General features: G+C 55.3%; 1 protein-coding gene and 1 long non-coding RNA gene across 6 annotated transcripts; one reads left to right on the forward strand and one right to left on the reverse strand.

Moving 5' to 3' along the window:
* Positions 1–3,279: 3,279 nt before the first annotated feature.
* Positions 3,280–59,496, forward strand: Shisal1 (shisa like 1). Of its 5 annotated transcripts, none has more exons than XM_087213719.1 (4): positions 3,280–3,588; positions 23,877–23,980; positions 25,902–26,115; positions 33,968–41,570. In XM_087213719.1, the coding sequence occupies exons 2-4, from the start codon at positions 23,914–23,916 to the stop codon at positions 34,293–34,295; spliced, it is 609 nt and encodes a 202-aa protein (XP_087069845.1). In that variant the 5' UTR covers positions 3,280–3,588; positions 23,877–23,913; the 3' UTR covers positions 34,296–41,570. The 5 variants fall into 5 exon arrangements, with proteins under 5 accessions (XP_087069845.1, XP_087069846.1, XP_004845480.2 ...); XM_087213720.1 differs by having other exon boundaries at positions 3,530–3,588; positions 23,838–23,980; XM_004845423.4 differs by lacking the exon at positions 3,280–3,588 and adding an exon at positions 21,404–21,933.
* LOC147827443 (uncharacterized) lies at positions 41,717–43,364 on the reverse strand. The gene is made up of 3 exons (XR_015452221.1): positions 43,234–43,364; positions 42,344–42,484; positions 41,717–42,218 (listed from the first exon to the last, which is right to left on the reverse strand). It is a non-coding gene; the product is annotated as an uncharacterized LOC147827443 (long non-coding RNA).
* Positions 59,497–69,750: the final 10,254 nt, after the last annotated feature.

Below are 69,750 nucleotides of genomic sequence, written 5' to 3' on the forward strand. Positions count from 1 at the left end.
TAATTAAATGGCAGCAATTTTGACATGGCAGGTGATGGGCTCGGGAAGCCTGGCTTTAAATTTAGCTTCCTCCCCAGCCAGCCCTTTGAAAAGGCTGTGCTCGCTCTCATGGAGAGAGAGAGATGAGTCATCCCAGGCTGCCCGGTGAGCCAGGGTTTGCGGGGGAGCAGGCCTCCCAAAGGCAGCGACATAGTAAATAAGGACGGAGGATTAAAGCGGGGGACACAGAGCATGGCGGCTCAGAAACGGGCTGGGGGTGATGCCAGCGCAGTCTGAGACTTCCCAGCCCATCTCCAAGCCGGAAGCCCGGCCCAGATTTGTGGGCCTGTAGGTGGCCGAGATGGGGTGTTCCGGTTCAGCTCGCCCTCCCAGCACCCCGGGGCCTGCTCCTGCAGCCTTGGCCAGCACACAACCGGCCCCCCGGCTGTGTGCGTCCTCACCCCTGCCATCTACGAACGTGGCCTTATACGACAGGCAGGGGAAAGGACTGTGCAGATGGGATTAAGGGGAGGGTTGGCAATGGGGGGGCGATGGCCCGGCTGCCCCCCACGTCGGCCGTGTGTGGCTTTTACGGGGGGGGGGGCACATGGACAGCGAGGGTCAAAGATGCCGGCCTTGAACCCTGCAGTGATGTGGCTGCAACCCAAGGATGCACAGCCACCAGGACCTGGATGGGACAGCAGGGGCCTCCCTTCGGCAGAAGAGGAAACTGAGGCCCTGGGAGGTGCACGGGTTTGCACTGGGCAGTGGGGGAGGGCGTGGGGGTCCCTGGAGGCCGGGAGGGAGGTGCCCAGGGCTGGGGAGGAGGCCTCGGTGGCTGCAGGGGAGGCAGCTGTGTGTGCGAGGCTGGATACGGCGTTGCCCCAGCCAGGTGCGAGCTCTTCCGTCCCCAGGTGCTGGCAGCCACGGGCACAGAGCCCTGCGCAGTGATGGGGAAGCAGGGACCCCGCTGAGCCCTGTACTCCTCGGGGTCACAGACACAGCACACACAGACTCTCTCTCCTGAGACTCACAGCCACCACTGCCCGCACAGACACACACAGGGCCTGCGCGTGGGACGGCCACCCACACAGGCCCGAGGGGGAGGAGAGGCCACCGCTTCCACCCACTCCACGTGTCACAGGGCACACACACCGCACATGCACACCACACCCCGCTGTACACCACACACACACCACACACATGCTACACACAAGCACTACATGCACACCCATGGGTACAAAATCTGTACAACGCACACGGACATGCCATCCACACCCCCACACTGCCCGAATTGCACAACTACAACACAACACACACAATACACACTGCACACACAACACATACTTCACAGAACACACACAACAGAGACTGTGAATGCCACATGCCCAACGATACACCCCACACCCGTGACAGTACATACACACACACTCACACACACTCGTGCTCCCGTACAGCTGCAGTGGTGCCCTCTCCTGCCCATCCCTGTCCACTGAGGCCCCAACCTGAGCGTCCCTGCACCACAGCCCAGCCCCAGGGAGCTCAGAGGGTCGCTCCTCTCCACATGGCCCAAGGGGGAAGTCTGGGTGCCCTGGCCGTGCCCAGCCCCCAGCCCATTCCTGATCCCCTATGCTTCCTTGTCCACATGGGCGGATCTCCATCCCCCAGGGGTCTGGGGACAGGACACTGACACTCAGGGAGCTCTGTGCCATGCCAGAGGTCACGTGGCCAGGCAGGCTCAGAGCTACCTTGTCCAAGCCCACGACACTAACCACTGGACCACATGTCCCAGCCTCTGTTCTTGTCTCCCAGGGACTGTGTGGGCATCACTTCCACCCCAACCTCACCTGGCCAGGTGTCCTCAGGCACCCTGTGGCTACTGTGTCCCATGGGCAGGACCTGCTCAGGGTGACCGCTCAGACAGGGTTCATGGAAGAGGATGAGTCCCTGGATGCCTGCTGACAGATGGGGAAACCGAGGCACCTAACAGTACAGCCTTGCAAGGGTGTATGGCAGCCTGGCACAGCCCTCCTCCAGCCGGGCGCCTTGCGCACGTGGTCAAGCCTCTCTGGGCTCCACACTGTACCCTTGACAGGCGCTCTGGGAGTGGCTTCCGCAGTGCCGTGTAGGTCCTGGCTTGGCAGCCCTGGGTCTCCAAGTTGTGCCATGAACTTGCTGAAACTCCACTCACTCCGGGGGCTCCTCGACACATAGGTGCAGGTGCCTGTCACTGAGGTACCAGGAGAAGTCCAGGTTCCAGGCCAGACCTGGACTTCAGGCAACTCTGGGCTGAGCCTGATCCTAACCCTGCCCCCAGTGTGTCTCAGAGTGGTGCCCTAACCTCTCGAGTCCTGGTCGCCTATCTGTAAGATAGGAAGGGCACCACCCAGAGCTGCAGTGAGGAGCAAACACGGCTGCCTGTGAGGTTCGACCCAAATCTATAAAAATAAAACCAGACCCAACGACGCAGGAGACTGGTGCGGTTCATACAGGGTGGAATGGAGCTTGGGACTGCATCCCTGGACACTAAAGCACTCCCCTCCCAAATGGCACAGAGGTCTGCAGGGTCCCCAGCAGGCGGCTGTGTCCTCCCCAAGCCGGAAAGCCCCTCCCCTGCCAGAGCAAGGTGGGGAACAGGGTGGGCTGGAGTTCAGCACAGCCTCCTCCTGAAGGCAAGGGGTGACCTGGGGGTCTACAGGAAAGGGGGTGCCGGGATTGAGGGCCAGCAAGATGCGGCACTCCCCCGGGGAAGCTGGACAGAGGCTCTGGGAAGGGAAGGGTCCTCCGGTCCAGTCCGAGCCTGACCTTGACCACCTCGACGGAGCCAGGGGCAGGGGTGGGGCCTCCAGGGCTGGGGTCAGCTGCCAGGGTCCCAGGGAGGGGGCAGGTGAGTGTTGGGGACCTGGAGACTCAGAGTCAGAGGCTGGGGAGGAAGGGGAGCAGGAGAGGAGACAGGAACAAAGGCGAGAGCAAGGAAGGAAGGAAGAAAAGAAAGGAGGAGAAAGAAGAAAGGAAGAAAGGGGAGGGTGAAGATAGAGGGAAGGAAGGGAGAAGGAGGAAAAAAGTAGAGGAGAAGAAAAAGAAACGAACCAGCGAAAGAGGGAAGAAAGGAGAAAATGTGAACAAAAAAACAAAAGGAAAGGAGAGAGAAGGATCGCAAACCGACCGCAAAAGAAAACACTGGGAGAAAAACAAAGGAGGAGGGAGAAAGCGAGGGAAGAAAAGAGGTTGAGAAAGAAAAACGGAGAGGAGAGAGGGAGAGAGCGGAGAGAGGGAGAGAGCGCGAGAGGAGGGAGGGGGAAGGGGGAGGTGCGGCGGGCGCGGGCGGCGCAAGTGAAGTGGGTGCGCGGCGGGCGTGGGGCGGCGGCGGAGCACGGGGCGCACGCGGGGCGCGGGGCGCGGGACCCCCAGCCCCAGCCCGGCCCGGCCCAGCCCCGGCGCCTTCCGCGCCGCCCCGCGCCCCGAGCCCCGCGGCCCCCGAGGGCGCCGGGACAACTGTTGCGGCGGCGGTGGGGCTCGCGGGCGCGGGGCGTGGGCAGCCCCGGGCCGGCAGGCGGCGGCGGCGGGCGGCTCCGGCGCCGAGCGAGGAAGCGGCGCGGGCGGCACTAGGTGAGCGGCGCGGCTCGGCCCGGGGAAGGGGGAGGGGCGGCCGGGGTCCCCCGGGGGGCAGGGGCGGAGCCGGGGGGGGCGCATGGCAGGGGTCCGCGCGGAGGGGCGGGATCTGCGGCGCCAGGGGGGGCGCGAGGCGCGGGGCGCTGGAGCCGGCGGGGAAGGTGGGCGCGCGGGAGAGGCGCGTAAGGTGCATCCGGGTCCGGGACGCTTCGGAGAAGGGCCCGGGACCCCCGGGCGCGGAGTCTGGGGGTGAGAGCCTGCGGGGTAGCCTCTGCCCTGGCCTCGGGGTCTGCGCCGAGGTCGGGATCGTTGAGGCTTTAGAAGAAGGGGCCCAGGTCCGAGGAGCAGTCCGGGGCGCGGCGGCCGGACCGGGACCGGAATCCGTGTCCAAGGTTGGGACCAGCGTCCGCCGACCTAGTCCGGGAGCGCAGCGAGCCGGGAGCTGGGTGCGCGCCGGGCAGAGGCAGGGGCCACGCTGCGGACCCGGCGAGCTCCGGGGGTCGTGGCTGGGGGTAGCGAGGCTCAGACAAGGTCCCCCCAAGTGCGGCTCCCTGGGTCCCAGCCCGCCGCGTGGCCCCCGAGGAGCCGCCGCCACCTCCCGGGCCGAAGCAATATTGATCACGCTCCCAGGGCTTGGGTGGTCCGGTGGCGGCGGCGGCGGCCTGGGAAGCTCCCTGAGCGCCAACGGTTGTCATAGCAACGAGACCCTAAGCGTCTTCGGGTTATATTTATTCTAATTATTATTACCATTATCGGTATTAGTATTTGTTAGCCAGCCAGAGGAAAAACGAAAGGAGGAAGAAAAGCCAGCGCGTCCTGGCGCCTCCAACTGTTACCTCTTTGGAAAGAGCGAAGCCGGCTGGTGGGTGGGCCAGACTGGCTGTGCGGTCCCCGGGCCACCTTGGCTGCCTCAGTTCCCCCCGGGAACAGCCCCTCCGGAGGGGTTATATAATCCACCGGAGAGTCTCGACTGTGCCTTTGTATATGCCCTGCCTCTCTGGGCCTCCGATCCTCTTGGCTTAGTGGCTGTTCCTGCCAGACCAGGATGGGAAGAGCAGAAAGTGCCTTGCACCAGGAAGCCCAGGCGCCACCAGCCCTGGCTTCACCGGGTGCGTGACCTTGAGCCGGCTCTGGACTCCTCTGAGCCTCTGTTTCCTTATCTGCCTGCTCCAGAGGAGCTTTCCCACCACCACCGGGTTGCTGTGAGGTCGCAGATAAGTCCGCAAGGAGCGCTGCCGGTCGTGTGGCCCCAGCCTCAGTTTCCTGGCCTGTAAAACAAGGGCCTGGCCCCCAGGTGTCATCTAAGCCAGCTTCAGTCACTGATGGGCTGGGACTGTCACCCTGGACAGTGACTGAAACCCTGGTGGGCTGGGAAGCTCAGCTCCACACTGACGGCCACTTCCTCCCCCGCTGCCCTTTGTTCCTGCTCCGGATTCTAAATGTCCGAATGTGCCCCAAGGGAGCCTTTGGAGCAGCTCACCCCTGGCCAGCTGTGGGAGTGGATTGGAAATGTCATTGAGAATTGCAGTAACCTTTAGTCCCTGGTGTCCATGCAGGTCCCTCCCTCTTTCCTGGTCCTGCGACTGCTGACTGCTCAGGGCCAGACACTTCCCTGCCATGATGCCTGTTTGCTGTGCCTGTCCTGGCTGGAAGTTCTGCAGCCCCGCTGCCCCTGCCCTGTGGGTCAAGCTGAAAGTGTCAGCAGGGTTTTTAATGTCATGGTCACGCTGGGTTCTCTGGTCTGTCTTGGACATTCAGGAGGTGTGGGACCTACTGGTCAACTAGGCGTGATGGAAGCAGTTTGGCCTGGAGCTGTGTGCGTGCGCGTGCGTGTGTGTGTGTGTGTGTGTGTGTGTGTGTGTGTGTGTGTGTATCTCCCTGTCTGTCCCACCCCAGTCTCTTGGGCCGCCTCTTGGGAGTCAGATCCTTGTGGGTGAAGCAAGTGGCTGGGACCTGCCCTGACAGAGGTCCCCTTTGACCTCCATCACCCATCCATCCCTCATTCCCTCGCTCCCCTTCCTGAGTGGCTCCCTGCATCAGCAGACCACCCTGGGAGGTCCTGGAGGAAGCTGACCAGGAAGGAAGTGATCAGGGACGAGCCAGCAGTTCAGACTGGTGGACCTGTGGGGACACATGCCACGGGGCCACACATGGGAGCAGCTGCCCCATGGGGTGCAGGAGGTCAGGGTCAGGAGTCTGCAGAGGGAGGAGGAGGAGTTCTGGGCACAGATCCTCTGTGGCTGTGGCTGCAGATGGGCAGGAGGAGACTGTCCCTTCCTGGACCTGTGGGCCTGGGCAAGGGGGTGGCATGGTAGGAGCAAGGGACCCCCCAGCCTGGGTGAGGCCCTCAGAGGGAGAGAAGGGAGTGGTGGCTTTGGACTTGGTGGCCCTGTGTTGCCCCTGGTCGAGGGGGCAGTAGGACAAGTAGATGTCTGGTCCCCACCTCTCTGGGACAATCACCAGCTCCTCCCCCTTCCCCCGCACTTCAAGGAGGACACAGGCTGCCCAGGCGCCAGGCCCTTGGTATCTGGGCGAGGTGGCAGGGGACACTGGTATGGCTGCCTCAGCTGTCTGTGTCCACAGTGGCTTTGCTGACACAGACTCACGGAGGTAAGCCGGAAGTACTGCTCAGTCCTATTCAGATGCAAAGCCAGGCTCAGAGATAGGTGAATAACAAACCTCTCAGCCAGGGATCACGCTTAGATGATCCATAGATGTCACCAGTCTGTAGACACAGGATCAGGAGCCACTGGAGGCCTTACTGCTAATCATTGTCCTGTTTGCTTAAATATCACCTCCTTTCCTGGAGAGGCCTTGCTTCTATTAACTCAGCCTCTGTTGCTTTGGCTTCTCCCCAGCTGATTGACAGTGATCTTAGAATGAACGCAGCCCTCTCCCCAGCTCCCCAGGGTGGCTTCCCCAGCTGCTCTTTTTAGAAGCAACTGAAGTCACAGCCAACCCCCAAGAACAGTGGGGCCCAAATGCTGTTCTGGAAGGTGGGGTCCTGAACACCCTAGGCAGTGCCAGTGAGCAGGGTTACCTGCTCGTCCTGGGCCCTGCCTTCCTGGGGGCATCGCAGGTGCCCTGCTCTGTCGGTGTCTGTGGCAGAGGCGGCCCCTTCTCTTCCCTCTTCCTCTTTTCCTCCCTCCCCCAGCACACAGCTTCCCTGACCCCTTCCTGTGACCCCTTCTGTGCGTGTGGCCTCAGGATGCAGGGAGAGGCCCCTGGGCTGCTCCAATTTGTCCCCAGTGGCTCCCTGGATGCGACCAAGGCTTAGGACCTGCTTGGGGCTGGCTGTGGAGCGCAGGGCAGCACTGCTCTCCCCACTTTGTTCTCTGTCCCCAGCTGTGGCCAGCTTGGGGATTCAGGGCCCACCCTGGGTGTTCTGATGTCCCTCTCACTGCCAACTCTACCCCAGGCCAGGACTTTCCAGTGGGGCCCCAACGTGCCAGGAAGCCACTGGGGGCCTCTCTGTCCCTAGCTTAGGAGGGTTGGGGTGCAGACCAAGCCACAACCAACCCTGAGTTGATGCGCTGCACGGTGATGGAGGGAGACCCCCGAACCACTGCTGGGAGGAGCCCAGAGCTCATCCACCTCTCCATAGCCAGAGGGGGACACTGAGGCCCAGTGTGGGCTGGGGATGTGTCAAGGTCACACAGTGATTTGGGTGTCCTTGAGGTATCAGAGTGTCCAGCCACACCCTGTGGGCATTGTCCAGAGGCCTCTGAGGGCTGGGCTGGGGGGAGTCCAAACTCCTTGGCTAATGAAACCCCCAAACCCCAAGGTAACCTTTTCAGGAGCTGCTGTGGGGCCCCCTGCCCTGGGCATCGGGTGGAAAAGCAGAAGACACCTCCAGCCCTGCTTTCCTCGGTGTCTCCCGTGGTCTGCTCTGCACCGTGGGCCCCTTGGGGGGTACACACTGCCAAAGCCCCCATCTGTCTGCCCCGACCTGCCTCAGCAGATGTGCACAGATGCGCCTTCAAGAAATCAAGAAATAATGCATGAGTTTTCCAAATTACACCCATTTAACACTGAATTAAGTTCTGCAAGCTTTTAACAGGGCCCTGGGAGGAAAGAAAAAAATTTTCTTTCTGTTCACACTTGCCTGGAAAATGAGACAAACCCTGCTCTTTGAAACCCCAGCTACATAATCTGATTATCCCTCCCTGGCAAAACCCAGAGAGGTACCCGCCGGAGGGGGGGTGCTGGGTCCTTGAGGCTGAGCAATTTGCATGGGAAATTGGGCTGGGAAAGTTTGTCTCCTGCGCCAGATTCCCAGGCTCCTTTTCGCTCGATGGGCTCAAAATAAAGTGCCGTTTTCTTAGATATTGGCACAAATTAAAAATAAAGCAAATTCCTTCAATCATCCGGGGCAGGAATTTCCTCGGAGGCTCCCCAAGCGTGTTAGGGAAGGGATGGTGATTTGCTTTCACTTCGGGCTTCTCTCCCTTGTCGATTGAATCATGTGCGTGCAGCCAGATCTATAGGCCAAGAGAAGACTCACTTAGCTCTCATTCATTCCGCCTCCCTGGAGCACTCTGTGTGCAGGACGGGGCGCAGGCCCCAGGGCTGGGACAGAGGATTTGGAGCAAGGCCCTGCCCTGCTGAGCTTTGCTTTGGGAGTAGGAGCTGGTGAAAAGAAGAACAAGCGACTGAGGGCACAGGGAGGGCTTCCTGGAGTGGTCACTTCAGCTTGGGTCCGGAAGGGTGTGTAGGAGTGTGCCAGCCAGGACAGTGCGGGCCAGGTGGGCAAGGGGGACAGCCCAAGGAGGGTTTAAAGTGAGTCTCATTCACGAGTGTGACCTCCCGGTGACATCTTCAGATTTTAGAAGGAAGCCTCCTTTGTTGCAGCCCAGCCTGACATGTGGCTTTTTGCAAAGACCTTTCACATGAATTACCATCCATCACCCTGGGGCAGCTGGAGACCCAGTTCTCTAGGGAGGGCTAAGCCCAGGGTGGGGCTGGAGTCAGCCACACAGGGTTCTGCAGCCCTGGTGGGGTACCCTGAAAATTCAGTCAAAGAGCATGGAAAAGTCCCCCCCTCCCTCCTGGAGCACAATCTGGCTGAGCAGGGTGGGCTATGGGGCACGGAGCCTTGCTGGCTCTCAGCCTTCATCTCTGGGAAGGGGCTGGTATTGGAGCCCCTGGGCCACTGCATCAGCCCCAGGCCACCCTCTGCCTTGCCTCTGTCGCCTGTGCTGTTTACAGCGCTCAGGTGCTGGGAAGGTGGCATCCACAGGGTGCTGGGTGTCACTGCCCAAGTCTGAGCGGAGCATTGGAGCAGTGGAGCTGGGCCAACGTCAGGGCAGGGAGCCCTAGGGAGGCTGCAGGGTGGGTTCTCCGGTGGCCTCTCACTGGGACTTGGCCAAGTCCTGGGATCCCATAGCTGCGGTGTCCTCACCGAATGGGGTTATCTCAAGAACCAGAGAAGACGGATTTTCATGGAGGGCTCAAGGAGCATCTACTGGCATTCGATCCCGTGCGGCTCACTTTGTCACTGCCATGCGCTCATCGGCCCTGTGTGTTGCCTCGTGAATACTCTTCCATGAAGCAGCCAAGCAGGACCCAAATCTTGTCCCCCCTGGGGCCTGGAGCAGGGATCTCTCCCCCGGTTGTTGAAGGAACGTGAGGAGTTGACCGAGGAAGCAGGGAGCCTGGGACAGGTGGTGCTTCCCCAGTGCCATGGCAACTGGGAGGTAGCAGCCAACTCAGGGCTGGGGCTCCGCTCCAGTGCCACATCTTACCAGCAGCCAGCGCTGGGCTGTCCACTTCACTCCCAGTTCCTGCGTCTTCATTTCCAAAGTAAGTGGATAATGACGAAATAATATGAACTTGCACAGGTGGTCCAGAGGCTGGGAGGTGGGGATGCGACAGTCTGGACACCCAGCTCAGTGACAGTAATAACACTGCCGTGTCTCCTCCTGGTGCTGGAGGAATAGTCAAGGTGAATCCCATTCTCTGCTCTGACTGGCTCTGTGACCTTGGGCTGGTTATGTTGTGTCTCTGAGCCTCAGTTTCCTCACCTAAAAATAGGGACAGTGTCTACCTCACAGGGTTCTTACAAGACTTAAGTCAATGCAAGGGACATGCTTGGTGCAGGGGCAGAGACTGGCTCATAGTGGGTGCTCAGTCAGTACCCCTGTCCTTACTGTTGTCACCATGCCTGCATTTTGTAGCCGAAACACCATGGAAGCTCAGGGTCAGAGCAGGGTCAGCTATCCTCTCCAGCCCTGAAGGAGAAGGCTCCTGGGCCGTGTGCTCTGCAGCAAGCACCCAGCAAGGCCTGGCTGGCTTTGACAGGTCTGCTGTGAATGAAGGAGGTGGACAAATTGTTGGATGGATGGCTAACTGGCTGGCTGGCTGGCTGGATGGATGGTTGGCTGGATGGGTGGCTGGATGGGTGGCTGGATGGGTGGGTGGGAGGGTAGGTGGGTAGATGGATGGATGGATCAGTGGATGGATAGATAGATCATTGGATGGGTAGGTAGATGGATGAATCAATGAATGGTTAGATGGGTGGATGGATAGATGGGTGGATGGATGGATGGATGGATGGATGGATGGATAGATGGATCAGTGGATGCGTAGGTAGATGGATGAATCGATGGATGGATCGATGGATGGGTGGATGAATAGATGGATGGATGGCAGGAAATGTCACAGGCTTGGAGGAGGGCAGCTCAGGAGGAGGCCCGGGCACTGGGGCATAGGCTTCCCTGTGTGTGCACAAGGAATCATGTGCCAGAGCCAGATGTGATTTATCCTCTCCCCCCGAACATTTGTTGACAGACATTGATGGCTAGGGTCTGGGAGCCCCAGGCTGTTTGGTGTCCCTAACAGTTTGGTCCTGGGCTGGACAGAGCCCAGTGCAGCCTGTGGCTGCCACCCCTCAGCACAGGGAAGTTCCAGGCTGCACTGAGCCAGTTACTCTTGCTTCATGAAGGGACAGCACCACCTTCCTCATGCAGAGCCATGGTAAGCCACGGGTGATGTGGGAGAAGGGAGTTTGCAGTCTGTAGAGGTAAACTGAGTCAGCTGAGACATTTGGGCTTCATGCGGTGGGCAGTAAGGAGTTCGAGTGGTCTCAGAGTAGGGAGGTGGTGCCAGGCAGGCAGAGTCGGGAAACACCAGCCCAGTCGATATCTCAGTCCTTCCTGAGGGATCTGAGGCTCGGGGCTGGGGGAGGGTGGTAAGTAAGTGGCAGCTCCAGCCTGCGGCAGAATCGGGCCCCCTCACACACGCACAGCCATAGCAGAGCCCAGGGATGGGAGCACCCTGCCCAAGGCCCCTGAATCCCTGACCTGTCTGGGAGACTTTCCCCTCCTGGCCACACTGCAAATGCCACCTGGCTTCCTCCCTGCAGCCCGTGAGCAGGCCCGGGTGCCATTCCTGCAGCTCAGTGGAGCAGAGGGCACAGACGCTAAGCACAAAGCCGAGACCAAGACCTGCTGGCTCTTCCCTTTCCCCTGGGCGAGGCCAGATGTTCACAGCGGTCAGCAGGGCTCCCTGTGCTCTTGTGGCCACCCCTTGCCACTGCACAGCTTCCACTCCTTCTTCTCTGCCTCAGTCTCCTCCTCCATCCCAGCAGGCCCCATTCCTTTCTTATTGCCATGTGACTCTTTCTTCTGGGGTAATGTGACTTGGGGCTGTAGGAGCTGGTGGGGAACTGCACAGGGCCTTGTCTTTCTGGCTTCCTCTGCCACCTGTAGCTCCCTCTGCAGGGACAGGTGTCAGGCAGGCGTGGGCGAGCCACCTGTCCAGTGTGGCCCGAGCTCATTTGCTCTGAGACTGCAAAGGGCCTGCCTCACAGTCTCTGGGGAGATGTGTGCGGTCACCTGTTTGTCCCAGTGCCTGATTGCTATTCAGGTGTTGGGGTAGCAGAGGATGGGAAGTGATTCTGCCTGGGAGATGGTCAAGATCCAGAAGGCCTACCCAGAGGAAGTGGCTCCCAAGGAGGTGAGTTGCCACATGCTAGTGAGGAAGGAGATGGAGGGATGGTGGAGGCAGAGGGAACCATGGATGGGGAGCCTCAGGAGTGCATTTGGGAAACTTCCATACATCGATGTGGCTGCCCTGCAGCATCTATGAAAAGCTGAACAGAAACCAAGGCTGTAGAAGTCTGATTCCTGAGCATTTGGGCAAGGTACAGAGTTTGACTTTTGCCTGCAGGTCCAGGTTGCAAATGTGTAGCTTGAATGCCACCACCCATCACTGTGGTACCCAGGGCAGGCATTACTAATCAACCCACCAGCAGGACTCAGGGGACACACAGAGCAGGCTGTTAATCAATCCACCAGCAGTACTCAGGGTACACCAGGTCCTCTGGGCACCCCCACCTTTGTCAGCCCCTGAGATGACACCTGGCGGCCCTTGCTCCTCTGTCATGGTTGCTTATGTTCCAGGACAGAAGCGCCACTAAGGAGTGCGGCCCCCTCCTCAGGGCCAGCTCTTCCTTGTCACCTGCGGGCCCATAGGCCCGTGGGCATAAGAGCCCAGCACAGCCTCAGCTGTCCGGCTGGACCCTGGCCACAGAGGGAGGCCCCAGAGAGAGGAGGGCCTGGCAAGACTCTGGACAGGATGAGCAAAAGATTAGCAGATTTCTCTCTTGAAATCCAAACAATCGGACAATCTGTCCTGGATCAATTTAGAACCAGTACAGTGACAAACATCAGCAAATACAGTGTGAAAACTATTTTCTGTCTCGGCGCATTCGGGAAGAGGGCTGAGCTGGAGTTTATTTGCAGCTGTCCAAGGCCAGGCAAGGCCTCTCACCTCCTTGCGGCCCACCTGCTCCCTTCCTGCCTTCGGCTGCCCCCTCCACACCCACTTCCTGCTGGGACCCCCGGCCTCCTCCAGCCTCAGGAGTCAACACCTGCAGAAGCCAGTGTTCAGGCCTCCTGCCACTCAGCCCTGGGAGCACACTGGGCAGTGAGTGTGTCTGGCTCTCTTTGGTGTCACCAGGACCCAGGGGACCTGCACTTAATAGGTGTTCAGTAAGTTTCTTGCCTGAATGGTGGATGGAAGGGATGGAGGAAGCAAGAAAGGAAACAGGCCTTGAGGAACTGACCTGTTCCCATCACACAGTCTGTCACTGGGGCGTGGGACTGGACAGTGATCTGTCACCCTGAGACCAGGATTTCCCTTCCCCATCCCCAGGCCAAGAGCCCAGCTGGAGACCCGGGCCTCCCACACCCATGACCCCTGCTTTCCCAGCAGGCACTGTACCTCCCACTCCTAACAGCTCCCTCCTGCAACTTGAGCCAAATGCTGATTGTTTAACATTCAGGGCAGGGCCAGACCAGAGTAGGGGTGGGGTGGGTGGGGTGCAGGGTGGCGGAGGTGTCCTCAGGGTCTGCATGACCCCCAAAGGGCCAACTCCAGAGCTGCAGGGAGCTGGTGTCTGCAGGAATTGGCACCCCTGGGAATGGGGGTGGCTGGTTCCCAGTATCCCCTCATTTGGGAAGGGAGGGGAAGGAAGCTCCTGGGATGGGAGGTGACTCGGTTGCAGGAAGCATTAGCTTCCTCCTCCTGTCCTTCCATCCTCAGAGCCCAGAAAGAACCTTGGCTTGGAAAGCAGACCCGCTTGGGTCCAAGCCTCAGTATCACCACTGCCGTGTGAGCTGGTCCAGGCGATGTCCCCTCTCTGAAGCTGTGGGTAGGATCCCATCCTCTTGAAAATTGAAGGAACCCAGCCGGGCAAGATGGTGCACACCTATAATCATAGCACTCAGGAGGCTGAGGCAGGAGGATCACTATGAGTTAGAGGCCAGCCTGGGATACATAGACATCTCAAAAAAAAAAAAAGAAAATCCAAAATGAAACAAAAAACTAGGAAACCGAAGAAGATGAGTTTGTAAAGCAGCCAGCATAGTAGGGGCAGGAAATGGCCTTTCCCATGGGTTCTGCCATGCGGTGCGGTTATCATCACACACAGCTTAATTCATGTTTGAGTTCTACTTCTGTGGGCTCCAGACCCCTGCACATCCCCCCAGCCAACAGCATCAGGGGCCCTTGGAGGCCCAAGTCCCTGAGCATTGTGGAGGGAGCCCCACGCCGGGGCACAGAGCAGTGGCAGCCCACGGTCCAGCACGTGGGAGCTGTGTGGCCCTGGAGCACCAGTGTCAGCCTTGCCTTCCCTCCCCTCTGCTCCCCTGGGAGAACACGTGCCAGAAGGGGAAGGGCAGGTCACCCTTCGGGCTGGGCGCTGCAGGCCCCTGGCGAGGTCTGTGCTTCACACAGGGTCTCACCTAAGGCCAAAGTGGGCACCCCACTTAGGGACAGGGGCACAGAGAGGCTGAGTTGTCTGTCCAGGGTCACAGGGCTGGCTGTGTCCCTGTGCCAGCCCGTACCTTCTGTCCTCTGTGGCTGTGGCCCTGGCTGCTCTGCCAGGCCTGGGCCTGGCCCCGCCTCCCCTGGGAATTCCAGCCTTGCCTCCCCAGTTCTCCTTGGGTTTTCCGCCTACAAAGCTCTTCCGTAAATGCATTTTGATGTTACCTCTCCAGTTCCCAGAAATGTTCGAGCCAACATTCCCCCAAAGCGGCACGCTAATTAGACCTCCAGAAAACTGTTTACTCGGATGTCAACTTGTGCTAGAGAATTTAGCAATTTTCTCCCCATTAGAAGGGACGTACACTCTTTGAAAGGTGGCAGGAAGGCCACTGTCGCGGGTGGGGGCCTTGTGTGTGGCCATCAGAGGACACAGGTGAGGACCCTCTGTCCCTGAGGTCCCGGAGAGCTGGGCCGGGTGGGCAGCCATCGCTCAGATGCGTTTCTCAGCCATTCTTTTGTTTCCAAAGCATGAACTCAATCAGAGTGGAGCTGGAATTGGGGAAGAGCTGGGGAGAAGGGTTCAACTCTCAGGCAAGGAGGTTGTCTGCCCAGGAGGGAGCCCCCTCTTGCCAAGGGGAAGGTCACGAAGAGAGGTGGCACCCTGAGATGGGCCACAGGCCAGGTGCCTGAGGAGTCCAGGGAGGCTCCCGGCAAGGCTGAGGTCTGGCCTGGCCTGGGGTTGGGGGAACTGGGGGGCAGCAAGGGCTCAGGAGGGTGGATAGGAGCCACCTCTGCCACCTGCTTTACTCAAGGCCACCAGGAAGTTCTCTGGGCTGTGAATTGCCCAGAGTGATGACAGGCCCAGATCCCTGCGGCCGGGGGCAGCCGACCAGGTCCCCAGCCATCACAGGAGGTGGATGCTTGAAAACAGTGACCAGTCCCACCAGGCCTGCGGTGGTAGCGGCTGGATGGCCATGCTACCGGCCTCCTCCATGCCAATTATGCCACAGAGTGTGGGCAGGAGGTTCATTAGCCCCAAAGTGGGGCCAGGACCAGGGGGACCGTGAGCAGATGAGTGGATGAGATTCCAGGCCGGGGATTGTGGGCTTCAGAGTGCCTGTCAGTGTCGGGGAGCCGCAATGCACAAACCCTGTGGTCTCCTCTGAGGCCCTCTTTGCATAATTTTGAACTTGATTGGCCTGAAGGCAACTTCCCTTAATCACAGCTGACAAGTCTCTGGTTGGAACAGCAGCTGCGGCCAATTAGCTGCGCTGGTGACTTGGTTTGTTAGATCTCGAGCCACCCCTCCCTGCTCCCACCAGCTCCCTAGGCTGCCCTGTTGGGGCTCCTGCCCGGGTCCTGCCAAACTCACAGGTGCCCAGAGCAGATTGGCACTTGGCCTGTGATTCCCAGGCAGGGTGGCCTGGATCGTGTGACTCCAACCAGCTCCTGGGCGGCTTGCCTGGGGTTGGAAGGCTGTAGCCCAGGATATTGCAAACTGACCGCCTGTTTGTGCTAATAAAGTTTTATTGGAACACAGCATTGCTGGCTCATGTACATCTACAGCCACTTCCTGTCTGCAGTGGCATAGCTGCCGGTGGCCAGCAGAGCCGATGGTGTCTACTCCCTGGCCCTTGGCACAAAAAGATGCTGAGCTCTGTTCCACCCAACAGTACTTGAGTTTAAGCGGGCATCAGAGTTCCCTCAGGAGCTGAGAAAGATGAGCCACCCTACGCCCTTTGTCCAGCTGTGGACCAGCGGGCCTGGGGGCTGGGGACCTGCCATTCTCAGCTGCTCCATGGTGGGGTGCAGGACGGCAAGCCCCACATCCTGCTCAGCCACCCCGGGGATCCTCCATTGCCCCTGGCTGCTCTGGGGCACTGGTCGGCTTTCTGTCCCTGTGGCAGAATAGCTGAGGTAATCAATGTGGAAAGGGCGCAGGTCAGATTGAGGACGTCCAGACTCAAGCTAGTGTGGGGACCATGCCAGTAGACACACGAGGAACCAGGCTCGGAGAGGTGATTCCGTTTTCCAAAGGTCCCAAGCTGGTCGGCTCTGGGTCTTTGCTGTTGCATGTTGTGTCCCAGACCCAGAAATCTCCCAAGAGTGGGGACCGCCCCACACCCTAGTTACCACATTTGGTTTCTGAACCTGGATTGCACCCTGGGGCCTACTGTAAGAAACAGCGTCCTGGGGGCAGGTCACAGAATGACTTCATGCCCCCCCCATGAGGGTTTAATGTCCTTCCCCTCCCCTTGACATCTGTAGAGCAGGAGTCCAGCTGTCACCATCTGTCTAGGTGTCATCTCCTCCTCCTGCCCAGCCCTAGGCTGTGAATTCCTGAAGGGCCAGGACGGAGAACCTTCTCACCCAGGTCTCTGTGGGCAGGTAAGGGCTGCAGGGTTTCATGAAGGAGCCAGTAAGGCCATATTTGGCAGTTGTCATCTCATATCTTCCTCCAGACCTGGGGACTGTGGCTGGTGGCCGGCAACCTTCTGTATAGGGGGAAGCAGAGCCTGCCAGGGCCAGGCATGTCCCAGGCAAGCACGTGGGGCCAGATGAGCAGAAGTCTTGGGATTCTGAGCCTGAGTCCTATGAGATGGGATTCCCCAGGTCAGATCAGAACACCAAGCTAGGAGCAGTTAGTGACTTTGTTCCCCAACTCATGGACAGGGAAACCAACGCAGAGTTTATGACCAGAAATTCCCCAAAGGGACAGAATCTCCAAGGCTGATTAGAAGGAGCCTGGGAATCCACACATCCTTTCTGGGATTGGAAAGTCCCAGCGCCAGGCCCAGAAAAAACACTTCCTGAGAGAGTTTGGGGAATTCAGTGCAGGCCTGCCTTGTTGCTGGGAGTCATCTCTACTTTTATTACCCTATGTTTTTCAAGACTGATTCTGTATTTTCCTTGCTAAACTGCTGGCCAGGGCCTCCCCTGGCTCCCTGTCCTCTCCCATTGTGGTCTATGGTGAGCTCCCTTTCCTCGGTTGCTGGTGTCAGTAACACAGCAGGCAGCCTTGAGGCCATCCCTGGGTAAGGGGGCGGGCATTGGCACCCCAGGCTCCTGCGTGTCATGTGCCAAGTGCCGTGTGCTTTGCTACCACTCTGTGCCTTCCTAACAGGGAAGTTAAGTGTGTGTGCCTGAATTTATTCTTTGGGGACCTGAACGCCCTCACCTCGTGTTGCTGAAAAGTTCCTTGCTGTGCCTTGTGGCCATGTGGCTCTGACTGCCTGTGCCTGGTTGCCTATCTCACGGATAGCATGCTGTGACCATTCTAGGTTCTGGGGTTCTCAGAAGAGCTGGGCCTTTGCTCAGCAGAGAAGGGAGTGTCACTGCTTCTCCTTGAACCCAGAAGAGCCTGGGGTGAGGACCCACTGTGTGCACAAGGACATAGCTCACCTCTTTAGCCCCTCCTGCTGTGTGTATGGTGCCAGCTCCATCAAGAAACAGGCAGGGTCTCACTGCAGGGGACCACAGGGAGCCCCTGTGCCCACTGTACCTTTGCTCACAAGTGTATCAGGTACTTCCGACCCAGCTGCGGGGTCAGCTTTGAACAGTAACAAAAACAACAGAGCAGCCCAGTGCAGTGGTACATGCCTATAATCCCAGCACTTTGGGAGGCTGGGACAGGAGGATCGCAAGTTGGAGCCCAACCTGCAAGTTAGCAACTTAGCAAGACCCTGTTTCAGAATAAAAACAAAAATTTAAAAAGGGCTGGGGATGAAGCTTATTTCAAAGGCCCTGGATTCAATCCCAAGCACTGAAAAACAAAAAACAGCAAAGCAGCTCAGGCTTCAAGAGGCAAAGGGACTTGCCCACAGTCACAGGGATGAGAAGTGGCAGGGCTGGGACTGGAACTCAGGTGTTCATGCTGCAGGCTTGAGGCCCCCCTGAGCTCTGCTGAGTCTGGCATTGCAGGGAAGTTGGTCGGTCGCAGGCTAACCTGCCAAGTGACCTCACCTTCCTGCTGCCCCTTGCTCCCCTGCAGGGATATCTTCCCACTCTCACCCTTCAGGGTCCACTGCCAGCCACCCTAGTCTGGGTCCCAGCTCTGCTCACCTGGAAATTGGGGATCATCACAGCACCTCCTAACTATGAGGGTTCAGTGAACTCCTCCCTCTGCCACGACAGCAGGCTACCACTGCACCTGGCTTCTCATCATGCTCCCCTCCCTCTGGGCTGCTGCCATCTATCTGGACCCTGGCTGGATGGGGGCCCCCAGGCCCATGCGCTGTGTGCCATGAAGGATACAAAAGGAGGTTTCTCTCTGGCCCAGCTCAGGGGGACAGGATTCCCGAGCAGGCAGCAGGGAGGGGTGCAGCCTCCTTTGGGGCCCAGCTCCAAATGCTACCCAGGCATGCCAGCGGGGGGCACAGACAGGACCTGGAGTAGGGGTAATTGGGCTGTGGGGGTCAGGGAGCCTCAGGACACACTGACCCATTTGGGACCGCACGTCTGGGCCTGGCAGAGAGGGGAAGGAGTGACAGCCAAGGACAGCCCAGCCCCCACCCACAGGACAATGCCGCCCCTTGGCCCCTGTTTCCTCACTCAGAGTGAGTGTGGGAGCCGACTGTGTTCCCCACTAATTTAACCGAAGCCCACTGACCCCCATGTGACCCCAAGACTGAGGGCGAGGGAGGGGTCTGACCCACGACCCCAGCTGTTTGGTCCTCGGTTTGCTCATCTGGAAAATGGGCTTCTTGTCAGGCTGCTGGGAGGATGCAGGAGGACAACAGTCAGAGCCTGGCCTGTGCACAAGACCTGGGTCAGACACTGTCCTTGCTGCCCTGGGGGTGGCAGCCCAGTCCCGGGCCAGAGCTGGACACAGTGCTGCTTCCATCCCACCTGCCCTGCTCCAGCACACAGAGCTCTGGTGCCCATATGAGGCCAGCCAAGCTACACTCCTTCACAGGGTTTAGAGTTGATGGTGACCCAGAGCCAGGAGAGAGGCCCCAGGCCAGCGTCACTGCGTCACAGGCCCAGCAGATAAGAAGCAGGGTGTAGGGTCCCCAGATCCATGCTTTGCCCAGCACATGTTCCTTCAGGCAGAGCGGGGGCTGGTGGAGCTCAGGGGAGCCTCCTCCATCACAGACAGAAAGGGAGCTGAGGTTCAGGGCGGGTTGGGAGGGGCCTTGCAGGGTGCACAGGCACTGGCATCTGTGAGTGTGGGGGGGTGTCACATCCGTGTGTGCCAGCTCCCTTCCGCCCTGTCCCTCCCACTCCCCCACTCCACCCAACCTCAGGGCCTTTGCATGCACTGGGGTGGAGCCGTGTCTGCAGTCCCCAGCCCAGCATCTGCTCAGCAGGGGAATGAAAGAACAGGTGAATAAATGAGTAAGCGAAGGAGGGATTCAGTGAATGTGTAAACCAATGTCCTAAGCCTGTTGAAGTTGGGTGTGTTACCCCCCGGTACAGATGGGAAACTGAGGCTTAGCGCTTTGGCTTCTCTTCTCCCCCAGGGAAGAATGGGCTAGGGGCCAGGGCTCCTGGCACTGCCAGCAGCCGAGGACAGAAATGTGGGGACACCCAGGAATGGCATCCGTGCCTGCTTTTCCTCCTCTGGCTGACACTGGTGACTCACTCCCTGGGATCTTGGGCTGCTTTATCTCCTGGTGCAGCCGGACTTCGGGGGAGACAGAGGCAGGGGGTGGGGGTTCTCAGTGAACACCCCCTGCAGGGGGAGGGGGACAGCCAGTGCAGTCCAGGGAGGGGCTGGAAGCCGCAGCCAGCTGCGTGCCTGCCACAGTGAACCCCTCCTCCCTGGGCCTTGGTCTCGCTCCTGTGAAGCCCATATGGCAGTGATAAGGGAGCAGGTGGGAGATGGGAGAGCCGTGGGCAGAAAGGGCTCCTCCAAGGTGGTGGTCACTGTGCACCTCCCACTGTGACTCTCACCCCATATCCCACAGGGCAGTGGCAGAGCACCTTCTCCCCACCGCTGCTGGTGACAGAGACTCAGCCTCACTATGTGTAGTCCAGGCTGACCTTGAACTCACTGTGTAGCCCAGACTGGCCTCCAACTCCCAGCAGTCCTCTTGCCTCAGCCTCCAGAATGCTGGGATGGCAGGTGTGTGCCGCCACGCCCTCCCTGGGCCTAGTGGTAATAGTTACTACCCTATGGACACCCGACACTTACGGAGCATCTACTGCGTACAAAGCGTGCTGAGGACGTAGAGGCACCCAGTTCTGCCTCCCCGCCATGCTTGTTCTAGGTGAGGAAGCCACTTTCTGGCTGTCAAAGAAGAAAGACAGCAGTGCTGAGTGACTGCTCAGGCAAAGCAGGGCAGGGAGCACCGGAGAGACGGGTATTGGTGTGTGTTCGAGCACACTTCATCTGCCAGGGCCAGTCAGAGCCCTGCAGGTACCTAAACCCTGGGTCCTGGGTTGCCCTATGGGTAGCACCAGCTGCCAGCAGTTGGTGGAGCAGTTGCTCTGTGTGCCTGGTGCCCTGTGGTCTTTTCTGTCCATCCTTAGCACCCTACCACGTGGGGACACTGTTCCCATTTCACAAATGGAGAAGTGGAACCCAGGGAAGTAACCCGGCCTTGATCACCCAGCTGGGAGGGACTGTGGCTCCTACTCAAGGCCAGGGAGACTGGCCGCAGAGCCCTTGTTTGGAGCTGGGCACGCTTGGCCTCAAACTGCAGCTCTGCCATGCTCCAGCGCTGGCAGACTTCTTAGCCTCTCTGAGCTATGGCTTATATATATATATATATATTTTTTTTTTTTTTTCCAGTACTGGGAATTGAGCCCAGGGACCTTGCGCTGAGTGACATCCACAAGCCTTTTGTAACATTTGTGTTTTGAGACAGGGTCTTGCTAAGTTGCCCGTATTCTCAAACCCTGGCACTGATGGGCACAGCCCTGGGTGGGGCAGGGCAGCCTTCGAGAGCCTCTAGGCCCGACGGGTCAGAGTGGATGCAAAGGCCCAGGGGAGCCACAGACCCCGGAGGCCTAAAGGAGGAACAGAGAGGGCAAGATGGGCCCTGGGGCCTCAGGCTGAGGAGGACTTGGATGGCTTGGCAGGCAGGGCTCAGAAGAGTGGCCCCAGGGTGACTGAGGAGAAACTAGCATGGTGGGAAGGCTGAGGCAGAGACAGGCAGCAGCAAGGGACAGTGAGTGGGGTGACTCACCGACGCTGGAGCTAGGACTTAGCACCAGGCAGCGGCCTGGCCACCCCAACCTGGGCCAGTGGAGGTGGTGCCCTTGGGTGTGCCGAGGAGGAACCCCCAAGGCTGCTGCCATCTCTGGGCACCAGAACAGTGGCTGGATGTCCTGGGTGCCCTTCATGCCCCACTGTCCCCTACCCGGTCCCTCTGTCCTCCCCCTGCCCCACGGAGCCAGGTAGATCCAAAGCGGCTCTGTTGTTAGAGGTGGGGTTTAATTCGTCTTCCCTTGCTCTGTTTCTCTTCACTTGCCCTCCTCCCTCCCCTTCTCGGCCTCGCCAAAACTCAGCGTTTAAAAATAACCCTCAAATCTGGGAACAACAGTCCCTGGCTGACCGAGGGGCCGACTGTAGCCGTGCATGCCTGGCTCGTGACTGTGGACCCGGAAGGCAGCGGGGAAGTCCCCGCCAGGCGCAGATCGCATGGTGGCTTTGTTGGCTTTTCCGGATCATCAGCTACCTTCTCGGGCAGTTTCCCAATCTGCAAGGAAATGGAACCCAGAACAGTCACTGTCATTTGTCCCTGGCACCTGTGTCTCCTGGGGGCTCAGGAGCCAGGGTTTGCCTTTGACCTGGTGGCCCAGTGGCCGTGAGGCTATGCTCACATCACCTCCCTCAGCTCTCGGAGCCTGTTTCCTCCTAAGGTGATCTGGCTCACGGGGTGACAGTGTCTCCCTGCGGCACATTTCGACACCCCAGACATAGAAGCTGCAGGGCCCGAGGCTGGATCCCCAGAGGCTGGATTACCCCCAGGCCTGGACCCCTGAAACTGGGCCCCTGCTCCTCCCAGCTGGCCAGGCCCCCACCCGGAACCTTCCAGCTCTGATGGAGGAGTTGCAGGGGGCGGGGTGTCACCAGAGCACCCTGTCCGGGCCCAGCGTCTGGGCTCTGGGAGGACCAGCGGCTAGGTAAGAGAATGGGAACTTGGGCGGAGGAGGTTTTGGGAAGGACATGGCGCTAACCAGCTTCTTGGGTGCTGCAGGATTCAGGCTCCCAGGAATGGGGGCGGGCAACCTGGGGGCGAGTGATGCCCCCACATCAGCCCTTGTGCTGACCTTGTACTGAGGGAGAGCAGTGGGAGGGGCCTCCTTCATGCTGCCAGCTCCAGGACTGGGGCTCTGTCTGCAAAAGTGGGGCAGCCCCACCCTGCGGGGCAGTGGGGTCCAGAGTGTGCTGGCCTGACTCAGCCTCACCAGGCCTTGGCTTCCCAGGATGGGGCCAGAGGGGCCCAAAGCCCTCCCTACAGGGTGTTTTCCAGGCTGATCCTGAAGTTTCCCTGGAGTGAAATCCTCTGCTAAGCGCTCCAAAGCTGTAATCTCCATTCATCCTCCCAGGAGGGCTGGAAGCGAGGCTGGAGCGCAGAGCAATTGAGCAGCTTCCAGCCTGGGGAGCAGCAGCAGGGCGGGTGGGAGCAGAGGGCCCCTCTAGGCATCCTGGGACCCAGAAGCCCACATCGGAGACACTGGAGAGCCATCGCTCCCTTCTTTTCTTCTGGCAAAGTGGACCACACTTGCGGACCTCACAGGAATGGCACCTGTCGCCATAAGTTCCCAGATGTCCCTGCTACCGAGTGTCCAGTCTCAGGGTCGCCCGGGTGGCTGCCCCCACCCTGCCCGTGGCCCTGGCTTTGACCATGGCTGACACAGGGTGTGGAGCTGCTTCGGGACCCTAGCCTGGTCCCCTCTGCCCTGCCTGGCGAGGCTGAGCGCTCAGGAGGACATGGTGGCCCTGGGCTGGCTCCATGGGCCCGGAGCAGGGTCTAGGACAGTCCCAAGCCTGCAGAGGGGCCCTGTCTGGACTGTACACATTCTTCCCCATCTACTCTGACAGCCCTGCTGCCTGGGGTCACCTCTCTGCTGTGTGTGTCACCTCTCTGGCTAGGGCAGGGGCAGAGGGGCCCATGGAGTTGTCACCACTCGGTGGAGGGACAGGGAGTCCAGTGAAGGGTGGAGCAGAGCAGCCGGGCCAGGAGGGCCCGGGTTCCCCACCCAACTGCCCTCACCCTGCTTCCTGTCTCTGGACTGAGACTTCTTCTTGGGGACTGTCATTAGCCGATCACGCGTAATCTGTCTTTGTGACCAGCTTGTCTCGCTGGACGCGGTGCCCCCGTTCCATCTGGGTTTTGCGTGTGTCAGAGGCTCCTTCCTTTTGAAGACTGAGTAGTACTCCATTGTGTGCACATCGCGCTGTGTGTACCACCTGTCTGTCCATGGACACTTGGCTTGTGTCCCTCTTGGCTCCTGTGAATATTTCTGCTGTGAACATGGTTGTGCAAACACCTGCTCGTGTCCCTGCTTCCTGCTCTTTGGGGTGCAAATATCGGCTAGAGTCCTGAGTCCTGTTCTTGGGGGCATCCTCAGAAGGCCCACAGTATTCTAAACACTCACCTGTGTGTGCACGTGTGTGTGTTCCCATGTGAGTGCACATGTGTTGCCGGCATCCTCACCGGAAGACACAGGCGAGTATGCTTCTGTCAGCTCTGCCCTCTCTGTGTAGTTCACCGCCTGGTCCCTAACGTGTGGCTGCACCCGGCTCCGTGCAGGGGTTAATGGGGGTCACTGTTGCGAGCCAGCAGGGAGCTGACCCCAGCTGACCGGACGTGCTGGTCCCAGGCCTCCTTTTCCCTGCCCAGCCTCAGCACCGCTCATATCTGCCTTTGATTAGGTGCCCTTTAGCCATGAAAAGCACAGGAGGTGGCGGTGACCTGTGGGAGAAGCTCGCTCCTTCCAGAGATACCGGATGGATGGCGGCTTCCGTCCTCTGTCCTCCGTGCCCAGCCCACTCCCACCTCCTGCTGTCCTGCTCCCTCCAGGCAGCCTGGCCACCCACACACCCTGGGTCTCCTTGACAGGCAGCGCTGGGCAGATCGGGTCGATGCAGGCCAAACGATGACCAGTTGTGGGCAGCAGTCCCGGAACGCGCTCGCCCTGCTCTTCACGCTGCTCTTCTCAGCAGGTACGACTGGGCGGGCGGTGGGTACAGGGCCCTTCGGGGCACCCAGGGGGAGAGTCTCATGTTGTGGGGTTCAGGGGATTGCAGGAGAAGCCCCCACTCACATCTTCCCCTTCAGCCCCGTGGCAGAAGCTTGATGATGACAAATCACCCTATGTTACAGATGGGGAAACTGAGGCTTGGGGATGGAACTGACTTGCCTGAGACAACACAGCGCGTAGGGGGCCGAGATTCCAGCCCAGGCAGCCCGCCCACTCTGGGACTGCTCTCCGGCACTAGCCAGCCCCAGGCTGTCCTCAAAGTCTCAGGTGGATTCGCAGGTGGCTGGAACTCGCGCTACAAAGATGGGGATCAACCAAGCCCTTTGCGCTTCCAAATCAGAGAAACCCCGTTGTCCCCACTGGTCCCCCCAGGGGGGTGCCCACAGGGCCAGCCAGGGCCAGCACGCTCCCCCCCCCCCTGTCTCCCTCTCCCTTTCTCTCCCTCTCTCCCTCTCTCTCCCCCCTCTCTCTCCCTCCCTCTCTCTCTCCCTCTCTCTCTCTCCTCCCTGCCTCTCTCCATGTGCCTGTCTCAGTCTCTCTCCCCTCTCACTACCTGTTCACGGCCTCCAACTCCAGCTAAGCCCGGTGGTTTCCAGCCCTGCACCTCTGCTGCGTGCAGCTCCAAGGTGGCCTTGAAGGGTTGGGTTGAGGGGTGCCAGGCAGGTCTTCCAGCATGTAGAGCTGAAGCCAAGCCAAGGCCAGGACTTGGGCCACCGTTTGCCAGCTCCTCCTTCCTCTGGTGTCCCTGTTCATTGGCTCATGGGGTCCTCCCTGCTCCTGGGAGGGAGAAACCACTAGTCTCTCCTACAAGTGAGGAAATTGGAACTCACAGATGGACAGAAGCCTGTCCCAGGTCACCCAACAGGGGAAGGGGGTCAGAGATTGCTGGTAATGAGGGCCAGGAGCCACCTTGAGCTCTACTGGGCCCAGGCTGGAACAGGAGTAGGAAGGCTCAGCTTACACTCTGCTGTTTGCAAAATGCTTTCTGACAATGGAGGGCTGAGCTGGAAGCCCCACTTGTCTCCTCCATGGAAGGGATCATTGAGATTTGGGGCTGGTGCATCGGGTGGCACATACTTAATACCTCAGAGTCACAGGGTCAAAGACAGGTGGCCCTGGAGAGCTGCCTGACTCCAGTGCTGTCCCCATAGAGGAGGAAGGGGGGGGTCCCATCTTGTAGGAACACTTGCAGGATTTCAAGCCAGTCTGTGCACTCCGCTGCCCGGGGCACCACCCACGAAGCTGGGCAGTGCTGTGTGCTCTGGACAGCAGGTGGGCACCATGTGGGCTGCAGCCCTGGCCGACTCAGAGCCCCCCGCCCCCCGCCGCCTGCCCCTGCTCTGAATCCAGGGTCTCTGTGGTTAGAGAGAAGCAGCCAGCAGAGCCCCCTTAAGAGGTGCAGATGCAGTACAGCGACCCTTTTCTGAGGATGCTGATTAAGCCCCAGACAAGGTCTCCGGGATTTTCCATTGTACGTTGCTCAGTCTTGCTGCCACTCCTGTTTCTCCCCAGGGGCTCCACTCCTAAATCCCATCCTAGAGGGCGGGGCTCAGGCTAGCGCTGTGGGGGAGGGGACCAGGCCGAGCCCAGGGAACTCTGGTCAGGGCACCAGGGCTGCAGCTGCTTTGGACACAAGGAGGGGACTGGGTTTTGCACCCCGGCCAGCCTGTCATTGGCAGTGGCTCCAGTTCCCAGGAAGAGGCCACCAGAGCTGGCAGCAGAGCAGGGGACTTTGAAGCCAGGCCCTGCACCAGCTCAGCCAAGACACTTAGGCCTCTGAGCCTCAGTTTCTCCATCTGTCAAGGGGGATCTCAGACTTGCCTGCTGGATGGGGGGTGTTGGGATGGCACAGGGGCCCCTATCAAGCCGAGCCTCTCTTACAGGCCTGTCGGCGCATTTCCGGGTGTGTGAGCCCTACACGGATCACAAAGGCCGCTACCACTTTGGCTTCCACTGCCCCCGGCTCTCGGACAACAAAACCTTCATCCTGTGCTGTCACCACAATAGCTCGGTCTTCAAGTACTGCTGCAACGAGACAGGGTTCCAGGCGGTCATGCAGGCGAACCTCACGGCCGGCTCCGAGGGCTACGTGCACAAGTGAGTGTGGGGCCCCATCCCCTGGGGTCAGGGTCTCTGTCCCGCTCTGCCCTCTGAGCATTGGTCTTCTCATCTGAAAAATGGGCACATCACGGCCACGGCAGGCCTGTGCAGATGGTAAATGGGGCCAGGAATCGGAAGGCTTCCTGGCCTGGAATCTACTGGGCTCAGGGGTCTTCTTTCACTGGTACTCATTCAACAAGTACTGGCTGATGCTGCTGAGCCAGAGGTTACTCATCCTGGACACCTCATTTCCTTAGGGTGCTTAGAACCTTGGGACTGGGATCGTGATGGAGGGGACCACAGGATGGAGAGGGGGATTTGTGAGCCGAAGAGTGGTGGCAGGATGCTAACTAAGCCGTGGAGGACAGAGGCAGTGTGTGTTTATCTCAGGAGTGAAGCTGACCACCTTTTCACACATATGAGAGCTGTTTGCACATCTTATATGAGCTAGCTGCTTACATCGTTTACCATTTTTCTATGGCACTTTTCATCTTTTATTTATTTATTTATAGAAACTCTTTACATAGGAAATAAACGAGTTACAATTATTTTCTCAACATGCCTTTGACTTTAGGATTCTTTTCCCTTGTGCTTAGTTTTAATTATTATGTAACCACATCACATCGAAACTCCTGGTTTTGCTGCTTCTGGGATTTGGATCATAGCAAGAAAAGCTTTTCTTGTTTGAGATGGCTAAAAAAGATCCCCCGTGTCTTCTTCTATTTCTTTTCTGTTTTAATTTTTCATCACTGAACCTCTGGTTTATTATTTATACCAAATTTATTTTGATTTTGTTTTGTCTTTAAATATCTGAGCTTTTGTTTAAAGCAAATTAGCACTGATGTAAGTTTTGAGCATGGAATCCATTCTTTTTTTTTTTTTTGTCTCATTATTCAGTGCATTGTCCACCTCTCTGTTGACTTTGAACACAAACCCAGCCTGTATTGTAAGGTTTCGACTTTGAGGGTCAGGGTTGATGGCGATACTATACTTGCCGGTATCCTGCTGTGTTAATTACTGTGACTTGCTGTGTCAGCTACGTACTGTGTTCTAGAGTTTTACAACATGCATGTTTTAGTGTCTGCTTGGTTTATTCCTCTGGCTCTTTGTCACGTGGATGATAGAATTACCTGATGTAATCCCCACCCCCACCCCGGCTGCCGCCAACGAAATCCCGGATGAACACAAAACCAAATAAATCCGGCTAGTATTTCTTACTGAAATTCTATTGAATTCATAGGTTAACCCAAGAAATGACTTTTCCTGATGTTAAGTATTTCCATCTCAGAAAACGACCTGCATTCCGTTGGCCCCAGTGCTCTTTGGTAGCATTTTAGGGTTTTCTTCCTATGGTCATTGCATCCCTCTCTGCATTTATCCTTAGTTCTTTCCTTCTATGTGGCTGGTAACAAACGGGGTGTTCCCTTGGGCCCTGTCTTCTTCTGCCTGTTGTGTGGATGATGAAAGCTAACAATCTCTATAGATGCATTTTGCACCCAAGCACCTTTCTGAGATTTCTTGGCGACCTTTTCCAGTGGATTCTCCTTGGTTTCCAACCATGCCATGTGAGCAACGATCATTTTGTCTCCTGCTTTCCATTTTCCTTGGTGTGCTTCCCTTCCTGTTCAGCTGTGTTGCAGACTTTCCTGGTCAGGCATCTTCCCTTCCTCCTGTTTTAATGGGTGCCTCACAGGTTTTCCCAGGAAACAGGAAGCTGACTGCTGGGGTGGATGTGTTTTTTCCTGGTAGGAGCAATGGGCCCGAAAGGAGTGTTTGTTGAGTGACTATTGAAGAGGTGGCGGTGCTGCTGGGAGCCGTGGGTCTGAGCCTGGATCTTGCTGTCTGGTGTTGGGCAGGCTCTGCTGCTCCCTCTGGGGCAGGTGCACTTGCTCCCTGGGTCAGGCAGAAGATGCAGACTCCTTGGCTGTGGCCGAGCCTCCCCTCCTCCCCAAGCCCAGCTCCCAGCCCGCCTTCCTCAAATGTACGGTGTTTCCCCTGAATATCCTACCATCTGCTCAGCCTCAGAATAATTCTGTGTGTGAAGTTGCTCAGCAAGCCCTGTCCCTCACAGCAGGCCTGGAATCGAGCCCGCAATGTGGCCCCGTTGAGCCCCTTCCCTGGGGACAGCGGGAACGTGGTGCTCGCTGCACTAACTTGAGGTTTTGTTCCTTGACACTTGATTGTGGGGCTTGGAGCTCACGCTGTCTTCCCTGTGCCCCAGGGCAGTGCCACCCGTCACCAGTCCATTTCACAGGTGGGGAAGCTGAGGCAGGGAGCACAGAGTCTCTTCGTCATGAAGTCCCCAGCAGGGCCACTGGATGGCCCTGAGGTCTAGAAGTCGCTGTGATAATTCTGGAGCATCCGCCACAGAGGCAGATCTAGGTGGGGACAGGCCCCGGGCAGGGCCACCTGCACAGCACCTGGGGCTGGCTTACACTTTTTTCAGGGCCCCTGTGCACTGTGAGAGGTGGAGTGATGAGCTTGGCACCCACCCGTGAACGCCGGGAGCACCTCTCCCCCACCATGGAGACAACCAAGTGTCTCCTGACGACGCCAGGTGTGGGGTGCAGAGTCTCCCAGCTGAGCCCCGTGGCCCTGCTGACATTCCATCCCTTGTCGTCCTTAGCCACTGTCCCCTCCCCCGCACCGTGTTGATTTGGGGCTTGGGTGCTGTGGGCCTCAGAGGGGCACCAGCTCTGGACCTCCCCAGGCCTTTCCTGTCACCCGTGCTGCTGTGCCCCTGGGGGAGGTGCCACCAAATGTGTGCTCAGGATGCAGGGACCAAGGGATGGATGCTGGGGGCAGAGTCCCCTGCCGCTGAGTGGGGCAGAGACGATGGCGCCTCCTAACTGGGGGTGGGTACACCTCTCCCCAGGGAAGTGGGGGACCAGGGGAGGGCTTCAGGCTGGTTCTGAGCCCATGGACCCTGAGCAGGTCCCCCGATGGTGGCCTGGCCTGGAGCTGCCACCCAGCTGCCCGGATTCAGGGACTCTGAGGGAAGGGAGTGCCCAGCCCAGGGAGGTGCAGCTGGGCGTGTCATCCAGGCAGGTGGTGCAGGGCTTGACGGGGACGAATCCAGGGAGCTGAGTGGACCCACTCAGGGCCACCTGCCCAGCGCTGTCCTGGCCTTAGGTCCAGGCCTCTCGGTGGCGCAGGTCCCTCGCGGCATGGAGTGCATAGGCCGATGGGGGCACTGGTCCCATGCCCCCAGGGGGAGGACCAGAGTGGAGGCTGAGGGGCACAAGCCCTGTTTTGCCGCTGTGAGGCAGGACCTGCGGAGGCCAGGACAGTGTCACAACTGGTGTCCCCGCATCCCAGACAGCTTAGTGCCTGTCAGTAGTGCATCCCCGGGGGCCCAGGCCAGGGGTGACCCCCAGAGGGGCTCTGGGAGCGTCACGAGCTCCTGCCCCCACCCCACTGGTGAATCAGCCGGAGGCGGTGGTGACAGAACCAAGAGCTCCGACGCCTTATTTATTTGTGTTTTCCAGAGGAACAGAATGGTTTGTTTTGGTTCTGGCTTCCTGGCAGAGGGAGAGGCAGTAGCACTGCCAGGCTCCCTGCCATGGCTGATGCCCACTTCCAGCCACAGGGGGAGGCCAGGGTGGCCCTGTGTCGGGGGACGTGCACTGCAAGTCTTCCCACCAAGGCACCGGGCACCAGCTTTGGGGATCAGACACGGACCCCAACAATCCAGCACCAGGCTCAGGTGGACAAGTCTCCCAAGGAGTGGTCGGCTCTGTCCAGGGCAGGCACGGCCTCTGGGGGTGGCTTAGGGTGTCGTCAGCGTTGGTGGGGTTCCGGCACCTGGTGGAGGAGCCCCAGGGGTGAAAGCAGGCGTCTAGGAAGGCAGAGCCCTGCTCCAAGGCCCTGCCTTCGTGGGCAGCCAATGGCTAAGCCTTCCTGTGGTCCAGGGCAAAGCCCCAGAGAGCTCCAGCTAGAGTGTGTGACAGTCACGAGGGCCTCGTCCCCAAGCCCTCCACCCAGGCCTACCTGAGCATGCCCACTCACCAGGGCTGAGACCAGCGAGGGTGAGAAGCTCCCTGGAGCCACACAGGACACAGCAGCATGGGGACAACGGCTGAAGTCTTCCAGGCATAACAATGCCAAGGTCACCAGCACCCCTGGTGCCCCCAGGGCTGGAGACCTGAAGGCCATCCTGCCATCCACGTCCTTCCTGGGTGTGTCCATGCCTCTTTCTCCCCAGTCACATGTGCCGCCCCTGTGCTCTGTCCCTCCCAGAGCCTGGATGGAGGCTGTTCAGGACCCTGGCTCTGAGCCCTGCTGGCTGTCACGTGGTCAGTCTTGTGTTCAGGGGGAGTGAGAAGGGAGCTCTGTGATGGTCATGGATTTCGCATCCCTGGGTTTAACTGGGCCAAAGCCCACACTCCACCACCGACCACACGGCCCACCTGCCCTGCTGGGTGACCTTGGCAGCGGTGCTTTGCCTCTCTGGGCTGAGAGGGATTGAGCGGTTGTTGCACGCTTTAATCACATAGGCCAGCACTCCCCGGGTCCTTCCTCTTCCAGGCCCTGCTGTGATTCCACGAAGCCTCACAGCCACACCTCAGAGCAGAGCGCATGGTCACCCTCACTGCACCCTCGTGAGCCTCAGTTTCCCATGGTCACAGAGAGGGCGCTTTGCAAGCTGGGATTTGGGTTCACTGGGCTCTGACTTCCCGGCCCCCTCCGTCACCATGGGTATGGCCTGCCCCACTCCCTGCTGCCCAGCCAGCCCCAGGCCACCCTGCACCCGCAGCTCTCTGACCTGGTGGCCTTGAACTTCCCTCCTGCGCCCCCAGGATGGGGTGGGATGGGGACGGGGACCAGGACTCCCGCCCCACTCCACTCCTGGCTGCAGCTGCGCTTGCTCCAAGGAGACGCACAGTGCGACCGCTGCTCGGGGAAGGTTTTGTTTATTGCTCAGGAAACACCAGAAGAATCTGAGTCAGTCAGCCTCCCAATACCCCGTGCCTCACCGCTGTGGCTCTGCCCCCAGGGCAGCCTGCCTTCCATCTTCTACCTTTGACAATGCGCGAGGCCGGCATTGGGCAGAGTTCATTCCCCAGTCACGTGTTTGTAGTTAAATTGCAGAAATTGTAAAAGATCTGAGTCCTGCCAGCCAGGTGGGGCAAAGCCGAAGCACCCCAGGGTGCCTCTCCCTGCCAGGGGGTTTAGGGGGGTACAGGGTCCTTCAGGGACAGGATGTGGGGTGCCAGGAGCGCTGCTGCAGGGCCCACCAGGCCTGGCAGGACACACGAGTGTGCACTTGTGTAAGCACAACTGTCCTGTGCTCAGTGGGAGAAGCTGGCCCTGCCCTCAGCTCCTGGTGGAGGTGAGCAGGATGGGGGGACCCGCCAGGGAGCAGCGGGGACCCCCTGTCTGGACCTCTGTCCTAGGTTTGGTTGGCTTTGAGTTTTTCGAGACAGGTCTTACCGTGTACTTGTTACCCTCCTGTCTCAGCCTCCCCTGAGTGCTGGGATCAGAGACAGACACCACTGCACTTGGCTTTCATCTGCCCTCAGTTTGATCTTGAAATTTCCCTGAGATTCTCAGGAGTCTGGGTCCAAGTCCCAACCCTGGCGTCCCCAACTTTGTAGTCTCCGGTTCTCATTTCCTGTCTGTAAACTGGGGCCACAGCTTCTGAGTCAGGCAGGGCAGCTGGATCACAAGCCCCAGGCTCGGCTGTCCATGATGCATGCAGAGAACCTGAGCTCCACGAAGGCTCCCCACAAGCCCACACTCTGGGCCAGCTTGGGTAGCATCGCCGAGGCTCTGTGCTGGGTACCCAGGCCAAGTTCCACCCCGCCTGAAGGGCAAACCGTCCAGCAGGGCGCAAAGCCTGTGATGTGTTCTGAGAAACCCAGTGGCTTCAACCCAGCCCTGGGGTTGGGCTGGACCTACACTGGGCGTCCGGGAGGGCTTCCCAGAGGAGGGAATGGCCGGGCTGAGACTCACACAGGAGAGGGAGGCGCCCTGGCCAAGGAGCAGCTTGGGCAAAGGCCTGGGGTCGGGAACACCACAGTTGGAGGTGACTGGTCACCAGCAGGGTATCGCCTGGCCCCAGTGATTTGGGGACGATGCCCTCCCAGTCACCGGGCAGCTGCACGGTGCAGTTGCAGGGTGAGTGCTGTCCCCAGGCTCTGAGCCTGCTGTAGGTGGGCTCCCTCCTGCTGGGCTGCATCTGCATACAGCTGCCCCTCCTCCCTCTGCCCACCAGAGCTGCTGCCATGGGAACCAGAGGAAAAGCCACAGCCCCTGCAGGGGGTACCAGAGAGAGGGTGCTGGGCCAAGACACAGAGCCAGCCCAAGTCCTCCAACTTTGGGGACGCCCCTCTCCCCAACTCCTGCCCCAGCTCCCTCAATTGGGCTCCTGGCCTCCTGTCTCTGACAGGAGCTCTGGCCCAAGGCCTCCAGGCAGAGCTAGTGTCCCCTTAAAATAAGGCAGCTAGAGGCCTGTCAGTCATTCACACTTCAGCATGAACAAGTCTATACGACTGTTTCAGGGTTCATGGCGGTGGTGCCCGGGAGAAGGATGGAAGTAGGTACTGAGCCTGAGCACCTGCCCTCAGGCCACCCAGTCTAAGTGCTCAGAGCTGGAAAGCCTCTCCTCCAGAGTCCCCAGGCTTAGTCTAAGGTCTTGGCCAAGATAGGGGTACAGGATTGCAGCAGGGCAGGGAAGGCCATGTCCTGGCCCTTGAGCCAGCCCTGGAGGGAACCAAGGAACCCAGAAGTACAGCCCCACCGAGCCTGGAGAGGTCCAGCCCTGAGCCCAGGCCGGGCCAGGCCTCACAGGGTTCTCCTAGAGCCCAGAGACACCTTCGGGTCTTGCAGGCTGCACAGCAGAGAAGGCCATGTCCCAGGCCTCTGACAGGGTCCCTGCTGGAGTGGGGGCGGCAGCACGCTCAGCTGGAGGGGGCTCTGCCCCTTGAACACCCACGAGAGCAGGCCACATCAGAGTGGTTCATCAGGCGCACCCTGTGCAGCCTCTGTCCCATGGCAGCCCTGTCTGTCAGAGCTATAGTGGCAGGGCCAGGATGCAGCCAGCCTGGGGCTCTGACCCCAGCTTGGCATGGGGCAGGGGCACCAGGCCACAGGGACTGCAGGGTCAGCAGAGGGTCAGGGTGTCCGAAGCCAGGGCTCCAACAGGGACAGAGGGAGGGAAGGAGGAAGAGGAGGAGGCACAGCACACAATGGCAGCCTGGCGCAGAGCCTTGAGGGCTGCTCTCCGGTGGGGAGATGTGGGGCAAATGGATCAGAGAAATGGCAGAGGGGGCTTGGGGTGCCCGCCATGCGGTCCCAGTGAAAGAGCCCCTGTGGTGGACAGAGAGAGGGCAGGCAGCCCTCACAGGCAGGAGGCTGGTGAGTAAAGACGGGGTGCTGAGCTGAGGCCCTGGGTCCTGGGCCCCTGGGAGGAGAACTAGGGGGGCTCTGGGGGCCTGGAAGGGGGAGCACCAGCTGGGTTCCAGGGCACATGGATGTCAGGTGGCCCTATGATGACAGCCCTCCAGCATCTGCCCCAGGTCCCGAGGGGCATGGCCACAGGGCAGGGGCATCGCCGGTGCAGGCAGGGGAGCCACGGCAGACACAGGTGGCAAGGTACCCCAAGGTGGGGGGAGCTCTGCACACCCAGCTTGGAGAGTTTGGCTTCCCTGCCATGGCAGCAAAGTCCAGGACTTCAGGGACCCTGGCCCAAGGGCACAGGGACAGAGACAGCTATTCACCAGGATGGGCCACCAGGGAAGGTGGTGAGGGAGGCGGGTGGCGGGGAGTGAGCCCCGGGCTGCAGGCTCTGACCCCACGGGCGAGAAGGTGTCGGTCTCCTGACTCAGCCTCTGTCCTCTGTCCCCAGCAACTACACTGCCCTGCTGGGAGTGTGGATCTATGGCTTCTTTGTGCTCATGCTGCTGGTCCTGGACCTCCTGTACTACTCCGCCATGAACTACGACATCTGCAAGGTGTACCTGGCCCGCTGGGGCATCCAGGGACGCTGGATGAAGCAGGAACCCCGGCGGTGGGGGAACCCAGCCGGGGCGCCACAGGCAGGGCAGCCCGCCCCGCAGCCCCAGCCTCCCCCAGGGTCCCTGCCGCAAGTGCCAGCGCCCCAGGCAATGCACACGCTGCGGGGAGACACCCACAGCCCTCCGCTGATGTCCTTCCAGAGTTCGTCTGCCTGGTGAGTGACTGCTGTCAGCTGCTGCAGCTGTGGATCACTTTTCCTTGGCAAGCCTGGAAAATGCCAGATGATTGGGGCTGGTCCATAGTTTCCTGGTTATTTGTTCTTCTTGTTGTTGGCCAAGAGGGATTTGAAGGTGCCCGAAGCGGCACACACTGGAAAGTCAGATGAGAGGTAGAAACAGCTCCGGAGCAAAGCTTGCTTCCAAAGTCACTGCACTTAGAGCCCGGTGTGAGATTTACAGGCATTAAACATTTGGTGGAGTTTAGAGTTTCCTAGCTGGCAAGGCAAAAGGAGCAATTGGATGACTTTTTAGTGTTTTAGGGTGTGGGCAAAGGAAACAAATCAATCTGTCAGTGGCTGGCGATATTTTTAAGCATGAAGTGACAAAATAAAAATATTCATTGTTCCTGTCCTGTACAGACCTTGAGGCAGTTCAGCCATGGCTCAAGGGAAAAGGAAGAAACCTGCAGGGAGGGCTTGCCCTGGCAGGGTCCAGATTGGTCCTCCTCCACAGTGGCTCCCATTCTTTTCTGCCGGGTTCCAGGGCTGGTGGGGTGGGGTGGCATTGTGCCCAGGGGCCAGAGTGGGGGTGGATTCCCAAGCCAGGTTTCCAGTTGGGGTTCAGCCACCATGGGGCTGAGCTGCAGCCCTACGAGCACGGGGCTGGGGAGCCTGGTCCCTGGAGCCACGACCTGAGCCCAACTGCCAGATCTTCCAAGAGCTTTCTGTGAAAGGTGTAGCCTTCTGTGAGGGGCCACAGGTTCAAGTCCATGGGCCCAAGGTCAGCTCTGCCATTCCCAGCTCCTTTGGCCCCTTTGACCTCGCTTCTCACCTCAGAAAGGAGTCAAGGGTAAGGGAGGCTTCAGCTGCACACCAGGCACATGGTAGGTGGGCAGGCAGTGGACTTTCCCTGAATCCTCTCTGGAGGTCCGTCCGAGCCAGCTAATGCTCATTTAAATATCTCTCAGGTAGTGACCTTTTCAATAATGAATGGCTTGAATAATTGATAAGATGCACTTAAACCAGCCTGTGCTTATTGATTGTGTAATTGCCACATTTATCATGCAGGAGACAGATGTGGCCCTGCTTGGCTACATTTGACGAATGTACACTGAGCCTGTCCTCAGGGCAGGGCCACCAACCCGTGTCATCCTGAGAGCGGAAAAGCCAGTCCGTGAGGGGCCTACTGGCCAGCCTGACCGTGGGGTGTCCTGGAACGTGGGTGTCTGGACACAGACATCTCCAGAGTGTGTGTCACACTGGTGTCCTGTTGACCACGAGGCTCTGAGGGTGGAGCCTGCAGGCCCCAGAGTTTGAGAGCCACGGAAAACAGGCACAACGGAGATGCTGACAGACAAGGGTGTGAGGTTTGAAAGGCAGCTCCGGAGCCAGGGATTTAGCGCAGTGGTTCTGCTGCCTGCCTTGCAAGCGAAAGGTCCCGAGTTTGATCCCCAGTACCAAAAAAAAAAAAGGCAGCTCCGTCAGCATGGGCTCTGTGGGTGCGCAGTACACAATCGCGGGAACAGTGCACGCCCACTGGCCCACCCCCAGGAGGCCATGTGGGCATGGCGTGGGCACCCTGCGTTCAGGAGCCCGGCACCTGCCTGCCTGCCTGCCAGCTCCAGGGTGCCTGGGAGAGCCCCTTCTGTTGCCTCAGCAGCCCGGCTGCAGCCACCCCCGAATGTCCTCAGGTCCAGTGACCCTTGTACACCCAGCCTGTGCCCCACGTCCCTCTCCTGTCCCTCGCTTGGCTGTGAGGTGACCCCAGCTCCCCCAGCTTCTCTCTTTCTCACTTGGGGTTGGGGCGTGACAGACACCACTGGCCACCTTGCTCCTGGGGGAGTGGGCCAGGGAGAGCGCAGGGGAGACAGGCAGGAAGCCAGGTCGCCAGCTGGGCAGGGCAGGCATGGGGGACAAGGCCCAGACCGAGGCTGGGTGCGCTCAGGGATTGATCCAGAGTCGCCGGGGCACCTGAGGGAGGCCAGAGCTGGGTGGCCAGGGAGCCGCTGGGTCACCTGCAGTGCCACCTCCTGGCCCTTGGCTCCCCCAGCCAGAAAGCCCTAGGATTGTCACTCAAGTGGCCATGGCACAGCCCCGTCCTCCTGCTCCCAGGGACACCCACTCCATCCCTCTTGACAGCTGGGAGTGCAAGTGTCCTGCCTGTGGGGGCCGGGGGTCCCCATCCTGCCGATGGCAGATGTCACCATAACTGAGTTAAGGAGCTGCCCGGGACCCCGGGGTACAGTGGTGACATGCAGACGCCTTCACTTAATTTCAGACACCCTGGGATGTTTTCTTCATTTGCTGGAAAATGAACTAGGACTGTGATGGTTCCTGCTCAGGTTCCACAATGCCGGCTCCCTGTGCCCGCTCCCTGGCCCCAGCTGCCGCAGCTCCTTTCCTGAGTGTGATGGAGCACTGTGTCCTGGCTAGCACCACCATGATGCCGCTCCCTGGTGACTCGGTGCCTGGGGCGTATGGTTCCCTGGTGACAGCCACCTTCCCTGGCTTGGTGTCTCCTTGCACACCAGAGGCTCTGGTTTCTCCTCCCCAGCGTTATGACCTCAGCCAGCAGCCTTTCACAGAGGAGCAGTCACGGTCCCAGAGAGGGTTAGCAACCTACCTAAGGCCATGTAGTGAGTCAGGGGCTTGAACCAGGGTCTCACAGGCCTCCTCTACTTCACCCTCTTCCTGCCTCACTCTTCCACCCAGCACCTTCCACCAGCCTGGTCCCCTAGAGCCTCTTGCCAATTTCTCTTCCCACAGTGCTCTTCTTCCACCCCACCCTGGCAAACTCCTGTTCATCCTTCAAAACCTGCCCTGAAGTCACAGGCCCCACTTGGCCCCAGAAGCCTGATGGGGAGTGGATTGTGGAGCTAAACTGGAGGGGAGGTGGTTGCCCTGGGCCCAGCCCTCGAAGCCTTTTAGAGCTTGGGGGAAATGCCTGACAGGAGAGAGTGGTTGATTCCACAGGGAGGTGCCTCCCATGGCCGGCTCCTCAGGAGCTGGTTAACACCCTCAGGTCTCTGCCAGCTGGGCTGGGCACTCGTCCTCCACCCGAAGGCCCTGGCCCTTGGCAGAACTCCCTCAGCCTCGGTCCATGCTGCCCAGCAGCTCCATTACAGCAGAGTCACTCTCTCCCACCTGCCAGCAGAGAAATTCCTGAAAATTAGAGGGCCAGAAAGGGAGAGGGGCTGGTGTCCAGTTTCCTTGGCGTGCCATCAGGTACCAAGGAGGCTTCCGCCACTGGAATTCCGAAGACAGTTAAGGTCTGGCGTGGGATGGAGTTTCAAACCCCTGGGGCTTCCAGCTGGCTGGGAAACCCCAGCTCACCTCGCAGTTTCTGTCTTTCCTCCTGGCTGTGCAGGAGTTAGGCTTGGGCTTACTGTGCAACCTTGGGCAAAGGCTTGCCCTCTTCGGGCCTGTGCCGGCTCCTCCTTACAAGGGGTGATAAACCTGTGGAGTCCAGCCGGGATCCAGTTACAGGTGTGACGGTGGGGATCCAGTGTGTCCCCCAGAAAGGCTCGGTGCGTGGAAGGCCTGGCTGCTGCTGGGCTTCTAGGAAGTGATCAGATCTGGAGTCCCTGATTTTCTCAGTGGAAACCGGAAGTGGAGTAAGGGTCGTAGGGCATCAACTTGGGGGCCATAGCTGATCCCTTTACCTCCCTACTTCCTGGCTGCCACATCTTTCTGCTGTGAGGGAGGGAAAGCCGATCAACACACCAGGGTAAGGCTGGGGGGCCACACCCCTCACCGATTGCCCTGTGCTCCAGGCAGCTGTTTAATGCTCTGGACATTGAGAGTCAGCACACCCGGGGTCCCCACGTCTCCGTGGGAGACATCTTGTTGAGCGCTACCCACAGATGCTTGGTACTGGGAAAACAGTAGCCTGTGCTGGGTGCTCTGCAGCCCAGGGACTGTGGGCTCCTGGGTCAGTCAGGACTCACCTGTCCCTGGGGCAGGTCCCCAAGTGTCCCCCGAAGCACATGAGGCCCAGGTTCCAGGCAGCTGCACACCAAGGCCTCTCTGGCTGGGTCCAGCAGCAGCCTGAAACTCAGTGTGGACTTCCCCTGACCCCAAGGGTTGAAGGGGCTGTTTTGCTGTGGCCTGGTTGGATTTGTTCAGTTTCAGGATCCCTGTCCTGTCCCTTGTACCAGTGGCAAAGGTCCTTCCAGCCCCGGAAGTGCTGGTCCATTCACCTGGCCTCCACGCTACCTCCTCCCATGGCCAGCACTGGTCAGCAGGGAGGACCTCACAAAAGCCCGGTGCTGGCAGCTCTGCCTCACTCTGAGCCTGCTGTGGAAACTGTGGCATAGCGCAGTGAGCCTCTGTCTTGGGTCGGAGCTTAGTTCAGATCCCGGCTCTACATGCCCATGGGGACCCTGAGACCCACCCACCCTTCCATGTTGTGGAACCTCAGTGTTCCCGTCTGTACAGTGGGTGCAAGTGGACTCAGCCCATAGGATGACTGTGAAGGTCAGGACAGGGCTTGGTGCCTGGCAGCTGCGTCTGTGAGCGTGGATGTCGCTATTAGCCTGTTACTGTTGTGTGTGGGGTAGAAGTGGAGAGAGAGAGAAGGAGCCGCCCAGAATCCCACACAAAACAACATCTACTTCACATTTTCCTGCCTTGCCGGGCACGCGCTGCTTCTGCTCTTCTAATAATAACGTGCACGTAATTTTGCATTCTGATTTTATTCAATTAGCATTAGCTTGGCCATTATCCTGTGAGTTTACTTAATCTCTCTAAATATCATTTTAGCAGCTACCCAATAGACAAAATCCCACGTGCTGGCATTCATTTAGCATTTCCCTGCAGCAAGGCATTTTGACAGTGCACTTCTTTTTCTTTTTTTTCCCTATGACAAATAAGAGAAGCAGGGGCTGGGAAGAGGCATAGTCTAGAAAAGAAAAGACCGCAACACCTTCATGTGTTCTTGGCCTTTGCCTTTTAAATGTTTTTTGTTTGTTTGTTCGTTCGTTGTACTGGTGATCGAACCCAGAGTGCTCCACCACTGAACACATCCCCAGCTCCGCCTCTTTTTTTGGAAGCACAGCTCATTAAGCTGCCCAGTCTCAACTCAAACTTGCAATCCTCCGCCTCAGCTTCCCTCAGTGCTGGGATCACAGGCATGCACCATCTCCCTTTCTTGAATTGTTGCCTCTAGATCCATTCCAGGCAGGGAGATTCTGAGTCGTCGGGGGCGGGGGGCGGGGGGGGGGTGACAGTCATACATCCCTTCGTACCAGTGCCAAGCTCCCAGGGGCAGCTTATTCGGGGCACCCTCTTCAGCGCGAATCTCTTCGATTGTCAGTGAGTTTGAACACCTTTCCTTTCCATCGTTAACTAATTCTGTTTTCTCTCTTGTGAACATCCCCTTTATTTCTCCGTGCCCCCCAGACAGCTGATAATTGCAGTCATTTTCACAAAGCAGCCTTTCTTTCCCCAATCCCAGTCCTTGCCGGTCCTCTTGTCCTTGAGCCTCCCTTGTACTATTTACTTAAATACCTTTTGAATTGACTTTAAATCAAGCTGTCCATTTAGAAAACTCAGATTTTCCCAAAGCCCTGTCGTCTTGGGCTTAGGGGTCCCATTTGTCCTTGCCGTCCTCACTGGTGCTGAGCGTTGGCTCAGGGGGAGCCCAGTGACTTGGGGAATCCAGTGTGATACAACAGAGCCACCCCTAAAAATTAAGTCCTAAAATCTTACAAATAAATACCCGGTAACAGGTTCGCAGGTAATAAACATCCCAGGCTTCCCACTCCCTATTTACTTTGGGGCATTTCCTCCTATGGTGCTCTTGGGTTCCTTGCTTTTGTCATGTCCGCTCTGGGGACATCTGTGGAACTGCCCACATCCCGTTGGCAGTGTTTGTGCCCTGGAAACTGGCAGCGGAGTGTTACTGACCCACACGAGTACAACTTTGTATTCTGCTCTTACTCAGGTGCACAAACCCCTGAGAACAGCCAGGTCCGTGTCTGCCACGGGCCTAGGGACTTAGAGCTTGCACACTGGTGTTTACCACCTTACCTAATCTCACCTGCCCCTGTCTCACGGCCGTAGACAGAGAACCTGTGTGCCAGGGTTGCCCCGAGACAGGCAGCTGGTGTCCAGGGCAAAGGCCACGGTGGTTCTGGGAGGTCCCTTCACCAGCTCTTTCCAGCTCCTGGTCCTTCTCAGGGCACAGGAAACCAGGGAGACCAGAAGGCGCAAAGCAGCACCCGCTTTGTGAACTCGCCAGCCCCTCCTGCTCCTTCTCTGCCCTGCTGTCCTTGTGCACTACCACCAGTCACCCACAGTTCATGCATTTACCCGACAAGCGTTTATGGAAGATCAGCCACAGAGGCCCTGCCCTGCGCTAAGTGCAGGGACATGAAAGGCAGAAGACAAAGGCGCTGTCCCCAAAGAGCCCTGTCCAGTGATGCGCAGAAAATCCACCATGACCCTCCACTTACTTTGCTTGGAAAAATCAATGTATCCGGCCGAGGGTGGGTGGCCCTTGGAGAGAGTCTGGGGAAATCACTTTGCAGAGGCACTGTAGGGTAAGCTGGTGGGAGCGCAGCTGTGTGCAGGCCCCAGCCCAGCCTCCTGCAAAGGTGACACCATCTGAGCGCAGGGTCAGCTTGGTGGCGGGGAGGACTGACCGTTTGGGGCTGGATCCCTTCTGTGAAAGTGGAACAGGGGCACCAGACCCACTGAGGTGGCGTAACAGGGCCGCCCTGTCCCTGCCAACACCGTGCCTGGTGGCCAACACGGAACCAGCCCGGGACTGAGCTCCCAAGGCTGGGCAGGGACCCACGCCGTCCCACCCAGCTCAGTGGCTGGAATCTTCAGGAAAATTTCCCCAACACGGTGAGCGCTGGAAACAAAGATGTCTGTGCACTTGAGTAATTAACAGTCGTTTCTGCAGAAGCTTCTGGTCAGCTGGGCAGAGAGGGTGTCACTGTGTGCCATTCGACAGAGATCGTGTAGTCACCCTGCGAGCTACAGCTTGGGGGCCACAGAGAGAGCGTGGTCACCGTCAAGACAGAAACGTGGCCCGGCTGATGGCTCTTGTGGCCCCCCAAACTGAGTTCCGGGACTCTTCACAGTCCAGCTTCCAGCTGAAGCTCAGGGTACGAGCAGGCGAAGAAATCCATCTTGGCCATCGTCAGCGCGGCCCAGGAAGGGGCAGAACATCCCTCCCGCCTCCCCTATTCTCCCTCCAGGAAAACTCTGCCCCCTGTAACTGCTGAAACATTTGCTTCTCAGAATAAACGTATGCCAGGATGGTAAATCTGTCCCAGTGCGGGTGACTGCTCTTCTGATGCCCTCAGCACAGCCAGCCTGGGTGTCCTGGGGTTTCTGAGGCTCCCCGGGTGTGTGTGTGTCGGAGGGCGGGGCGGTCTGCAGACTGCTTTGAGGATAGCATGGGAGCGTTCTGCCAGGCCCTGTGTGACTGCGGCTCTGGGCTGCCTGGCTGTGTGTCCTTGGGCAAGCTGTGGTACCTCTCTGAGCTGCAGCGTGACACCAGGGCAGGAACCAAAGCATCTCCACTGTAGGTGCCAGGGGCTGGGATGGGACGAATGGAGGGAGGGAGGACTCACGAAGCAGCCATCTCTCACCACTGCCTGCACGGGGACAGGGTCCCTGCTAGTCACGAAAGATGGCTCTGTCCTCAACTCGGCTACCCAGTGCGGCTGTCACAGCTGTCCGGGTTTGGGGAGACAGAGGCAGCCGCTTGGGGCCTGGGGTCGGGCAGGACAGAGCTGGGGTGTGGCTTCAGAGCTGCCCACAGGCCAGCGTGTGTCCTCCATTCCCGTTGCTGCCAGCGCTCCAGGGCCTGGGGTCCTAGGGTCTCTGAGATTTGGCCAGATCTCTGCCCATGCTGCTGAGGGAAGTCTCCCAGCCTGAGATGTCCCTTTCCGACCTTCACACCCAGCTCCTGTGACAAAAGCCTGGGATCAGGAGGGCATGGGGGGACTTAGCCCAGCCCCTGCTCCTAGGAAGGGTCCCAGAATCCTCCCCTCCATAACTGCCATGGGTCTGCCCACCACTGCCATCACTCACATGTTCACAAGAGGCGCACGTATGTCACTCCCAGGTCTCCGCACAGATGTGCCTGGGATAGACTGATCACATAATGGAGCACTGCACACCGTCCCCCTTCTATCCGTGGCACGTCTCTCAGGGCCCCTAGAAACAGAGCTTCTAGATGGGAAAGTCTGTCCGTTAGTCTAAGGACGTTGCAGGGCTGGTGGTGGGTGGGGTTGGATGGAGCCCTGAGGGCCATGGGTAGAGCTGACTGCAGCCACAAAGGCAGGGAGCCTGTGGGCATCGCGCAGTGGGCCTGTGCAGGTGCCGGGGGACCAGGGCAGAGATGGGAGGGGCAGAGGGGTCCTGAGTGGCTGGGACAGGCAGGTCACAGGTGAGCAGGAAGTGAAAGGATGCACACTTGCATGCTTAGGTTTGACCCAGACCTCATTTCCGCCCTGCAAGCCAAGGATTGGACAAACAGAAATGGGGCCAGGGAAGAGCCAGACTGGAGGGAGCACAGAGTCGGGGTGCCAGGGGCAGGGGCACCAGGCATGAGGGTGATCCCCAGTATGGAGCAGGCAGAAGGCACGTCCTTCCCAACGCCAGACTCCAGGTCAGGTGGGGACACAGACGGTTGAGACCCTGTCACCTGAAGGTATTGCCTACTCCCATCCTCCTGGGTTCCCCAGCCCTGAGGAAGCTCCTACTTATCCCTCAGAACCCTGCCAAGCCCACTCCCCTTCCCAGCCTTCCTCCCTCCCTGGGAAGACCCCCTCGTGCTGCCCCCCCTGTCTTAGCCAGAGCCACAGGCCCTGTGTCCAGGGGATGGGTGAGGGAACATCTGTGTCCACCTGGTTACCCAACCTGCTGTTTCCCCTCGGGAGCTGAGGGTTTTCACATTTTTCCATTTTAAACCTTCTGACCTTCTGGAAGACTAATGGAAAGCTGACCGGCAGGACAGTGATGTAGAACCTGCTTTGAGCACTTGCTGGCAGGAGGCCGGAGATGCTCTGCTCTTGTGACGCAGAAGACAGCAGCTTGGGGCATTTGATAGCATTTATTGTAGAACCTGCTCTCCTTGTAAAGCAGCGGCATCAAATATTTACCAGGGTGCCATTAAAAATTAACTTCAGGATGTGGGTGCGCAGAGGCCTGAGCCTTCCCGAAAGTCAGCAGGGTGAGGTGCCAGGAAGAAGGACTCGAGCCGCACGCCCAGTGCCAGAGCAGCCTCCAGCCCTGCGTTGTAGAGGCTCCCAGGCACTCAGTTCCATGTCCATGGCCCTCGGTGGCTTGGCCTCTGCCTCTCTGGGCAGCTGAGATGCAGTATGGGAAGCAGTGAGGCTGCCCAGATGGAAGGAGACCAAGGTGAGGAAGGGAAGATGCAGGCCTCAGAACAGCATGTGCAAAGGCCCTGAGGCAGGGAGCAGGTGCATTTGTGACTCAGAAGGAAAGTGACAGTGAAAGGATAGTTTGTGAAGGGGCCCAGGAGGGCCGGTGGTAGAGGACATAGGTGGGTCTGGGGTAGAAGTGGGCTTCTTTATTTGAGCCTTTCAAGGGAGGGACATGAGCTAATTGCCCCACCTTCCCCAAACTGGGGACTAAACCAAAGGCCTTTGCACTGAGCTACATCTCCAACCTTTATTTTTAATTTTTAATTTCGAGACAGACTCTCCCTAAATTGCTAAGCTGCCCAGTCTGGGCTCAAACTTGCAGTTCTCCTACCTCAGCCTCCTGGAGTGCTGGGATTACAGGCGTGCACCACCACACTCGGCTCTAATTTTCCATTTTTTGAAGTTCCCCATGGCAGTGAGAGGGGAAGGGATCTGGGAGACCAACAAAGAGGCTGCAGCCGTGTGCGGCTGGGATGTGGGTGGTGGCGCCCGGGACCGGCTGTGGACAGGGTGGAGAAGGGACAGGAAGCGGGAGCCAAGGAGGGTGTCAGGGACTCCGGACTGAGCGCAGGAAGACGGCTGCGAAGTTTCCCAGGTGGGGGACCCGAAGCAGGGGTGGCTTTGGGGCCAGCTCAGCTGCATCCCATCCTCAGGCCGGGGTGGGGGTTGGGAGAGCACAGCACAGGGGAGGCTCAAGGCGAGAGCCTTCCCAGGAGCGGGCCTGGCCGAGCCACAGGCTGCTCTGCCCGCTGCCCATCAGCCCACGGTGCCTGAGTGCTGCCCCCGAGGGCCCGTCCACGTGCATTCGGCAGGCTCCAGGGTCCCGGGCACCGGGCACCGGCCTGGCTGGTGCTGACCGGCCTCACACCTCCCATCTGCCTCTGCCTTCCTTTCTGAGGGGAAGAGAATGAGGCTTCACTTTCCACCCTTTTGCTTAATGCGGAACAGAGTAATTCCAGGTCATCTGAAAGCAGGAGCCTCGCTTTGGTGGCTTCTCGGTCTCCTGGGGCCAGGAGTGGCTGCTGGGGCGTGCAGGGTGGCTGGTGTCACCGCTGACCTGCACCACCACCTCCCCGGACACGGGCATCAGCACTTCCTGCCATTTTATGCTTTTGAAAACTGAAGTCCTTAAAGGTCCAGAGTCACCTAGTGAGAGGCTGTCACGGCCCAGGTCCCAGGAGGCCACTTGTCCCCAACACACAGATGCAAACTGAAGCTGCTCTCACCACACCCAGGGCTCCCGGCCTTCTGTGCTCGACCTCCTGCTCTTCGGCCACTGCCTGGCTCTGCCCTTCTCGGTGAACACTGAGGTGCTCTGCTAAGAACAAGGTAACAGTTCCCAGGGTCTCCGCTGCCTCCCTTTTGCAATTCTTTCTCCCCACTTAACAAGGCATTCATGTATCCCACCCCTGCTGTGTCTGTGTGCACCGTCCCATGTGATCCCCACGAGAATCTCCACTGAGCACTTGAGCCAGCCCAGGCTCAGGAAAGGAGAGGCAGGGACAGACTCGCACCCAGGGCTGGTGCTGATCAGAGAGCCGAGGCCTGAATCCTCATGTAATTCTCATTTGAAGCAGAAGAGGAAGGAAGCTGTAGGGCAGAGGCCCCATGCAAGACGGGGCTGGGGCTGAGGGGCCCAGAGCCCAGCTGACCGCAGAGGGAGAAGGTGCAGTAAGCACATTCCAGGGCCAGGGAGCAAGGACTTCCCACCAGGCAGCCCCACGGCACCCCAGGCTCACTCTCCTTGATGGGTAGTGAGTCTCCCATCGCTGGAGTGTGCAAGCCAAGGCCAGTCCTTCATCTCCTGAGGTCACTGCATGGTCCCCCTGGGGCCTCTGTTCCCAGAATCTCCAGTCCTGCCCTGAGGTCTTTTCTGAGTCTGCTCTTGCTGCATAACAGGTTACCCTCAGAGTTAGCAGCTTAAAACAGCAAAGCTTGGCTTCCGCTGTCTGAGTCAAGAACCTGGGTGTGGCCCAGCTGGACCGGAAAGACCATGTTGGGGCTCACACACTGGTCCCCGGCTGGAGACAGCAGTCACTTGGCCTCTTGGTGGCTGCTGCCTCCCTGGGATGGGGCCCTGAAGGAGACCACCTGGGAGATACCCAGCCCGAGGAAGCCACAGTCCTCCTGCAGGCCGTCCCCAGCACTCAGTCCATTTACCTGAAGACCATAGCTCCCACTTGCTCCTGGAGCCACAGACTCCAGATCCCAGTTCAGCAACAGAGACGATATCAGTGTCCTCATTGGCTCAGACCTAGGCTCAGAAACACACCTTCTGGTCCTGATTGGCCCTCTATGGACCACACTTCCAAATCTTAGCCAATTACTGTACCAGAGGGTGGGGTATAGTAATGGATTCATCCAATCAGGGTCAGTCATGAAGCTGGGGATTGGGTTAGACTGAGGTCCTAAGAAGCCAGTTCAGGCTCTTCAGCGGGAACCAGAGGACACCTGTTCCTGCTCACAGAAATGACTGGTCTACATGCAGGTGTTTGTAAATTGCCAGAGCTGCACGAACAAGGAGCCCAGAAACTTTTACCCAAGCAGAAGCAACATATCTGTGACACTGCACACTTTGCTCAAGGTAGAGGTGTCACAAGGCAGTGGTTCCTATAGGTTCCTTCAAAAAACACTTATGAAGCAGATGCTGCATTCAGTGGCTTCCACGAGGCAGCCACTGGCTCCTGGAAAGTCAGGTAATCTCAGCACTCTGGGAGGCTGCAGCAGGAGGATCACAAGTTTGAGCCCAGCCTGGGCAATTTAGGGACTCAATGAGACCCTCTCTCAAAATACAAAATTAAAAAGGGCTGGGGACGTAGCTCAGTGTGACGGCCCCAGGTTCAATCCCCAGCACCACAGGGGAGAAAGGCCTGTCCTAGCTACCGTATGTGTGCACACTGTCCACTGTGGTGTGGTGTTCCACAGTGTGGGTGTGTGCAGGGTTGGCCCCTCGGGGCCCCTATAAATGAAGCCACAATGATCATTCTTGGCAAAGTCATCTGATGAACCTTCACAGCCTTTCTCTTGGGTCCTGCGTTAGCGTCTGTGGCTGCTAAGACAAACTGCCACAAACTCAGTGGCTTCAAACAGCAGATTTATTCTCGAATTGTCCTAGGAGGGCAGCAACCTGAAACAAGCCCAGGGTACCTAAGATCAAGGCATGGGGGATGTGGGGAGAACCCAGGCCCCTGCTTTCCCAGCTCGTGGGGTGCTGTGTCCTGGGCCCATGGCCACTGCAGAGGGCAGTGGCCTCTTCCCACTGCGCTGTCCAGTCTGCTCTGATGCTGTCCCATCTGTCCTCAAAGTCCTCCTTGAGACCTTGTGGTTGCAACAGACACAGGCAGAAAATTCCAGAAACCCCACCTGAGATCCTGAACTTTCCGGTCCCATCCAGTACCCCTATCAAGAGCCAGACAGAATGGAGGTAGCTGAGCCCTCTTGTCCCCCAGCCTGTAACTGAGAGAAAGTCCTGCTGCTGGCTCCTCCCCGGTGGGGGTCAGTCTGTTGCCGGGCGACTGTGTGAGCCGCGGACGGCTCCTTCCCTGTGCCCTCCACCCCACCCATTTCCCATCCTGGCATCGCCGCAAGGGCAGCACCTGTCCTCACCACGACAACCGCCCCATCTCTCTGCTGCCTGTGGGTCATGCCCTGGGATGGCCCTCTCACCCTTGCCGGTACTCAGGGGTCCCTGTGCTGTTTGCTTAATGACGTTGCCGCCACTGGGGTGGCTTGCAAGAACGCACGCCCGCCCACCCACCCGTGTCCACAGCACTGAATAGACTGAGCGTGGCTGCCGAGAGCTTTGTGTGCTCTCCACCTGGCAGTGAGTCATGCTGTGCCTCGTGACTCTTCTGCTTTTGTCACAGGACTGGTTACTGTCACAGACTCCCTGGCATTCTGGAAACGGCATTATTATTCAAATTGCCAGGTGCTCCGCTTACCTCCTGGTTGGGCCGCAGACACCAGCCACCACCTTGCCAGCTGCATACCTCCTCCTCCTCCTGCGGGCACTGCCGGGTGCCAGGCCCACCACCCCTCACAGGGCCACCTGGCTGCTGACCAGCCGTCCTCCCCATCCCCTGCCCTGGGCCGATGGATGGCAGTGTGGCCCGATGGTGAGCGACCCAGGCTGGACCCCCAGATGTGACCCTGGGAAGGTCTCACTGCCTCTGGGAGCCTTGAGGCCCTTGTCAGGGAACTGCAGGGGAGAGCAGTCCCCAGCTCATGGGAGGCCGAGCACAGCAACCCTGGCTCTTGCCCTTGTTAGAGTTGGACGTGAGCTCCCCGTCGGCTCCCAGAGCCCAGGAGCAAAGCCAGACGCCTTGGGAAGCCCCAGTGGCTGCCACTTCTGCAGATTCAGCCCAGCCAGGAGCGTCTGGGGTCCCCACCGCCAAGCGGCTGTGACCCCCAAATGCCCTTGGCCAGGCCATGCCCCCTCCCCACCAGTGCCCCAGGAACCTGGCAGGGCCCACTTAGCTTCACCCCTCCCGGGCCAGGACCCCAGCACCCCAGCACCCCAGACTCTCAGTGTGGACAAGCAAGGGGCTGCTGCTCCTGTTTTAGGGTCCTTGAGGGCAGGGACAGAGCGTTCCCAGAGCCCATGGAGACGGGGCTGATGACAGCCAGCACTAAGAAGGGTCCTACAGGCCTGCAGGAACAACAGGGGCCACTGAAGCCACTGAGAGGTTAAGTGGCTTACCCAGGGTCACACAGCTGGTGAGAGGCAGGGCTAGGATCCCAACCCAGGCCTGTCTGACTACAAAGCCAGTGGCCATCATGAACCTCAACCCCTCTACAATCCCCTGTGGTTCCAGACATTACAGAGGCCTGTGGGAGTCAGCCAGGCTCTGCCACAAGGGTGCTCAGGACAGAGGCCTTGAAGTGTGTGTAGGAGTTTGCTAGGTAAAGCAAGAGGAGGGTGTTTCCAGCAGTGTGCAGTATTCTGGGCTGGGGGAACACCTTTGGAGTGGAGGCCAGGGAGCTTGAAGTAGTAATAGAGGAACAACAGTGAGAGACCTGAGGTCACAATCAAAGCGTCAAAAAAAGAAGTTGAAGCCGGATGTGGTAATGAATGTCTAAAGCCAGCACTGTGGAAGGCTGAGGCAGGAGGATCACAAGTTGGAACCTAGCTTGGGCAACTTAACTTAGGGAGATCCTGACTCAAATAAATAAATAAAGGCAGGCTGGACCCAGACTCCCCATGGACACCAACATCCGCAGATGCTCAAGTCCCCCATATAAAGCGGAGGGGTGTTTGTGTAGCACCCACTCGCATGCGCCTGTGAGTCTTGTCATCTGTGGGTGGCCTGTGACCCCTCGTACAGAGTCCATGTGGTGTAAATATCGTCTGTGCTGTTTGGCGAAGCGAGGTCTGTGAGTCAGTTCCAATGCAGGCGGCCTCGAGCAATTCCCCTCCGAAGCTGGCTGGATCTGGGCTGCACACTGGGCCTGCCTGGTGTCCCTGCCTTTCCCCCGGCTCCTTCCATCTGGCCACCTGCTTCTCTGCCCTTGTTTGAGATTCTGACAAACACACGTCTGCTTCCGCGCCCCGGGTGGCCAGTGTCCCCCAGACAGGCTCCAGGGCTTCCTTGGGGAGTGGGGGTCATAGGTCTACCCTCAGGATGAGCCTTTGTCCTACTGTGGGCTGATTGAGTCAGTATATGGTGATGTCTGACTGTCTTAGGAATTCTGTTATGATTTACTGAATAGGCTCTTAGAGCAGTTGCAGGTTTACAGAAAAATTGAGTGGAAAGTACAGAAATTTCCTGCGTTCCCCACCTCCAACAGCGTTTCACCTATATCAGCATTTTGCATTGGTAACAGTGGGCGGGCGATGTCCATGCCACAACACTGCAGTATAGACCTCGGTTCCCTCATTTGTCCTGCAGGGACCATTTTCCCCAGGCAGCTGCTCCCTGTCCTGACCACACAGGACTGGCTGGGACTTGGAATGGGAGCCCAGCAGCCTGGGCTGGTCTTTCTGGTCTCAGTCTCCTCTCCATGGTTGGGGGTGACCTTCTGGGGGCACAAGTGGGTTACCAACCTTGAGCTGTGATCTTCACTGCTGGACAACCCTAGACGTGTTGCATTGTGCCCATATGCGCACCTGTCTGCTGCCACCAAGGCCACCCGAAGTCTCTCCCACCGCGCCGCCTCTTTGATCCCTGCCACGTGACGGTGAAGGAAGGTGGATGCTTCCTTTGGTCCATGCTCAGCATCTCCCAATGTGTTCAGCGTCTCCCAATATGGCTTTAATTTACATCTCTCTTATTTTAGGCTTCAGATTCGCCATTTGACAGTTTCTATCTTCTTGGCAATTGGTCTGTTGAGACTCTTCCTTCCTGGATCCTCTAGTGAGTTCTCTTTTCTTGGAAATGCAACGTTTCATTGAGGCTTTCTGGTAGCTCTGCAGCATTAAGCGGGCAGGCAGGCGTCCTTTTTCTCTCTTTATTCATCTGTTCAGCTCATCTGCTTGGAGCGTCGATCTGCCGGGCATCCTCGAGGGCCCTGCGGAGGTCAGTGCAGTGAAAAGCCCTCCTTTTACAGAGACCGCAGACAGTGAGACTACAGATGCGAGACGCAGGTGTGTTCGTGGTGTGTTCAGCTTCTCCAGAGGGATGGCATCAGTAGGAAGGATGTGTTTAGGGGGTTTTCAGGTAGCTCACAGGGTCAGAGGCAGGAGAGTCTGCAGTGGCCGTCTGGACGCTGCAGCGCTGAAAGATTCAGTAGCCGCTCAGCCAAGAAGATGGAAGGCCTGGAACAAGAGATCAAGAATGAAGTGCCAAAGGCCTGGAAGTACCCTGGAAGGTCACAGATGCAAGTCTGCAATGAAAGGCTGAAGAAGTGGAGAGCAATGTCCAAAGGCAACGGCAGCAAAGGGCACACCCAGTCTTCCTGCTTCCTTCTCCTTCTGTTCCATCCAGGCTACAAGCTTATTGGTTGGTGCCAGCCACAGAGGGGTGGGTCTTCCCCTCTCTGTTGACCTACATGTCAGTCATCCATGACACTCCCAGAGCTGCGCTTCACCAATCTGCTGGGTGCTGCTTACTCCAGTTATATTGATGCATCACAATTAATGGTCACAAGTGGTGCTGGTGCCATGGGGAGAACTGAAGGAGGGACAGTCTGTGTTCACCAAGAGAGAGATCTGCTGCAAGGAAGTGGCTCACACAGTTACAGACACTGAGAAGTCGCAAGCTTTTGGCACACACTGGAGACCAGGAGACCAGGCAGTTTACCATTCGGTCAAGGGCCTGGCAGCCAGGGGAGACAAAGGGTAAGCACCTGTCCAAGCCTGAAGGCAGGAGACCCACATCCCTGCTCAGAGACAGTGCACAGAATGTAAGCAGAGTCTCCTTTCCCCAGATTACCTGTCCCATCCAGACCTCCAGTGGGCTGGACTTGGACCAGGCCATCAGCTTTGCCGGCCAGATACCAAGCTCACCCGTGAGGTTGACCCTCACAGCTGCAGTGGGGTGAATGAAGAGGTCAGGAGTTTGGGACCCCAGAGAGGAGGTGGGGGTAGGGCTGCTAGTAAGCCACGTGTAGATGGGAAGGGCAGACGGGGTAAAGAATCCTGCTGGCAGGGGCCAGGGTGGTACAGAACTGCACAGTCCACGGAGATGTTCTCTGAAGGGCTCACGAGATTTGCAGATGGGCTGATTGGAGATTGGGTGTGAGAGAAAGAGGGGGAACAGAGGTATCTACTGGGGTCAGGAAAATTGGGGGCAAGGCTGGTGTGAGGAGGAAGAGTGGAATTCTATTTTAGGGCATATAAGATTAAGATGTCTGTGATGTGCAGTTGATGCCAAGTAGACAATTTGGCTACAAATGTGGCATTTGAGAGGTAAGAGTTGGAGGCTGGAGAACCATGAGCATAGAGACAGGGTCTAATCGTAGAGGGGAGATGGGGTGTCAGAAGTGAGGGGGCAGGACAGTGAGGACGGGTACACACAGGACCCAGGCGGGAGGCCAGAGATGTAGGAGAGGGATTAGGAGAGGCCTGGATGTCCCGGAAGCAGGGGTGGCCACTTGAGTCCATGCTGCTGAGGTCAAGTGACAGTGGGACTTAGAATTGACACCTGGAGTTAGCAACATGGAGGTCTTTGCTGGCCTTGATGAGGACAAGTTCTGCAGAACAGCTGGAGCCTTTTGAAAGGGTTACAGGATCATGGAGAAATGAAATTGGAGAGCAGAACGTGGATAATTCTACCTTCTCCTTCTGTATCTTAACTCTTCTGCTTTATTAAAATCTCCAACAGTTAACATGTCTCATTGTTTTCAAAAGAGCCAGTATTTGGATTTATTAGTTTTTTCCTTTTGCTGTTTTCCCTCCATCTCAATTTTAATTTATCTATCACTTTTCTGTGTCTCCCTTGGTTGGTCTTTCTGACTTCTTTTGGAGGGGATGGGAGACCATACTGGGGATCGAACTCGGGACCTTGCGCTTGCGAGGCAGGTGGCAGAACCACTGAACTAAATCCCCGGCCCGGTCTTTCTGACTTCTTGAGCTGGACAATTACCTCCTGTTTTCTCGTTTGTTAATAAGACTAGAGTTTGAAGCTACGAATTTTTCCTTGAACATTCCCCTGGCTACATCACATGGGCTCTGAAATGTTCTTTTTATTTATAAAATTTTTTATGAATTTTTCATTTTTGTTATTGTCTATATATTTTATAATTTTTAGTTTTGGTTCTGTTTAATTCAACAGTCATTTTAAAGTGTTATAAACACCCTGAAGTAGAGTTTGGCTTGTTTTGTGGTTTGGTTATTAGTGTTTTCACATCTGATTATATTGTGATCAGGAAATGTTGGCTTATTTCTACTTTTTGCATTTTAGATCTGAGAGTCAGTTTTTGGTGTGTTCATATACAAGGACGTTTGAATAAAAAGTAGGTTCTGTTTAACACGCAGTCATTAATTAGACTTAGCTCCCTATACCCTTACATTTCGATCACTCCATCTGTAATGGCCTGGGAAAGGTGATGTAATTGTAGTAATGCTAGAATACTCCTTTTCTTCCTCAGTTCCCAGCAGCCCCTGCTCTGTGAGTACTGAAAGTCCCCACCCTCACTGTTAGATCTTCCTGGGGACTTTCGTCCTTGACACTCACACGGTGACCTTCTTTTTCTCATTCACTGTTTCTTGCCTAACTTCAGCTTCATCTGATATCCAAATCATTGCCCCTGGTTTCTATTTATACATTACATTTCTACACATCCTTTCTTTTTAAATGGGGTAAAGTGCACACAACATAAAATTTGCCATGTGCCACATGCACTGGAATTAAGTACAAATTTTTCTGAGTCACCCCACCTTCGGTGCATTTTGTATATAATCTATCTGTGTCTTTTTTAGCAAGTGTGTGTGGCTCATTAACATTTACTGATATGGCAGATACATTTGGTCTTATTTCTGTCATCGTAGTTTATGATATGTTTCTGCTTTTTTAGCTCGTGTGGGGGTTGTCAATTTTCACCATATGGCCTCTGTTTTCTTTGTTTTATTTTTTGTGTATATTTCTTCTGATAATTTGGAAAGCTGTGTTTTGATCCCATGGTTACCTTCAAAATTATAATGTGATATGATACACTTTATCCTTTCAACAGTGTTTATTTTCTCCCTACTGTGAACAGTGTCAAAATTCAAGGGTCTATTGCCTTCCCATTCCCTTCCACCAAGTTACTTTAGCTGATTATATTATTTTTCTATTGACTTTTGTATCTCTAATTGTACTTCAACTTCTGAACAATTATTTAGAACCCCAGCTAAAACGAATAAGACATTATTTATATCACCTCCCTCCATGCCTCCTACTATCAGTATTTATACCAGGCCTCTGTTGTCTCTTTCACTCTTTTCCATAACTTCAGATTCTGTGCTTGCTCCCAGGACTCTTGCCTGACTTATTCCATTTACCCTTTGGCTTGCTGGGTAATATATTTAAGAAGGGCTTATGGAAACACTAATTAAAATATATATTCAGCAAATTTTCCTACTGGCTTTATACTTCAAAGATGCTTTGTGTGGGCTTAAGTTCTTGACTCATTTATTAATTTTTTAAGAACTATTTATTAAGCTTCTACTCTGTACCAGTTACTTTCTAGTCCCAGACAATAGAGCAAAACCCAGAACGACCTTGGCCCTCTTATAGACCAATAGATGTCCTCTTCAAAGGCATTGGCTGTGCTGGGTCATGTGACCACTCTTGCAGGCCTATAAACTTCCACTTCCACACCATTGGCTGCAGTGGGTCACATGACCACCCTCACAGCCCTGTAGATTTCCACTTCCGCAACATTGGTTGTGCTGGTCATGTGACCACCCATGTCTGCAAAGGAATCTGGGAAGATTAGCATTTATGCCTGGGCAGTTGTTCCTGTGGTAGGTATGAGCTAGGGGATTCACGGTGCCTGCACAAATGGAGTTTATGCTTCTATTCCTCATTGTTTTATTTGCAGCTTGACTCTACCAGTCAAAGCTGTGAGGGTTCCCACAGGCCTGTTGCTACACTCCTGCCCCTGCCCATTCCTATTGGAGGAGCACACTGGTGTCCTCTCCATGCCTCTGGTGTCCACTCCTGCTGTCTTAGCCAGTGGTGTGACTCCAAAATACATAATGGGTTTTGTTGTTCTCACAAGTGACATCTGTATCTCTTTTAAACTATTTTTAGTGTGTTATGACAGGGATGACCATATAATTTATCATCCAAATCCTAATACACTTGAGGAAAAAAGGGGAACAGTATTAAAAACTGAGTCAAACAACAAGTGTCAGCTGGGACTGTCCCAAGTCATGTAAATTCAGGTGGACACTGCTGAGTTTTATAAGTTGATCTAATGTCCTAGAGATTGGAAACTACAGTAGTATCTTGTTTCACAAACTTGATTCTTTCAACAGTTCTGGTCACAAACCAAGGTGAATGAAAACCGAATCAAATTCAGTGGTTAGGTTCAGTGTTGACCTTATGGGGAAATTTGATTCGGTTCTCATCCAGTTCGGTTTGCAACCAGAATCGTGGAGAGATGGAGCGAAACACCACTGTACCTTTATATCTGCACTCTCTTCTAATAATTGGTCTATTGCTTCTGTTAGATTTTCTATGTAGATTATTGCAATTAATTATGATGTTGGTTCTTCTGTTCCAGTCTTGACTCTGCTTTTATTCTTTGTTTTATTGTTTGAGCTGGGGCTTCTAGTACCCTCCAGAACCAAAGAGTCTGCAGACTTCTTATAGCCACATGGTCCACAGTGCCCAGAGGACAGAGGGTGCATGCTCAGAGAAAACCTGGCATCTCCTGGCCCCAGAGAAGTTAGCAAGACCCCTTGGAGGAGACACCACGTGACATTTTGTTCCCTTCTGTTTCCCCAGAAAACCCCTTTGCTGTGCCTCAGGATGGGAGAGGCAAGATGGGAAGCACCCAGTGCAGCCTCCAAGGACAACTTCCACAGAGACACCAGGGAGAGCCGAAGTGGTGGTGGCGGTGGTGGCAGCGGCAGAGGAGGAAATGCCATCTGTGCCCAGAACCCTCTTCTGTGGACTTCTAAGATTCAGAGTAAACTCAGGGGTGGGAACCGGGGGTGCCAGGAGGTTCTGAGCCTCCTGTCTGCAAGCAATAGTTCTCTTTGGGGCTGGTGGCTTCTGAGAGGTTACTCATGGACTCGGATGACTGACACAAGGCTGTCCTGGCTGATTCCAGCCAGAGGGGTCTAGGCCTTCGAGTCCCACCCATGGTCCAAACCCTGAAGCTTCCCCTACCCCACTCCTTCCAATAGTGCCCCGAGGGCCTCTCTGCCCGAGGATTGAGTGTGAGTGCGTGTGTGTGCGTGATTTGAGGTGTCCTTTTGCTTGTTCGTTTTTGTTAGGGTTCCGCCACAAGTTCTCCAATGGGCATGGGTCACCACATGGCTGAGGGTTGCTACCAGCATCCTTTCTTGTTGCAGCCAGTAGCCATGAGCCAGATGGAGGTGGTTGTGTACCAGGCCCAAGGTACCACCTTGCTGTGGCTCAGGGGGCACTGGGGACTTGAAAACACCAGAAAGAGTTGTTTCTTATGGAACTTGTTCCTGTGACAGTAATAATATGGGACGTATCTTGGCCAGCCACCAGGTTAGGTGCTTTATACACTCTGTCACAGCCCCTGAGAGGCAGATATGACTGACTCCTGAGGAAGCAGCTCAGAGTGGGGACAGGTGGCCAGGTCCTGTGGCCAGGGGAGGCCACCTGGTTTTGTTTCAGGGTCCTCTGGCTAGGGAGGCCACCCTCAGTTTGGCCCCAGAAGTGCAGTACCCAAAGTCCAGGCCACAAATCCCCGGATACAAGTGGCTCTGCAGCCCAGGGCCTCCCTAGAACCCCTGGGGCCTCCCCAGAGCCTTCCCAGCAGGAACTGTCACCCCAAATTCCTCAGCACTACACTAGGGTCTATCCACCCACCCACACATGCAACCCGAGTAGCGCCGTGTGCCAGGCAGTGACAGTGACAAGAGGTCCTCCCACTCAGTGGGAGAAACAGACATCGGATCTTTGCAGGCAGGATGACGAGGCCACTGGGAACCCAGAGCAGAAGGTTCTAGAACTCTAGAATTCCATCCACTGTAGAGCTGGACTTCCACATCGTCCTGGATGCCTGTAACATCTGCCCACAGGTCACCACCACCACCGCCACCCCTACAGGACACACACAGGAGGATCACATAGGTCCCCAAGGCCACACTGCCAGTGTAGACATGCTCATTGTACCAGTGTTAGTGATACCAGAATCCCAGCTCTTAGCCCAGTATCCCTCCTGACCTGTGTTGTCACAGAGCTGTCCCCAGCATCCCTGCAGAATGGCCATCTGCACTTCCAGGGGAAAGGAAGATGGTGAAGAGACAGGTGTTTAGGGTGAGGATGGCTGTCATGGGGAGCCTTGCTGAGGATTCAGTCTAGTCACCTGCTAGCCAGCCCTTGTGGCACTCAGATGGCCTGGAATTTTTAGGCCCAGCCTGATTGTCCCACATCATGGTGCACACAGAGTGGAGGGGCTTTGCTTGGGGTCTGGATCAGGGACGGGCATGGCGTCCTTTCCCCTCGATGCCGAGTACACCCATGTGGGTCAGTGATGTCCTTGGAGGTGACAGACCAGTCAGCCCAGCTTGATCAGCCCACACCTGCATCCCCTCTAGGGAGCCTCCAGAGTCAGAGGAAGCCAGAGGTGAGGGTAAGGGCCCCAAGATCCAGATTATGGTATCAGCTCTGCTGCTAAGACCTTGACCTTGGGCAAGGCCTCTGCCCTTGCTGCCTCAGTTTCCCCATCAGTGAAAAGAGTCAGCCCATGGGCTTAGAGGCCGCTGGCTTCCTACGTTTTTGGGTGGTGCTCACAGAGATGCTTCCTCTGCCAAGCAGGGGCTGGTGACCTGTCCTCTACCCCAAGGGTACTGTGGTAAGAGGTCAGAGGCCACTGTCACCACGAAGTAAGGGCTGGCTCTGCTGATTCACATCCCTTGGGATTTGTGACCTTCTCAGAGGGTGTTCCTGGCCAGTAGGGGTCCTGAGAGTCACTGAAAGCCCCCACAGCAGCTGATGGTCCAAGGGCCATGGCATGCAGCCCCCCACAGTGCGTGTAGTGGAAAGGATCTCCCCCCACCACCCTGCTCCTTCCCCGATGGGCGCCTTGGTCAGTGGCCTGACCTCTCTGTGCCTTCTGGGCTCACCTGCCAGGTGCAGCACCTCGGAGTTGCCCAGGTGGGAAGGACAAAGACCTGTCCCCATCCTGCTGTGGCTGGGGACTTGCCAGCCAGTCGTGTGTCCCCAAGAGTCAGATACAGGGTAGAGCCGAGCTCCAGGGTAAACCCCTAGGGTTAGAGCTTTTCAGTAATGGCTAGGCCTGATTTTCAAGCCTCCTACTTTTACTTTCTCCTGCCTGCTTCCAGCCCCACCTATAACTTACCATCTACAATAACACACTCATAAACATCCCCCCAAAAGAAGACGATAGTGCACCCACTCCCATGTGCCGCTCGGTATGTCAGTAGAGGGCTCCGTGTCCGTGTTACTCCTTCCCCACGGGAATCTGTGTCACTCACGAGCAGTCTTCATTTTCCTCCTGTCTGCCTGTGCTGTGGTCACCGTGTCTTTCAGAATCTCAGAATCCAGGCTGTGGTCCCACCCAGACAGGAAGCCTTCTCATGTGACAGTGACTGTCGCCTGTGTGCAGCTGGCCTTAGTGAGACCATGCGTGCACACGTTCATGTGCATAAACACAAGCACATAGGCACACGTGTGACTCTGCAGGCAGACCTGGTCCCCCTTGGGTCCCCAGCACTTTCGGAAGCAGCAAGGAGACAGCATGTGTTGCCCCCGCCATGAAATGTGAGGAAAGCTTTGGGGCAGGTGCCACCCTGGAAGGAATTGGGGCAAAAATGGGGCAGGGTCTTCTACAGCCCCGGGCCTGATCAGACTTCCTCTCTGGTCACTTCAAACAGTGGGACTATGGTGTGGCCACACCCTGGTGGCCCCTCAGTCCTGTCCCCGCCCAGCTGAGTCCCCATCATGGGGACCGCTGGAGGCTGTCCCCCACAAGAAGACAGATGCCCCCAGTAGCAGGCTTTGAGACGGTTTTCACTGGTGAGTTTTCTCATGCGAGCTCACTGGTCCCCACCAACAGAAGAGCCTTTGGGAGTGGATTTAAGATCCCCCATGGGGCGGTTCTGGTCGAGATCAAAGGACAGGATGGTGACCCTGCAGGGAGACACCCACGTGACCCCTCCCCCTCTGCTGTGAGAACGTGGATCAAAAGAGCAGAGGGAACCTCAGGGAGCTCAGTCCACTTGTCTGCTTGGTCCGTGTGGGCCACCAAGAGGTCAAAGGGCCGTAGGCAGGTGACCTCAGCAGGCTTGGGCCATGCCCTGTGCTCTCCTGAAACCAGACCTGCACATGAAGAAGGAGCCCTCACCTATCCCACCTTGAAGGTGGCATTGCCCTCCCAGGCCCCAGCCGTTTCCAGTCCAGGACCCAGAGTTGATGCTTGATAGATGTTTGGTGAGCGAGCAGATTTGAACATTCATCACTCTGTAGCCAAAACTCCTATTTTTACATCAAAGCCCTGACCCCTTTGCCCTTGACAAACTGAAATTCAGGGCTGCTGAGATGCCACCCAGAAGGGATACCACTTGCAGTGCTGGCATGTGAATAGAACAGGATGCCTGGGTTCCTGCAGAATTGCCCCAAACCACCCTCCAAAATGGGCAGAGTGCTCTTGGAGCAGCACCAACCCGGAACCTGAGTTCCAGTCACAGTCACACGGCCACCCTGGCCCCAGCTAGTGGCCCACAAAGGTCTCTTAGAATGTGCCTCAGTTTCTCACGCTGTCTCTTCCCTCCCTTCCCCGTTTTCCGTGTTAAAGCTAGTGGGTTGAATCATGGCCACAACCCCACCGGTGAGCACCTGGGTGACGTACGATAAGTATGTGAGGACACGGGATGAGGGCTTGGTCACCTCCACGGGGCAGGAGGCCTCCCCCCAAAAGGCCGTGGTCCTCTCCAGGGCCAGCTGGATGAGGGCACACAGGCCTGAGGGACAGGGACATCCCCTCTCTCCGGGGAACCCCAACTTCATGCGGCAGGATGGAATCTCTGACGGCTGACAACCGGGAAAACCAAAAAACCAATACTGTTCCTACTAATACTCCTCCCCTGTGACGATGACGTGTTTTACACTGACCGCTGTCACGCTGCTTTTGTCTTTATATACAGTAGTTTTTATAAAGATGTCCTTAGGTTTTAATAAAGGAGTGTCACATCCACCGTTCTGGGAATTACCCTGTGGCTGTGTGGTTTGTCACCCTGCTGGGCAGGTCGGAGGAGCAGGAGGGGGGATTGGGAGGAGCTGGTCGCATGCATCCCCTTCAAGGACCTCGGAGCGAGGGTGGAGGGAGGGATGGAGCCCATGACACCCAGCCACACTCCCTGTGCCAGGCCCTCTTATTGTCCCACTTAATCCATGGGCAGGCTGCTGGGGGTGCTGCAGTTGGACACTGCCCCCAAGTTCATTGCTTACGAATGTAACCCCCACATCGAGGTGGGGCCTTGGGAGTGATGAGGATTAGTGAGGTCACCGGGTGCTGGCATGAGTGACTTCATAGGAAGAAGAAGAGGAACCCAAGCTGGCACCCTGCTGCCTTGCTGTGTGACTCCCTGCTGGCCACAGCAGGAAGCTCCAGTGCACAGGACCAGGCCCTGATCCGTCCGCATTTCCGGCTCACAGGCTGTGTGCAGCAACCCCTGCCTCGTCCTGAGAAACTTCAGTCCCGGCTCTGGTGGTCTAGTGAGGAACTGACCCTCCCACCAGCCCCCCCGTCCCTGACCACAGCTTCAGGCCCAGTGCAGAGAAAGACCAGGAAAAGGGCAGGGACAAGAGGAGCGATGTGACTGCCTCTCCAGCTACTACAGGCACTTTCTTGGGGTGCGGTGAGGACCCCTGGGAGAACTCCAGGGCCTTCCTCCACATGTTGCACACACATGCATTCCCTTCCCCCTGGGCTCTGGGGAGCTGACAGAGAGAGCATCGTGCGCCCCTGAAAAGCCACTGCCCCCCATGGTGTCCCTCACCGTGGACAGGAGGAGTGAGGATGAGGAGACGGTCCTGACTCAGCTTCTGGAGCCTGGTGCCTGGCTGGGCGACAGGGACTTGGCATATGGGCAACAAGAGCAGGGTAGGCTTGGGTGGGAGAAAGAGGGGCCAAGGGACCTGCCCTCCAGGATGACAGGCTTTGGACATGGGCGGGCTGCAGGGCCTGGCTCCTGGTGGCCATGCGGAATGGACACATGAGCCACACCACTGTCCTTCACAGAGAACTCGATGTGGCTGCTCACTGTCCCCTGCTCTAACTCCTGGTCCATAAAAGTAAGGGTGCTTCAGCCCTCGAAGCTCTGTCCCACTTCCTCTGGGGATCTAGAAGCCCCCAATTCCTGAGCTGCCCTCAGTTCCCAGCATGCCCTGCCAAGTGACAGCAGCAAATGCTTTCTTCCTTAGAGAAGCCCAGTCACCCCAGACCTCAAGGTGTCTCCTCGATGGGTTCAGCACATTCTGTCTGAACACAGCTGAAGAAAGCCTGCAGTGAGGCATTGGTGATGGAGGAACAGGAGGAATGGTGCGTGTGTGTGTGTGTGTGTGTGTGTGTGTGTGTGTGTGTATGTGTGTGTGCATCCACAGAGGCTCCCAGGGGAAGGACATTGAGACACAAGCCTTTCAACAACTGGACTTCACATGCTCAAAAGAAATAAAAGAATGTCTGCGAACTATTTAAAAAGATACAGGAAATTTTTAAAGAAGTAATTAGAAACTGTAGGGATAAAAAAATAGAATAACCAAAATGCGAGTCTCAGTCAGAGGGTTTAAAAGCAGATTACACAAGTCAGTGTGGTGTTGGCAAAAGAAGAGATGCATCAATAGAGCAGAATAGAATAGAAGAGAGAGCCCAGAATAGACCCACAAAAATATAGTCAGCTGGTCCTCCACACAGGGGCAAGGGCAGCACAATGGGGAAAAATAGTCTTTGCAACAAATGGTGCTGAACAACTGGACAACTGGCAAAGGGGAAAAAAGGGAATCAAAGACAAACCTCACACCCTCTATAAAAAAGCAACTCAAAGTGGATCGTGGAGCTAAATGTAAAACACAAAACTATAAAATGCCTTGAAAATAACAAGAGAAAAATTGGGATGACCTTGGATTTGATGATGAGTTTTTAAATACATCAAAGCACGAGCCATGAAAGGAAAAATTGATAAGCTGGGCTTCATTAAAATTTAAAATTTCTGCTCTGCAAAAAGACAAGCCACAGAATGGGAGAGACGATTTGCAAAACAACCCGTCTGATGACGGACTGTGATGCAAAACAGGTGAAGATCTTGTAAAACTCAACAGTGAAGAGATGAGCAACCTGATTAAAAAATGAGCCCCAGACACCTCAGCAGAGAAGACGTGGAGACGGCAGATAAACAGCCCAAGATGCTCACTTCCCATGCCTTCTGGGACACAATAGGCCACCGAGATCAGGGCGGTTTGGATCCAGAACAGCGACACCACAGGTCCCCGCAAGGAAGGTGAACAACAGGAGCTCATGGTGCAGCCACTTTGGAAGACACTTGGGCTAAGCCCGCTCTTTCCATATGTGGCAACAATTTGCACCCCTTGGTATTTCTTCAAGGGAGGTGACAACTTCCGTCCATGCCAAAGCCTGCACACAGATGTGCATAACCACTTTATTCCTAATCATCAAACTTGGAAGCAACCAAGACATCCTCCAGTTGGTGGATGAGTAAAGAAGTGGCGCTACATGCCAACAGTGAACTATTACTCAGTGTGAAAAAGAAATGAGCTCCCAAGCCAGGAAAAGACAGCGAGAACCCTTAAATATGTGTGACTGAGTGAAAGAAGCCCATCTGAAAAGGCTATGTGCAGTGTAATTTCAAGTCTAGGCTTTCTGGAAAAGACAAAATTCGGACAATAAAATGATTGCCAAGACTTAGAGGGAGGGAGGGATGAATAAGCAGAGCACAGAGCACGTTTAGCACAGTGAAGCTATTCTGTGTGACAAGTATACTGATACTTGTGGATCCATGACTTTCTACATTTGTCCAGACCCACAGAATGTGCAATACCAAGAGTGACCCCTAATGTGATCGGCAGGCTCCAGTGACACCGGTGTGTCAGTGTGGGCTCATTGATTGCAGCTCTGGTGGGGAGCTTTGATAATGGGGGAAGGGTTGGATATGGAGGACTCTCTGTACCTTCTGTTCAATGCTGCTAACCTAACATTGCTCTAAAAAATATAACCCTGAAAAACCAAAAAGCAGGTCATGTCAGAAGCAAGGTGAGATGTCTGCTCTGGCTGCACTGACTCCAGATAATTCTGGAAGTTCTGGCCAGCAGACAAGGAAATAGACAAGGGAAGAGAGTGAAATGGCTTTTGAGGTGGAAGGAAGGAACAGTACTTCCCCTATGAGCATAGGACATGATTATCGACAGAAAATCCCAAGGAATTCACAAAAAGACTTCTAGAACTAAATGTGAATTCCCAGGACCCCAGAACACTGGATGAACATACAAAAATCCATTGTGTTTCTACTTACCAGGAATGAACATGTGAACACTAAAATTAAAAATACAGTACTATTTACAGATACTCCCCTCAAAATGAGAACTTTAGCAGGGAATTTAGCTGAGTGGTTCCACCACCTGCCTTGCAAGTGCAAGGCCCCAAGTTCAATCTCCGGTACAAAAAAAAAAAGAACTATAGATCCAAACCCAATAAAGTATGTGCAGGATTTGTATGCCAAAAACTACAGAGCATTACGGAAGAAAATCTGCCTCAGTGCGATGCACCTTGGTCACAGACTGAAAGACCCAATATAATACAGAGGCCAGTTCTTTCCAAACCTATCTACAAGTTTAGCATCCTTCTTACAGGAATTCCTGGGAGGTGTTTTTTTTTTTTAAGACATAGAGGAAATTATTCTTAATGTTTATATAGAAAGGCAAATAGCCTTCATAAAAAGAATAAAGTGGGAGTAATCATTTACCCACCTTCCAGACTTGTTACAGAGCTGTCGTAGTGGGGATTGTGATGTTGGTGAGCAGACAGGTACCCAAACCAAGGAAACAACACAGAGAAGCCAGAGACAGACCCACACCAAGGTGCCCAGTGGTTCTTGACAAAGAAAATTTGAAGAGAGAAAGAGTCCTTTCAATACAGGGGGTTGAAGCAATTAGACACTCACAAAGAAAAAACAGAGCTTTGATCTAAGAACTTAAGTACCAAAGCAAGGGAAACTTATCTCATAGATTTAAATGCTAAGTGTAAAATTATTTGCAAACTATATGTCCAGGAAAGGTCCAGCAGCTACAACACAAAGAACACTCAAAACTTGATGTACAGAGGTAGAGTTAGGCATGAATAAGCATTTTACTGAAGAGAATATGCAAAGGGCAGATCATTTGGATGAAGTCCAGTTATTTTTATTTCATCGGGTGCACTTTTGGCTTCATATCTAAGAAACCATTTCTTAACCCAAGGTCATGAGGATTTGCCCATGTGTGCTTTTGAGAACTTTATAACTCTTAGATGGTGAGTATGGCATTCCACTTTCCAAGCACCTTCCAAACATGAGAATTTTGTGGGCATTTTAGATCTAAATCCTAACAGTGGCTGAATTGGATGGTAGTGATACTGTCTTATGGGTCTTAAATTATAGAGAATTAAAATACACAACACAATTGTAGAGGGGATAAAGTATAGTTAGTACTTGTCCATGAAGAAACAAAGTAACTATAACTAACTATAGTTAGTATTGTCCAAGAAGAAACAAAGTGCTGAATAATATTAGATCATATTGAGGACACATTTTATAATCTCCAGGTTACCACCAAAATAGTAGAAGAAGGTATATTTTCTAACCTAATATTAAGAATACATGGTATGACAAAATGTGCTTATTCTAAGGAAGAAAGGAAGAAGAAAACAAAAAATTGAGAAGAAGGAGTTGAAAAGCAATAGCTAGGAATTTCTTAAAAACCGAACAGCTAGGACAAAAATACATAATTAGAATACTTAAAGTATTTTAGAAATCCCATGAAATAGAGTGTATGTGAATGAAATGCTCTAATTAAAAGATGAAGATTGTCTGATTAGATTTTTTTTAAAAAAACAACTGTATTTATTTATAACATTGGGATACAGGGAAAAAAATGAAAGTCAAAGGATAGAAAAATACTATCAAAACAAACAACAAACTAGTGTATCTAGAACACTATCAGATGAAGTAGACTTAAACATAAGTATGAGCAAAGATACAGGATAACATTTCATAGTGATAGAAGAGCCAATTCAACAAGACAATAACATTCCCTTGAATCTGTAGTTATATGGCAGTTAGGCTAGAGTGCCAACTTGATTGGTTTGGGATCCTCCCGTAGGATTGGTGGAATACACTTCTGGGCATGTCTGGGTGGGTCATGGGAGAGTAACTTTGGGGTCTCTATCTGTTCCCTGGCCCCTTCGTCTCTGGCACTGTTCCCCTGCTCTGCTTCCTGGTGATCATGAACTAAGCACCTCGGCTCTGCTACACCCTTCCATTATGATATTTCTGCCCTGGAAACAACCAACCAACCATGGACTGAATCCCTCGAAACCAAGAGCCATATTAAAACTCTCCTCCTTCAGGTGTCAATTATTGTGTCTCAATGACAAGAAAGGTGACTGATCCAGGTGCCTGATGACACATAATTTCAAAATCTACAAGCAAAAATTAATGGAGCCGTTAAGAGGAAGAGACAAAATCACAATGGTAGTGGGAGATTTTCACACATCGCTCCCTAGAACCGGGGAAGCAAATGAGAAATTACTAGGAATACTGAAAGAACTGAACATGGCTAGATTACAGATCTAGAGCAACTGCATCCAACAAATGCAAAATTCACATCATTCTTTTTGTACAGATACAAACTTTTACCAGAGACTGCATAAGTGAGCAAGTCTCAACCAACTTCAAAGCGCATTAGCCACAATACCATTAAGATGGAAATCTATGAAGAAAAAATAAATGTAAGTATAAAATTCCCACTTGTTCAGAAAATAAGAACTATAAATAGCCCAAAGCCAAAGGAAAAAATCATAATGGAAACTTGAAAACATTTGAGCGTAAGAGAAAGGCGATGTATGAAAGCTTGTGTGATACAAGTAAATTAGTGCTTAAAGGGATAGTTGGGCTTCAGAACATGTATTGGTAAAGAAATCAAAGATCTAAATGATGAAGAGACAGATTGTGTTCATGGATCAGAAGACAACTTAGTGAAGATGTCAATTCTCTCCAAATTGGGATACAAGCTTGGCTGAATAGTGAGTAAACTGTCATTCTCACGAATTATAAATAGAATAGTCACATAAACACAAGGTGAAAGAGGGTGAAGATAACTAAAGCAAAAATAAAATAAGTATAACACTGAATGGACCACCAAACCAACAGCCAGCTCTTTGAGAAAAAAATAAAATAAAATAAAACTGGCAGATCCTTGGCAAAACTATCAATAAAAGTGAGAGGAGATTCCAATTTCACATATCAGGAGTTAAAAAGAAGACACCTTCACACATCCTGCAATCATAAAAAGGATAAGTGATGACTATGGATGAACATTTTTGTCCCCCAAGATTCACATGTTGGAGCCCGAGACCCATTGTGAAACATGGCGAGGTGCCCCCTGGAGGAGGGAAGGCTGTTGTGAGGCTCGGGCCTCCCTGAATGGGGTGAGCAACCTTACAAAGGGCGTCAGTGCTAGAGAAGGCCCTTGTCCTTCTGCGTCTTCCATCACTGAGCCAACTTTTTCCCTTTCTGTCCTTCTGTCCCTTTCCCCACATGAACACCCATGTTCCTCCCTCGAAGATTCACCCACAGGTACCATCCTGGAAGCAGACACCACGCCTGCCACACCTTGACTGTGGACTTTCAGCCTCCAGAACGGTGAGAAATACATTTCGATTGTTTAGAAGTTACCCAGTCTCTCTGGTATTTTGTTATAGCAGCCAAACGGACTAAAGACTCTTTAAAAAATTATATCCAAAATATTTGAAAATTTGAAAGAAACAGGTAATTCTCTAAAAACAAAAAAAATACTAATTCTCAAAAGTGATGCTAGGAAAAAAAGAGTAATTTGAAAATTCCTGTCATAATGAAATAAATTGAATTCACAATAAAATCTCTCCCACCAAGAAAATCACAGGCCTTCAAATTCAACCAATTTAAGAAAGAAATGAGGCCAATCTTAGATAAGCTGTTCTAGAGAATAGAAACAGAATGTAAAATGAGCTAGGTATGGTAGTGCATGCCTGTGATCCCAGCACTCTGGGAGGCTGAGACAGGAGGATCAAAAGTTCAACCCCAGCCTACGCAACTTAGTGACTTTGCAAGACTTTGCCTCAAAATAAAAAATAAAAATATCCTGGGATGTAGCTCGGTGCAGAGGCCCTGGGTTCAACCCCTAATACTGGGGAAAAAAACCCTCAAAATTGATATAAAAGAGTATAAATGGTTTCAACTCGTGTATGAGGCCAGAACGACTCTGGCACCAAAATATAGCAAAGTGAATCTCAGGCACCAGAGTACAGTCCTGATCAAATACTCCTGGCCACCTAATTAGGTGCATCCCAGGAATGGCAAGACGGTTTAACGTTGGATAATGATAATGCAATTTGTGGCATCATCACCTTCTCTTCAACAGAATATATGATCCCTTTATGGATACAGGAAAAAAATGTAAAATTTAATACCACTCAAGCACACTGGAAACAGAGGGAACCTTTGTTTAAACGTATAACAGATTCCCAAAATGTTACAGAAAATGCCTTTCACATCTCAACTCTAGAAACACTGAACACTTTCTTTTCTGATGGAAGCCAGCCCACGAGGCTGGCCATTCATCCCCACTGTCCGATGTTGAATACAAAGCCCCAGGCAGCACAGTGCAGCAGAGACAAGGAATAAAAGCAAAGAAATTGAAATATCACCATCCACAGGTGCTATAATGGCATTGATAGGAAATCCAAAATCATCAAACATAAATTAAGACCAGTGGCTAAGCATTAAAAAAAAGCACGTCATTCATACCAAATCTAATATGGTTGGGAAGGACCCCTGTCTCACACCCTCATGGAGGTGGCACCTTTTATCCTGCCCACCAGCATCTCACCAGTGGCCTCCAAGATCAGCTCAACAGAAGGACAGAGTGAGCTTAAGGGAAACTCAACAGCCCTTAAATACTTTGACCCAAAGGTGACCACATCACTGGTACTCACTGCTCATTGGTTGGAATAAGTCATGTGACCCAATGTAACTACAAGAAGTAGGAAGTGAGCCTTTCTATGTGCACCTATGGCCACTCCTTTTCCTGTTTTAGACCACACTCCACCTTCTCCAGGAGACAGCCCCCTTCCAGGAGGCACTGTGTCCTGCTTGACATCTTGGGCCTCCAAGCCCTCTGCCCAATGCCCCCGCTGGGTCTGTACCTCCCTGTTCATGGATTGGTGACTCTTCAACTAATGACCTGCCTCTCATCAGAGCCATGGTCCCATGTTAGTGTAGGCTCAGCAAGCACAATAAACACTTCTATTGTGGAGTGGGAAGGCTGGAGACCACCAGGGAAGATATTGTGAAGGTTTCCACTTCCCCCTGGGTGGAGAAGGTGTCTTGATCAAGGTCCTCCCTGCCCTCTGACCATGTTATCCTGTCCTTCTTTTTGGCTGCCTCTCAGATGAGCAGGGGAGACCTGCCGATGGGAAAATGGGCACCCACAGTTTGTTCTAAGTCACGAACAGTCAAAGCCTTATTTTAGTCTAAGCTCTGGGTTCCTTTTGCAAAACAATGTTCTTGAAAACTTCCCAAGCTTTTTTTTTTTTTTTTTGGTACTGGGGATTGAACTCGGGTCCTTGTGCTTGGGAGGCAGGAGCCAGAACCACAAGCTTTTGATTTATTTGTCTCCAACAGGCTCAATGTGCCCTAAGTCCACTCATACTTTTGAGATATAGATCTCATCTTTCTTGCTTTTTGGAACCCAAGTCTCATTGGCACACAGTATACCGGCCTTGATCAGCCTGGGTCTTTTTTGTCAGTGTTTTGCCTTGAGGTTGTTTGGGCCTCTGTGGCTCAATGGCTTTCCCAGCCCTGTTTCAGGTTATTGGCATCTGGGGGCAGTCAGCTTTCCAATTTTGCTAAGCCTCCAATTTCTGGGGTCTCCCATGTCTCTCTATTTCTACTCACAAATGTGCCGTTTTCTTTCCCTGAGTTCACTTACCTTGTTGATCAACAGCCAACATACATTTACAACATCTTGTGTTTTTTTTCCTCTGGTCTTTGGTTGCAGATTCATAGGCTGTAACCCCCTTGCAGTGCCCCCTTAACTAAGTGTGTTCCCACTCACAGCATGGGTCACCAGCCCCAGCCCCCAGGAACAGTTCCCTTGGAGAAACCCACCCATTTCCAGCCACTGAGCTAATGCTGTAGAGTTTAACTTTATGACACAGCAGCATCAATAATTAATCAGGGAAGAATGGACCACACTGACGTCAAAACACAGGGTAAGTCAGGTGTGGTGGTATACGCTTGTGGTCCCAGCCACTCAGGAGGCTGAGGCAAGAGGAACACAAATTTGAGGGTAGCTTGAGCAACATAGCAAGACTGCCTCAGAACAAAAATGAGGGGAAGAAGGTTACTTATCACTTACAAAAAGATCAGGTAATGCTTCAAGGACACTGCCTTCCATAAAGTGACTTAGGGACCCAAATGCTTTCTTCTTATGTTGCCATAGTTTTGACATTGAGTCTCCCTGTGGTGGTGGTGCACACCACTGAGAGGGAGACAGAGAGAAAGAAAAGGCACTCATAATTCCCTGGTCCCAGGAACACACACCCAGTGCTTCCCCCAAAACTCCCGATTAAAACATACTCTAAAAGTACTGTGATCAAACAAGTGTTCTTTGGCATAGGAAATGATTAAAATACAAAAAATATGCTGGCCATGATAGCACACACCTGTAATCCCAGCACTCAGAGGAGGCTGAGGGAGAAGAATCACCATGAGTTTGAGACCAGGCTGAACTACATAGCGAGACCCTGTCTCAAAAAGCAAAAATAAATAAATAAATGAAATAAGAGTACAGAAATGTATGTGAATATACATAACGATTTAAGATGCAAGTAGTACTTTGATACAGTAGGGAATCATTAATATATAATTATTATTTTTTTACTAAGCCATAAATTTTAACAAATGATATGAACATAACTGGCCAGCCTTCCAGAAGAAAATAAAACTACACTCCCATTTTTGCCATGTATAAATAAGAAGCTTCATATTAATGACTTCAATAAAGCAATAAACGTGCAGCAAGAAATCCTACAGGATTACATAAATACATTTGCCACAGGGAAATATTCCTAACCAAGACCAGATATCCCAAAGATATAGAAGAAATAACAAGTGTTTGGTAATAAAAAAAATTAATTATCATATGACAGAAG

Source organism: Heterocephalus glaber, unplaced genomic scaffold (genome assembly GCF_053883595.1).
Source record: "Heterocephalus glaber isolate CG9 unplaced genomic scaffold, H.glaber_assembly_v1.0 deba00001444, whole genome shotgun sequence".
NCBI lineage: Eukaryota > Metazoa > Chordata > Mammalia > Rodentia > Bathyergidae > Heterocephalus > Heterocephalus glaber.

Coding starts and splice junctions, on each gene's coding strand:
- Shisal1 (XM_087213718.1), top strand. CDS start 21,851: ATGGAGGAGTTGCAGGGGGCGGGGTGTCACCAGAGCACCCTGTCCGGG. Junction 21,934..23,837: donor CTGGGAGGACCAGCGGCTAG/GTAAGAGAATGG, acceptor TGCTCCCTCCAG/GCAGCCTGGCCACCCACACA. Junction 23,981..25,901: donor CACGCTGCTCTTCTCAGCAG/GTACGACTGGGC, acceptor CCTCTCTTACAG/GCCTGTCGGCGCATTTCCGG.